At 40.5% G+C, this 65,153-nt stretch overlaps 1 long non-coding RNA gene across 1 annotated transcript; it reads left to right on the top strand.

Moving 5' to 3' along the window:
* Positions 1–14,020: 14,020 nt before the first annotated feature.
* LOC150037233 (uncharacterized) lies at positions 14,021–35,039 on the top strand. The gene is made up of 2 exons (XR_016528446.1): positions 14,021–30,576; positions 34,655–35,039. It is a non-coding gene; the product is annotated as an uncharacterized LOC150037233 (long non-coding RNA).
* The last annotated feature ends 30,114 nt before the right edge of the window (positions 35,040–65,153 follow it).

The raw sequence follows: 65,153 nt of genomic DNA, 5'->3' as shown, positions 1-65,153 counted from the left end.
TCGTTCTTCACCCTTGGGTCCATTTTTGCGCATTTCCGTGCCGGGGGGTTCGGGAACCAGAAACGGCCTCCCGGCGCAGCCCGCGGGACCCCGGAGGCCGTTTCGGGCACCAAACGAGCTCCGTTCCCAAAACCGTCTGGCACACGGCTTTTTTTCATTGTCCTTAACCCCTGGGTCCGTTTTTGTGCATTTCCGTGTCGGAAGGTTCGGGAGCAAAAATTGGGCCCCGTGGCCCCGGGGGCCGTTTCGGGCGCCAAATGAGCTCCGTTCCCAAAACCGTCTGGCACACGACTTTTTTTCATCATTCTTAACCCCTGGGTCCGTTTTCGCGCTTTTTCGTGACGGAAGGTTCGCGCACAAAAATTGTGCCCCGTGGCCCTGCCCCCCGAAACCCCAGCAGTGCCATGTGTCACAATCGCTCTTTCGGAAGCTTCTCTTAGTGATTGTGCGGCACTTGTTCACGCTCACGAACAAGTCAACCAACTCGAATACGGACTGCCGATGGCACACCGAGTGCCTCTCGCAACCTCCACCCCCGTTTTAGGGAAAACGGTTTTAGAAAACGGGTTTAGAGAAAAGGTTTTCGTAAGAAGATTTGTGAGTGTGAATAAAGAAAGAAAGATTGTAGTAGACTAGAAAGCAATAAGCAACAACAACGGCTTTATAGAGTACTACTCCGGGTATGAGGAAGTGATGGTTAGTCTTATCCCCATATAGTGCATTCTGAACAAAAAGCCAACTGGCGCCCTTGCATATGCAAAAGGGCGAGTGGTCACTTACAATGAAAATGTAAAGAAAGCAAGCTAACTAAGCTAATACAATACAAGATATGAAAGTATACTAGAAGGGGGTCGGATCGGGCATGCGGCCATGGGCAACAGGCCCTGGACAAGCATGACCGTGACACCATGCGACACCCCAGCCATGCCATGCGACACCCCAGCCAAGCCATGCGACACCCAAGCATGGCACTGCGACACCCCTGCGGGGCCCCGAGGGCCGTGTGGGGCACCAAACGAGCTTCGATCGCAAAACCGTCTGGCGCACGCCTTTTTTCTATGGTTCTAAACCCCTGGGTCCGTTTTTGCGCATTTCCGTGCCAGGAGGTTCGGGAGCAAAAAGTGGGCCCCACGGCCCCAGAGGCCGTTTGGGGCACCAAACGAGCTCCGTTCGCAAAACCGTCTGGCACACGACTTTTTTCCATCGTTCTTCACCCCTGGGTCTGTTTTCGCGCATTTCCGTGCCGGGGGGTTCGGAAACCAGTAACGGCCTCCTGACGCAGCCCGCGGGATCCCGGGGGCCGTTTCGGACACCAAACGAGCTCTGTTCCCAAAACCGTCTGGCACACAGCTTTTTTTCATTGTCCTTAACCCCTGGGTCCGTTTTTGCGCATTTCCGTGCCGGAAGGTTCGGGAGCAAAAATTGGGGCTTGTGGCACGGGGGGCCGTTTCGGGCGCCAATCGAGCTTCGTTCCCAAAACCGTCTGGCACATGGCTTTGTTTCATCATTCTTAACCCCTGGGTCCGTTTTCGCGCTTTTCGTGACGGAAGGTTCGCGCACAAAAATTGGGCCCCGTGGCCCTGCCCCGCGACACCCCAGCAGTGCCATGCGACACCCTAGCCATGCCATCCGACACCCTAGCATGGCACTGCGACACTCCCATTGGGCCTCCAGGCCGTTTGAGGTCTCAGGGGCCATTTGGGGTACCAAAGGAGCTCCGTTCCCAAAACTATTTGAACGGGACACCATGAAACTTGGAAAGACCATAACTTTGAGAACAGTTGTCCGAATTGGATGATCTTTTTTTTTTTATTTCATGTAACTTTTCGAGATCTACACCCTGGCAAGTTGCCGAAGGTAGCTTGTCCAATCCTTCGACCTAAAAAATGACTGTTTTGGTCCTCAAATCAGATTACATAATGTTTTTCTTCAACGTTACATCTTTTTAATGTCTACAAGTAGCGCCTTTAAGTTTAATTATGGTCCTCATTTTCGTATTTCCTTTCATTTATATGGATGAACAATGCAAATTCATACAAAATTTGAGTGGTCTAGATGGGCTTGCCCCTCACAAGATTAGACGACCTACAGTTGCTCCCTCGTTTCACGGGCGAGGACACCCTGGAATGGAAACGAAAACGAAACTGGAGAGTTGTGAGAGAGAGTTTTTTTAATATTCTTGACGTAATGAATTTACTATTTGATGCTAAATTAAATTCAAATAAATTTTCTAATGGCTTTTGGCTACTTATAATTATTGTTCATTATTGGCAATAATAGTGATGAATAAAATATGAGACATTTAAAAATCAAAACTAAAATATATTGTTTTCCTTAGAAATGGTCTTTCTTTAATAACTCGAGGAAAATAAAATTTCTTTCTTTAAACGAGTGTTGTGGGATACTAATATCTTTCCCATTCACAAAAGAACCCTTTATCTTTTCTTTGTAGACTAATTTAACATATTTTGGGTTCCCACTGACACCCTCTAAATAAGGATGGGAAACAACTCTATTTTTCTCCTCTCGAGAACAACAGCGCCGACCATTCACGTCAAGAGATCAACCTTCAAATCGCAACACTAAACACCCTGAACTTCAACAACCCTCTGAGTTCCTCGTCAAATCTGAAGTTAGATGATGGAAATTATGTCTTGTGGAAATCCACAATTCTCGCACTCTTACGAGGACAATGATTAGATGGTTTCGTTCTTGGATCGAAATCCAAACCAGAAGAACGCATTCCGCTGGAAACAGATCCCACTATGATGATTTCGAACCCGACATTCGAAAACTGGATGGTCAAAAACCAATCCCTGCTCCACTGGCTACTTAGTTCCATGCAGCCAATAGTTGCAAGTTCCTCTCTACAACTTACCTCGGCCTCAGATGTTTGGAAAGGCATAGAAGAATATTTTGGGACTGTAAATACATGCCAGACCAATCAACTCCGCTACACACTGCAACACACAAAGAAGGGCGCAAAGGAAATGTTTGAATTCTTGGCTTAAATGAAATAGAGTACAACCAAAATGAATATTGCACATGAAAGTGTGTCAAATCTAGCATCATTTGAAAGTCGACTCGAGAACCTTAACATAATTCCCAAGCCCGTTGAAATTTCCAACCCAGGTGCAAATCTAGCATTAAACAAATCTCAAGGAAATAATTCCGAAAGAGGCAGAAATCCAATTAACAGTGATTTTGGGTACAATCAAAATCGTGGAGGAGACTATATGAACAATCACAATTGTGGAAGACGAGGAGGAAGAGAAAGAAACACTAGAAGATCCTACAATGCTAATAACAAGTCCACATGCCAAGTTTGCAGAACATATGGGTACCCTACAGTTTATTGCCATCATCGTTACAACAAAGAATATATGGGATCATCCAATCACCAAAATAATGGAGTTAATAGCAAGATGAATGCCTTCACAGCAACTCCTGAAGTTGTGACCAACCTAATGTGGTATGCTGATTCTGGAGCGACAAATCATAGCACCCTGAAGCCTGCAAATCTAAATCAAATAACTGAGTATCATAGTAATGAATCTCTTGGTGGAGGTAATGGTAATTTGCCGAAATTGAGCATATTGGTAATTCTTCTTTCATCCCAAAAACAACACCTACAAAAACTTTGCACTTGCAAAATATTCTCTATCTTCCAAATTTAACTCAAAATTTACTTAGCATCTCAAAATTGACTAAAGATAACAATGAACTTGTTGAGTTTCACTTTGATGTGAAGGATAAAGCAACCAAGATGGTGGGAAGGGAGAGTTGAAGATGGTCTCTACCATATGAAGCTGCCTCATGGGAATCACTCCTCAACCCACCATTCTTTCAGAGTCAAAAGGACTTCAACCGTGTGTTTTTTTTCCTCTAAGTCAAGTGTTATGTACCCAAAAGTATTTCTCTCTGAGTCTAAAGGTCCCTTTGATTTTGACTTAAGAAAAACTGTTTTTAAAAAAACTCATTTTTATTAAACACTTTTGATAAAGATTGATTAAAATACACTTGAAAAACTATTTTTGGTGGTTACCAAATTTATTTCAAATTGACTTCTTTTTTTAAATTAAACACTTGAAAATGTATTCCAAACACACCCTAAGTCTGTTTCAGAAATGTGGCATAGGCGTATGGGACATCCCTCATTCCAAGTCCTTCGTCAAGTCTTAAATTATCGTAATTTTAATTTAAAATAAATGAAAAATCCTTCTTCTGCAATTCTTGTCAACTTAAAAAATATCACGTGCTTTCTTTCATACTATCAACTTACCATGGTTCCAAACCGCTTGATTTAATTCACACTGACTTATCGGGTCCTGCACCACATCCAACCAATGAAGGATATCAATTCTACATCTCATTTCTCGATGATTACACTTGATTTACTCACTTATAACCTCTCCAAACAAAAGGCGAGGCCCTTAAGTGTTTTCTTGAATATAAACAATTAGTTGAGGATCGATTTAGCTCTAACATTAAAACTATTCGGGCAGATTGGGGAGGGGAGTTTCGATCTTTTGTTTAGAAGGGATTGAATCTCGATGCGGAAGTATTTTACCGTTTTTTCTCTTTGAATTGGGATGAGAAAAAATATACATAATTGAAAATAGGAACTCAACATGCCTACCTTTTTGGGGACTTGTCTGATTTGAGAGCTAGGAACTCAGTTATACAAGATTGAATTCACTCCTTCTCTGAATCAGAGGTAAGTAGATAGATTGCTCCCTTAAGGGCTATTTCCGGGGCTTGAACATAGTGGCCACAACTTCTCTTTGGAAGAGAGGACTCAGTCATAGTAGAACTATTACTTATGTTCATTAGAGGGATCAGTGGTACTTAAGGAGTTAGATGTAACGTTTGGGCATCGACCTATACGATAGGCTTTATCTTCTCCCAGTTGCTCAATTGTTTACACAATTTTTCTTCTTCGGTCTCATCCTCTAAACAAGTCGACACAGAGCCCACACTCTGGATTCTCACACCAAGAATACCGAGGTAATCTTTTTGGTGGTGTCATACTCAACTCGATACAGTCAAGGTTCTATGGAGGCCGTTAGTGGTGTTCGTGATCTTGGAGATCTTTGTTGTGATCGTGTTGCGTAGTGGTCGTAGTGTACGGGCATTCATGTGTTGCCATGTTGCTGTGATTGAGCGTTCGTGATCAAGGGTCTTGAAGATGAGTCTTCAAAGATTTGTGAATTCTTCCCTTGATCTTTAGAGAAGCATGCTGTAATTTCTATTTTGTGCATAACTGTATTGTTTCCGTTTGTGATTGTAATTGTGTATGTTCATATATGATTGAAATTTGGAATGATCCTTCCTCTACTCATGGAAAAAATGCTCGTATTCGATTTCCTTCAATTGGTATCAGAGCCAAGTTCATATATGATCGTGTAGGTAGTAACTATGCGATGAGGCATGCTAACTACACGATCGTTTAGCTCTGGGAGCGTTGGTAAACGATAGAGCAAATCGTTTGTTCTTTCGTGTAGAAAATCACGGGATGTTTGGTCCACGATCAGTGGAAATGCGTTGCTTCGCCCAGACAGTTCAAGACCCGGTTCGCTTGTTTGAACTGGAGATTCCTTGTTTTGTAATAGTTAGCTTTAGTTTTGAGAATTTGAGGCAATTTTATCTAGTTCATCAACATTTGTTTATTATACATGTGATATATGGTGTTTATATGGCAAAGTGTTTGACATATAGTTTTAAACCCACCTTAGGTTGTGCAATTTTTCATGCATCATGTATTATAAGAGTTATAATCTTGCATGAAAAAATTACATGAAAGCATGTGCATGGATCATGAAATATAAGAGTTATATTTTGCATGCAGTGAGCATATTCATGCATCATCCTTTTATTGTAAGCATTATAGTATAAGGGGTGTATGAAAGCATGTTTTTCTTGGTTCGTTGCTTGTTTGTATAAGAGTTACATAAAAGGTAGCAATGAATGAACAATGCATTGAGCATGACACTTAGGATGTTTATAATTGTTATGAATGCCTTTCATGTGTCTACTTTGCATTGTGGTTTTGGTTGTTTCCGTTTATAAGTGTTATAAAGGAAATTAGAACTAAAATTAATAAGAATGAGTTGCATGAGGACTGAGGGTGAACTCATGGTTTTTAAAAGGGTTTTAAAATTGGATTGAGATAGACCTAATTTCAATGGTTCTAATAAGATTAGTAACCTAGGTTAATCTTTTAAAATCGGTTTAGGATTAAATTGATTGACATAGAAGATTAAATTTGTTTTAAATCTATCTATAAAGGACCTTTTGTCTAAGGCGGGTTCTATCTAAGCTGGGGGTTCTTAAGCTGATGGAAACGAAACACCCCTATCTGGGAACCTACCTGAAAAGGTGAATTAGATAGATTTTCTACAAGCATGCGACAATTGGACAAAGACTCCATTAAAGAGTTTAATGGATGATGATCAAAAGTTGTTTAACTATTCAAGGTAAACGTTACTCTTGGGAAAACCTAAAAAGTCACTTAGTTAAAATCTTTAGCGCCAAGTAAACTAAACTCTAGGTTATAAAATTCTCAGTGGGAGGAAGAGATGTATCTGATGTGTCAATGATTCCACTCACGTTTCTCCCTTTATGTTCACACTGTCAGATTCATGCTTGGCCTCATGGTGCCCTGGGAGCATCCACCTTCAGATGGTGTTTGTATGAGTTAATATCAAGGTGGATGGAGAGAGTGTTTATAGCAAGTGGGTGAAGGGTGTGTGTCAACACATCCTTATGAGCGTCCCCCTTTGGATGGGTTTTGTGCAGTTTCTCAAGATCAAGGTGAACTCCAAAAATGGATAGGGTCGCTTTAGGTTTTTCCCCAGTCAGATTTTTTCCCTTCAGATTGGCTACTTGGGGCGGATCTCTAGGGCCTAGAATGGTGGGTCACACTTACGGGAGATTGTTAAGTAAGTTAGTGATCTCTTGAACAAATCAATGATGGCTAGTCGTTATAAGAACAAGATTTGTTCTGTTATTAATGACTGGTTGAGAACTTCTCAATTTAGAGGAGGGATAATTGACCTCCCTTCGGCGGCTTCTGTCCTAAACTTTTGAAGCGTCATTGCGAAACTAGATGTCACACGGGGTTCATATTAGTTTTGCTAAAACCTTATTGGATGTTGTTTGTTTTTTCAAGGGGTATTTGCTTAAAACCTAACGTAGGCCAATGCATTTTTCTTTTCAGCAATTCGTTAGTATTTCCATTTAGTGTCTTTAATATGACCTGTTTACGTACAGTGGAAATAATTGTGTAAAACGTATTTCGTGGTAAACAACCTCGAATTTGTCATGGTTGAGGAATGTTCTCAAGTCTCGAACCTTGATGCACCGCGAAGTGTCCACAATGCATATAATGTGTGGATGAAGGCAAATTCATTGGCCCGACTTCACATATTGGCTAGCATACCTGATGTTTTGGCCAAAAGGGTTGAGAACATGGTCATTGCATGAGAGATCATAAACTCATTGCAAGATTTGTTTGAATGTCAGTTCTTACATTTCGAGCACAAAGGGGAAAAAACCCAGTAGTGTCAATTGTTCTAATATAGATCCCACTACTCTCTAAGAGATGAGGACAGACAGTAAATCTAATTTATTGGTCTTGGAGACATGTTTGGTAGAGAATGACGATTCTTCTTGGATCCTTGATTTAGGTGCTACCAACCATGTCAGTTCCTCTTACCAAGGATTTAATTCCTGGCAAACGTTGCCACAGGGAGAGATGACTCTCAGAGTCGATACTGGTGAGGTTGTTTCAGCTGTTGCTATAGGCAGGCTAAAGATATTTGTTGACACGAAACATTGTCTGTTACTGAATAATGTTTTTGTAGTTCCTCAGTTTCTTATCTCATGGAACAAGGGTATACCATCTCATTTTCTGAGAATAAAGTGTTTATTTTCAAGATTGGAATGGAGATTGGTTTTGGTTGAATGGAAAGTAACTTATATGTACTAAGGTTGTTAGTCATAAAAGCCTTGTTTAATACTGAAATGTTCAGTATGGTAACAACAGCTAAAAGACCAAAGGTTTCTCTTAAGAAAAACGCTCATCTTTGGCATCTAAGGTTAGGTCACATCAACCTCAATAGAATTGAGCAGTTAGTGAAAAGTGGACTTCTAATGAACTGTTTTCCAACTTGTTTAAAAGACTGTTCTTAACCAATCTCTCAATCTTGTTGAGATTTATGTGACCCAGTCTCAAGTGCCAAAGATAGGCATTTAGAGAAATCTTGTTTTTCTTATGAGTCCCAACATTTTTAAACATCTCTATGTTCAAAACAGCTTTGACTTCAGTTTGTTTTAATATGTATAAGTTATTTTCTAATTTTGGTGAGCAAATCTGTTTATTTTCCATATTGATGAACACTTCACCATTTTCGAAATAAAACTTTTTAATTTTGTTCTAGCAAATAGGAGACAGATATTAGATTCTTTTTCATAGAAGGAATATAATATACATTTTTCAAATAAATATACTTATCTCCTACAAATAACTTCATATCTCCAACTACTTTGGCCGAAACAATCTCCCAGGTCCCTACCTTAAAGATTGTTTCACCTTCTGTCAACTGTCTCCAGAAACTTGTTTCCTATGAGATAGTACATACATGATTAGCAGCACCTGAATCAATTATCCAGATTTTATCGTTTTCCACTAAACATGCTTCGATAACGAGTAAATCATATTTATCTCGTTGTTCGAATTCAACATTCTCATCTACACAATTCATAATTTCAGATGAGTTGGGAGATAGAGGACAATCCTTTATTAAAACTCTTTTGGTATAATCAACCGCTAGTAATTCATTTGTTGATTTGATTTTACTATTATGTACATCGAAAGCGAGTATTCTAGAATTCGACATGCTAATAAAATTCAAACAAATTCTAATTAGCAAATTGTAACTAAATCCAAAATCAAACTTTAGCAAAAGTAATAATGTACCCATAACCATCACTTATTTACAATGATATTTTAGTGAGTCAGAATATGTGCTACCAAGGGGCAGTCATATACTCCTTCCCTAAAACAAACAATTATGACCAAACACTATCCCTGGAATAACTCTTATTCCTAGTCGTTTAGTTATCATTTTTGGTCAAGATCTTTACTAACAACTTAGTAATTCTTGTAAATGTGACCCGCCATTTTCAGATCCTATAGGACGGTATGAATTTGCCTCCAAAATAGAAGACAACATCCATAACAGAACTATAAGACCCTATTCATTTTGCTGAAGCCTGTGTTGTTCCGAATCCTATGTTACAACCCTCTGAGGGGATAGCCATCGCTAAATGACTAGCAAAGGGCCGTGTAAAGCAAACCAGCAGGCACAACATAGGAATCTCACGGTTCAGACTAATTGAAGAGACCGTAGGATATATTGACACATATCCTTGACCCACTTACTATGAACTACTTCCTCCGTTTACCTTGATATTGACTCATACAAAACATTTTCTGAAAGGAAGTCACTTCCAAGGTGACACGAAGCGTCATATGAATCTCACGGTGTAAACTATGTGAAGACGTGGCAATTGAAATCTATATATCGTATAATAGACTTATATTTGAACAAATTCCTCTTATTCACCAATATCTAGATTTAAGCTAAAAAAATACTTTCCAAATGCAGGTCACTTCCAGGGTGACACGAAGTACCGCTTAAATCTAGATTGTGAACTCTTAGAGACGTGAGAGTTAAAAATAAGGTATTGTATATGTTATTAATCTCCCACTGAAGTTTTCTAATAACTCTATCATATCGAAGCTAATAAACTGCCATTGAATTGTTTTATTTTGGGTAGATTTATATTTAGGTTCTTTTCGGCTAATAAAACAACCCTAAGTCTATGTGGATTATCCAAGTATAACTCTTAATTGGATTTTAACCTATGATGTCTAGGTGATAAACCATTTTATTACCTCACGTCACTCACGTATGCTCATAAAACCGGTTACCAACACTCAATTATTTGGCCATAATCCCCAGGTAGGAGGTGTTCCGTAAACCGTCAACTTAAATATCCCCAACCTTAGACAGGATTATTTACTAGTTGAGATTGTAACCTAGGTTTTATAAGTTTTAACAATTAAAATACGTGGTCAACCTACGTGAGCATGCAACTGTTCTTTATGGATTTTAAATGTCTAACCCAATTTTATAACAACTTATAAAACTTTAGACATGCTATTCATCCATAACATACTTGAGGCATTCAAATTTAATATAACATTTATATTAAATACAAGAAACCCTAACATGCATACTATATATTATAAGAATTATAACATACTTTCAATGCATGTAACACGCTTCCTATGGTGGGATTTTAAATCTATATGACATACTATATGCACATACAAGATTTATTTAATTATAACATACATCAAATACATAAATAATTAAACATAGACTGATATGGTTTTAGTTTTGGCAAAAAAACAAGCAAACAAAACCTAATTATTTCAAAAACAACTTCTGAACTGCTCGAACCGCTCCAAACGAACTCAAGTAGCTTGAACCGAACCCGAACCGTCTGAACTAGACCAGCCGAGAACCATTCGAAGCTGAATCGGACCAGACCACAAGAGAATCGATCAAACCAGCAACCCTTGCACATGTTCAACATCTCGCTAAGTCTCATCGTTTAGCAATGACGACCATTGTCTAGCATTTTTCCTGATCTTTAGTAAATGCTTGATCGTTTAGCGCGTGCAAAAAAGGCAAACGATCATTTAATGCCATCACATAGCATTCAACGCATCGCCCAGCTGCCGCACGAAGTTATGCAATCGCGTAGTACTATCGCATAGCGACTCGTCACATTGCCTAGCTCCCACATAGAGGTAAACGATCGCGTAATGCTATCGCATAGCAACTCGATGCATTGTTTAACTCCCGATCAAAGATAAACAATCGAAATAAGCAATCACTCAAGGCTATCGTATAGCTCTTCATCACTATCGCTTAGTTCTATTGCATAGAACCAAACAATCGCTTAACCACATCATCTAGCACTGCATGTCATTGTTTTAGTATCCATCGTAGCTAAACGATCACTTAGCTCCATCGTATAGAACATCATTGCGTCGTTCAACATCGTAGGTAAGCAATTTGTTTAGTTCCATCCCGTAGAAACTTCAACGCATCGCTTAGCACTATGTCTACACGATCGCTTAGCTTCGCATCTAAACGATCGCTCAGCGCTATCGCATCGCACTTCATCGCATCGCTTAGTGCCCATCGTTGCTAAACGATCGCATAGTAGCATCGTATAGTAAATTCAACGTATCGTTTAGTTCCCACGCCAAACTTAAATGATCGCTTAATGCTATTGTATAGCAAATTGAACGCATCGTTTAACTCCAGTAGGTACACAATCGTCTAGCATTCAACTTCACAACGACCAGCGCCAATTGCTATATGATCGTCTAGCTTTTCTTCACATCGTGTAGCATCTGGAGCTAGACGATCGTTTAGCAACTGGAACCTTAGCGACGATAAGAATAGATTCTGATTTTCTGGAATACAACTCAACCCCTTCGCTTGTTTCTTCGATTTACAGCTTAATTTTAACTCTAATGACTCCAAATAAATTACAGGCTCTTGGGAACACATTAAAGCTCAGCAAGCAAGAGCCAATTACAAATTTAAATGAGAAATTAAAGAGAATTAAATAGCCAAAACTCAGAAAACCATATCAGTGCACCAGTTTCATATTTCTCATACAAAACACCCTCAAACAAAAATTAAACCGAATTGAATGCTTATTTGATGCTTTGATACCAATTGTAGGATTGTATCAACAGCAGGGAAAGTACAAGGATCATCTACGCACTCAAATTCACTAATTTTGGCATAATATAAAGCATGTTTCTATAGAAAAAATGGGTTTCAAGACATACCTCTTGTAGAACTTCTTCAAAGCTCATTCTCTAGCTGCAATCTTCTCCATATCTTGTTGTAGACCACCTCAGGATCTTCCCAACTATTCTCTTGGTGCTTAGATTGAGTTAGGGGACTCAAAACAAGCTTGAATCAAGGGATGGAGGAGAAAAGCTCTTGAAAAGTTCAAGGAGTATAAGGCAGAAGTTGAAAACTTGTTAGGAAAGAAGATAAAAACACTATGATCCGATCATGGTGGAGAGTATATAGAACTCCAATTCCAGAACTATATGATAGAACATGGGATTGCGTCCCAACACTCGGCCCCGAGTACACCTTAGCAGAATTGTGTATCAGAAAGGAGAAACAGAACCTTGTTGGACATAGTTCGATCTATGATGAGTTATGCTCATCTTCCAGACTCATTTTAGGGTTTTGTAGTGGAGACTGCATGCTACATCCTTAACAACGTCCCATCGAAAATTGTTTCTGAAACACCTTTTGAGTTGTGGAGAGGCCATAAAGGTAGTTTACACTACTTTAGGATTTGAGGATGTCCGACACATGTGCTTAGGACTAACCCAAAGAAGTTTAAACTGTAGGATAATATCAACAGCAGCGGAAGCACAAGGATCATCTAAGCACTCAAATTCACTAATTTTGGCATAATATAAAGCATGCTTCTGCTGAAAAAATGGGTTTCAAAACATACCTCTTGTAGAACTTCTTCAAAGCTCCTTCTCCAGCTGCAATCTTCTTCATATCTTGTTGTAAAGCACCTCAAGATCTTCCCCACTATTCTCTTGGTGCTCTAGATTGAGTTGTGGGACTCAAAACAAGCTTGAATCAAGGGATGAAGGAGAAAAACTCACTGCAGCAACCTTGTTGAAGAACCATTCTTCAAACCAGTTTTTCTCTCAAAAACTCTATGGATTGCATGCTCGATTTTCACTCCAATCTCTTCATTAAATCTAAAAAATAAAATTTGATTTTATAAAATTTATTTTGATTTTAAAAAATGAAAATTTTAATTAATTTCATAAATTAATAAAACTTAATTAATTTAATATCAAATATTAAATTAATTTTAACACATATCCATCTTTATATATTTAAATATTCTCCTATTCCATTTAATTCTAAAATCAAACATAATTATACCTCATATAATTGATAGAACACGAGACATACGCAACAGAATAAGGAACTAATTACACTCTATATGCTTCTAATGAAAAGGAACATAGCATGCAACACTAAATTAATTAATTAGTATTTTTTTTGGAAAAATTGTCTTTGAAGCTTCCGAAACGCTTTAATCTCCACTCGAACACGAACTGGACAACCATTAGAGCTGACCTACTATCCTCTGAACTCAGAACCAGATTGTGGGACCCGATGGATGAAGAAATCGAGAGAGAGAGAGATGAAAAACAAAAGAAATGGATTTTTCTTTTTGATTTTGGGTTTTTTTTTTTTTTTTTTAGCCAATTTTGAAAATAAATTTGGAAAAATTACAAAATTTTTTCATCTAATTTGAAAGCCCAAATTTATAGAAAAAAGTCATGCAACAATTGCATGAAACAAATTTATAAAAACGCAACACCTCAAAATCCACTATCTAAGTGGGCTTGATGTTTCCACTATAAGTCAACATCTAGCCCACTATCTTTTTAGTGGAATTATCCAACAAAAGTTTGGATTTTCCCACTAACTTTAGTCAAAGGGCAAAATAGTCATTTTGTCAAAGTCAAACTTTGACCGAAAAGTCAATATTTTGATATTTTATGATTTTTTTCTGTGTTGGTCAAAGTTTGACTTTTCAACGTCAAAAGTCAACTCTTTGACTTTTTACATCTTTGACCATTTCCATTATTTTCGAGCTTCCGAATATGAATGTATTCATATTCTTGATATTTAAATCACATTTAATCATTAAAGCTGTATCTCTAAACTGAAAACCGACTATTATATCACATATACTTGTCGATTTCTCTCTCTTCACCTAATTCGAACAATTCAAATCATTCTATCATATTGTTCTAAGTTTATTCCATATGAGCTAGTAGGGGAACCTAATGGACCTATAGATCACGGGCTCCAATGATCCGAGATTAACTAGCTAAAACTCTTTTAGATGGAGCTAATCAACATTCGTTAACTAACGGGTCAATCCACTATAGTCTCGTAGTTGCACTCCCCTCACTATAGATATATTTGTGTCCATTTGATATAACCATGATTAGTAAGCTAATCCTTCACAAGTTGTTCGTAATCTTGGCTGGGTCATAAAAACCGTTTTACTCCTAAGACTACATCTTGTTCCTTAAGTTCCATCGATCCTCTAATAAACAATTGGTTTAAGGTCCAACCTATAAACCGAACCCTTCTCGAGCCAAGGAGAGGGTGGGGCTCCTTGTTCAAGACTTGGATTGAGTACTAAAGGAAATAACCTATCTACTATCCCTATAACGGTAGGAGTGAATTCCGTATTGCACTCTATGTTCCCAACTATCCACCTGATCTTACCCCTGAAATGGGAGGCTTATTGGGTCAGCGATAATGAGCTGCCCTCACCTATGCAGATCTAAGGATAATTCCGAGTGAACAGGAGTTCATAGTTAGCTCAGGACTAAGATTAAGTTACCTAGGTCATCAATTAATGAAATAGTCAGTTTTATACATAAAACGGCGTTTAGAAAATAAAAAGTGACTATTTCGTGGTTCCGTCTTATGTAAACTCTTTACATAGGATGACCCAACTTTCATCTCTCCACATGAACGGTTTAAGCTCACATCGTTTGTACTAACTACAAAATGAGCCGCATCCATAGTGTCCCCAGAATAAGGCGCCCAACCTCATTCATATACTATAGACCATTTTGGCTATATATTTGACTTGATCCACATTTATGTCACTACATAAAGTTCAAACTACACTAAATAGCCTCAGGACCTTAGTTTATTGGATTCAAGATTACAATTTCAATAACAATTTTATTGAAAAAAAAAAACAGAATATGTTTTTCAATTTACAAACTATGAGTTTTAGGACATAAAATCCAACAATAATTACTAATTCCTTTAATTCTAATTTGAACGTTTCAAATTAACTTATCACACTATTCTAGAGCTAGTCCATTATGAGCTAGTAGGGGGACCCCGCGGACCTACAGATCATGGGCTCCAACGATCCGAGACTAATTGGCTAAACTCATTAGAGCAAATTAATCCCCATTCGCTAACTAATGGGTCATTCCACTAAAGCCCATAGTTGCACTCCTCTCACTGTAGATATATTATGTCCACATGATTTAACCAGCAAGTCGACCCTTCACAGGTTATTCGTAATAACGGTTGGGTCAAATATCTGTTTTACCCCCGAGATTACGTCTTATTCTTCAAGTCACTACTGATCCTCTGATGAACAACTTGTTTGTGATCCAATCAACAAACCAAACTCTCTCAGCCCAGTGAGAGGGTGGGGCCCCTTGTTCAAGACCTGGATTTAGTACTTGAGAGAACAACCTTTCTCCTATCCCTAAATCGGGTAGGGTGAACTCCGTCTTGCACCCTATGTCCCTAGCTATCTATTCAGTCTTACCCCTGAAATGGGAGTCTTATTGATTCGGCGTTTTTTTAACCAACCCTCAACTATGCAAATCTAAGGGCAATCCCGAATAAACAAGAGTTCATAGTTAGCTCAGGATTAAGATCGAGTTACTTAGGTCATCTAGGTGAAATAGTCAGTCTTAAACAGTAAATATCGTTATAAATTAAGAGTGACTTATTTCTTGGTCCTAATCTTATGTAAACTCATTGCATAGGACGCCCCCACTCCTCATGTCATAACATGTACAAATTAGGATCACATTGTATTTAGCACTTTACAACTCTTTGTAACAACTACAGAGTAGGCCGCATCCAATGGTGTTACCAGAATAAGGTACCCAACCTCATTCATGTACCATAAACCATTTTGACTATTTACTCGGACCCAATCCACTCTTATGTCTCCACATAAAGTTCAAGTACTCATACAATAGTCATGGGTCTTAGTTTATTGGATTTAGACTTTCATACAATTTATGAGATCAATAACAAGTATATTGATAATAGAAAATGTTTATCATTTTATAAACTGCGAGTTTTTAGGACATAAAACCCAACGTGAACCACATTCGAGAGTTTGCCTTTGTGAAACCCGAATTTCCATTTTCCTACTTAAGCAGGTGATTAAGGGATTAACTAGGAGAAAGTTAAATCCTATGTTGAAGGAAAAGAAAATTTTTAAGTGTTGAATAGATTTTCCTTGAGTAGCTTTGAGTTAAGCTTAAATTCCTGAAAATTGACCAAGTGTTGGACTAGGCATTGCTATGTGAGTAGTTTTGAGTTAAGCTTAAATCCCTGAAAATTGACTAAGTGTTGGACTAGGCATTGCTATGCATTGGCCATAAGATCTTGGAAAGAGTACTTGGGCAAAGGGAAAATTTGGAAATTTGGGTAAGTATAGAATGTTGTGTGGGATGCGTTGGAAGGAGGGAAAATTTGGAAATTTGGCTAAGTATAGAAAGTTGTGTTGATGCATTGGAAGGGATCAATGCGTTAGAAGAGGTTGTGTTGATGCGTTGTAAGGGACCAATGCGTTGGAAGAAGTTGTGTTGATGCGTTGGAAGGGACCAATGCATTGGAAGAAGTTGTGTTGATGCATTGGAAGGGTTGTTGGTGATGGCATGCGGCTGAAGGAAGGAAAATGGAAGTGATGCATTGAACATCTAAGAGTTTGTGGACGCATATGAAGGATGAACTCATGGAGGATGTCATCCAGACATGTGGCTTGTTAGGAAGAATTCTTAAGCCTTAAGTAAAAGAGGTGGCAACATAAGAAGACATACAAAGTTAAGGGCCATGCGTTGGTGAAAGGAGAAGAAGACACATTGGGTTGTGCTGATGCAAAGATTGCATTGATGGTGTAAGGAAGAGACACTTGGTCATGCGGCCAAGTAGGAGGTGTCAGCCATGGAACAATCTTGGACGCCTATAAATAGGACCAAAGACTTCATTCTTCAGATCAAAACTCAAAATACATTTAAGAAGAGTGGGAAAGTTGAGGAAACCTTGCGTTAGAGCAAAATCCATGCGTTGGACATAGAAGTTCAAAGAGGACGCATTGGACAGTGAAGTCTGGAAAGTAGTATCAAATTCAAACGAGAAGTTCTCCCAAAATACTTGTGCGTTTGATGTCATTCTAAAGCCATCTGAAAGCTAAAAGAGTCTAGTTTTCATGGTGGGGCTCCTGGAGAAGAAGCTCCAAGGAATCGGGCTGGAGAATGAGGAAAAGACAGAAGGGTTGAGCTGTTGGGTAAGCTGGGCCAGTCTTAATGTTTTGATGATTCCGGACAAACCACAAGGAGTTATGAGCTAAGATTTTATGGTAAGCTTTCTGAGACATTTTAAAACATGTTTGTAGAAGGAAGTATCTTAACATAAGGTCTTTAACTATGAGTAATCTAAGCTGATATTTGAATCTGGAATTTGGGATTCAAAAGGGAAACCAAGGAAACCTAAGGAACTTCGGAAAGGAAAGTTCCTAACCAACCAAGTTAGTGGTTATTGTGTGTTGTATTGTTGATATGAATTCTATATATAGGTAAATATATATAGGGGATAATGTTAAATTGGCTTGATCAGGGATATGTGTTTATCTGATTACTATGCTTGTTAAGATATTGCTTGTATGTTTGTGTTGGAAACTGGAATTGTACCCAGGATATATAGTTAGCATGCTTGGAAAGGTACTTGGCGGGAAAATATAGTCGGCTTCGGTTGGCGGGAAATTATAGTCGGTGACGACCGGTGGGAAATATAGTCAAGTTACCTAAGCATAGCTAGCAGGAAAATAGTCGATGTGCACATTGGCGGGATAATAGGGTATAGGGAAAGTTTCCACAAGAATTGTTGTTTTCTTAGTATATGTGTGAAAGTACTGGGGATTTTTATATTATGTGATAACCAGCGGTCGAGCTAGGGATTGTCCAGTGGTTGGGCTGGAAAATCATAATGAACTTGTGGTAATGTTCTTGTTGACTATGCATTGCTTTCCCAAAAATATATTTCTGTTGACAAAGTTATTTGTTTATCTAAAGGCGCCACTCACTGGACTTTATAGCTCATGTTTTCCATGTTTTATGTTTTACCCCCCTCCCCAGGCAGCGGAAAGTGAGGAGTTCCAGGGTGCTGCTAAGGTCAAAGTTTGTCACACGCCACAATTACCCTTCTAGAGGGTTTTACAATTGTTGTTGTAAACTTTTTTGTTAAGTCTTTGAGTTGTATAAACGTTACATTGTTGTAATATAAGATGAGCCTACTTAATCAGTTGGTTGTTGAATTTCTTCATTGGTATCAAAGTTATTTCCATAAGAGTTATTAGGCAGTAAGTGTCAACCAAAGGGTTGATAACTGCTGTCAATCACGCCCTTTCTCAGCACGGAGGGTGGTCTAGGGCGGGGTGTGACAGCCTCTTTGTAGGCTACCTCAAGGAAACGAGAGGTGGATACTTCTATGATCCAAGTGAGAACAAAGTGTTTGTTTCTGCAAATGCTATCTTCTTGGAAGAAGACCACATGAGGGATCATAACCACGAAGTAAGCTCAGTTTACGTGATATTTCTGGTGAGACTGAGACAGCTGAGGATTCAACAAAATCTGTTGAACATGCCAACAGATCAACAAAAGTTGTTGAAGTCAGTACATCTAGTCAACCAGCTCAAGATTTGAGACTACCTTGACGTAGTAGGAGGGTTATGAACCCACCGGATCACTACATGGGTTTGATTGAAGCCCAAAACGTCATTTCTAATGATGGGGTCGAGGATCTGTTGTCTTTTAAGAAAGCAATGGAGGATGCTAACAAGAATGAATGGATTAAAGCCATGAACCAGGAAATGGACTTTATGTACTTCAATAACATCTGGCAGCTTGTGGATCTGCCTGATGGGGTGAGACCTATTGGGTGCAAGTGAATTTATAAGCACAAGAGAGATGTAGATGGAAAGGTGCAAACCTTTAAGGCTCGACTCGTGGCAAAGGGTTATACCAGGTCGAGGGAGTTGACTACAAGGAAACCTCCTCACATGTTGTCATGTTCAAGTCTATTAGGATACTTCTATCCATAGCCACATTTTATGATTACGAGATATGGAAAATAGACGTCAAGACTGCCTTTCTTAATGGTAATCTTGAGGAAACCATCTATATGACTCAACCATAGAGGTTCATAGTTCCAGATCAAGAGAAAAAAGTTTGTTAAGTTTAATAGGTCCATTTTTGGGCTGAAACAAACATCAGATCATGGAACATTAGATTTGACACTGCAGTCAAATCATTTGGTTTTGATCAGAACGTTGATGAACCTTGTGTTTACAAGAAAATCATCAACAACTCAGTAGCTTTCCTGGTACTGTATATGGATGATATCCTACTCATTGGGAATGATGTAGGGTATCTGACTAACATTAAGAAATGGCTAGCTGCCCAGTTCCAAATGAAAGATTTGGGTGTGGCACAAGATGTTCTAGGGATAAAGATCATTTGGGATCGTAAGAACAAGAGGTTAGCCTTGTCTCAGGCATCGTACATCGATTAAATGTGTATTAGGTACAGGATGCAGGATTCCAAGAGGGGTTTGTTACCCTTCAGGCATGAAATCGTTTTTTCTAAGGATCAATGTCCTAAGACACCTCAAGAGGTTGAGGAGATGAGATGGATTCCCTATGCCTCAGCTGTAGGAAGCTTAATGTATGTGATGTTGTGTACCAGACCCGACATTTGCTATGCAGTAGGGAATGTCAGTCGCTATTAGTCCAATCCAAGATTTGATCACTAGACGGCTATCAAGACGATCCTCAAGTATCTTTGAGAACGAGGGACTACATGCTCGTGTATGGAGATAAGGATCTGATTCTTATAGGATACATAAACTCTAACTTTCAGACTGATAGAGATTCTCATAAATTGACATCGAGGTCAGTGTTCACTCTGAATGGAGGGGTTGTAGTGTGACAAAGCATCAAACAAGGATGTATCGTGGACTCCATTATGGAAGTTGAATATGTAGCTACTTGTGAAGCAACTAAAAAGGATGTTTGGCTGACAAAATTCCTTTCAAATTTGGAAGTTGTTTCAAATATGAATTTGAAAATCACTCTCTATTGTGATAACAGCAGGGTTGTGGCAAATTCGAAAGAGCCTTGGAGTTATCGTCGGGGCACACATATAGAGTGGAAATACCACTTGATCAGGGAGATTATGCATCATAGTGATGTGATAGTCATGAAGATTGCATCGGAGCACAACGCTATTGATCCCTTTACGAAGGCTCTCACAACTAAAATGTTCGAGGGTCACCTGGAGAGTCTGGGACTGCGAGACATGCGGAATCTTATCTAGGGAAAGTGGGAGATGATACTGGGGTATGCCCTAGTTTATTGTATATTGTACATGTATTTTATATTGTATTGTACATTAATCTCCCAAGGCATTAGGAAAAGTGGGAGATTGTTGGGATTGGTGTCCTAATTCTCTCGGAGTCTCATTGTTTGTAACTATACACATTGTTTATGAATAAAATAAGCGTTATTTCATTTTAACATTTACTCATATCCAATAAAAAAAGCTCCATGGTTATTGTATGTAAACTTAAGCATGTATATGAGAAATACAAGTGGATCATGCCTTAAGTGCTAACCTAAATAGGTCTGTAGTATAAGGATTAAGGTAGGATACCTAATCCTGGTGACACTATGGATACGACCCACTTTTTAGGGGTTTGTAAGTGTTGTAACCTACTACAAATGGTAGATCCTGACCATTCATGTGGAGAGATGCTAGCGGGGGTGTCTTATACAAAGAATTTGTATAAGACCGAACCACGAGATGACTAGACTCTGTATATAATGTCGTTGATACTAGAGACTTACATCTCACCTAAACGAGCATAGGTGACATGACCTCAATCCTGAGTGTTTTGGGAACTCATGCCTTTGAGGGCGGTCCTTTGATTACTATGGGTGAGAGTGGCTAGATTGCCAACTCAACATGCCTACCTTTTTGGGGACTTGTTTGATTTGGGAGCTGGGAACTCAGTTACACAAGATTGAATTCATTCTTTCCCCGAAGCAGAGGGAAGTAAATAGATTGCTCCCTTAAAGGATGATTCCGGGGCTTGAACATAGTGGCCACAACTTCTCTTTGGAAGAGAGGACTCAGTCATAGTAGGACTATGACTTATGTTCATTAGAGGGATTAGTGGTATTTAAGGAGTTAGATGTGACTACATGGGCACGACGGTTATAGGCCAAGCTGTACTTACAAGCGATCGGTGAAGGGTTGTGCACTATTGATTGGTTAAGATGGACAAATAATATATTTGTAGTAAAGAGAGTTCAGTTGTCGGTCTTTAGTGGAGTGTCTGTCAGTTAATGGATGGTGGATCCCGTGACTAAAGAGTTTAGTCAGTTATTCACGTACCATTGGAGCTTCGAGCTATAGGTCCATAAGGTTCCCTTGGTAGCTCAATGGATTCAAGTTGAGAATAAGTTCTTGGTGTTGATTTGAAATGTTCAAGTTGACAAGAGATAATACGACTATATATGATATGATCGGTGTGTGTATGAGATACATCTAGTGGAGGATTAATGTAAATGAGATCTACATTAAGGAACATGGAATAGAAAAAGAGCTATGGTTTATACGTTTTATGAGATGAAATATTTAAACTATAGGTTATAAATATAGTATGGTAAGTTAGTTATCATTTATATTTATAATGATATTAATTATTGGATAACTATCTCTTTTTCTCTAATAACCAACTGAATGGGAGGTTATTGGTGGTTACATGGTAGCTGTAAGATAAAAAGAAAAATGTTTTCCTAAATTTAGTACGAATGTTAATTTGAGATTTCCAATCTCGGAACGTTCTCACGAAAAAGGTTGTCAAGTGAATCAGATTTACTAAACGACAGCTTGGAGAGACTAGACGATCATGAAGAGTTTCTATACGATAGACTCTCAGCTGGCTGATGAGCTAAACGATTGCATAGCTTTTGCTGGACGATCGCATAGCTTTTGATAAACGATTGGGCATCGACCTATACAATAGGCTTTATCTTCTCCCACTTGCTCAATCGTTTACACGATTGTTCTTCTCCGGTCTCATCCTTTAACCAAGTCCACACAGAGCCCACACTCTGGATTTTCACACCGAGAATACCGAAGTAACCTTTTTGGTGGTGTCATACTTAACTCGACACAGTCAAGGTTCTGTGGAGGCCGTTTGTGGTGTTCGTGGTGTTCGTAATCTTGGATATCTTTGTTGTGATCGTGCTGTGTAGCGGCCGTAGTGTACGAGCGTTCGCATGTTGTCGTGTTGCTGTGATCGAGTGTTCGTGATCAAGGGTCTTGAAGATGAGTCTTCAAATGTTTGTGAATTCTTCCCATGATCTTTAGAGAAGTATGCTGTAATTTCTGTTTTGCGCATAACCGTATGGTTTCCTTTTGTGACTGTAATTATGTATGTTCATATATGATTGAAATTTGGAATGATCCTTCCGCTGCTCATGTAAATCCTCGTATCTGATTTCCTTCATATTTTCATGGGTTCGAGTGGCCAGATCGCCGACTCAAAACTACCACTTTGGGGATTCGTCTGATTTGGGAGCTAGGAACTTAGCTACGCAAGATGGAATTCACTCCTTCTCTGAAGCAGGGTAAGTAGATAGATTTCTCCCTTAAGGGTTGATTCCAGGGCTTGAACGATGTGGCACCACACACCTTATCATGGCCCGAGAGGTGTCCACACATAGTAGAACTATGTTATATTGTTCATTAAATGGTAAATTGGCTCAGTTGTACTTACGAGCATCTTTGAAGGGTTATCGTACTGTTGATTGGTTATATTCGATGGACACAGAAATATATATGTGGTGAGAAGAATGCATCTGTCAATCTTTAGTCGAATGCCTGACAGTTAACGGATGGTGGATCTCGTGGCTATAGAGTTTAGTCAGATATTCACGTACCATTGGAGCTTCAAGCCATAGATTCATAAGGTCCCCTTGGTAGCTCAACGGATTCAAGTTGAGAATCAGTTTTATGGTTAGTTGCAGTGTTCAAATTGGCAAGAGGGAGTTCGATTATATATGATATGATTGAACTGTTCAATTATATATGATATAGTTGACATGATGTATGAGATACATTAATTGGAGAAAAAGGATATAGATATGATTTATATCAAGGAGAGGAGAAACATTAATTGGAGAAAAAGGATATAGATATGATTTATATCAAGGAGAGGAGAAAACACTATAGTAGATATGTGATATCAAACTATCTAAATATCGTCTAGCTTTTTCTAAGTGATCGCGCCCCCGAGCCTTTTACTAAAAGATCGTCTATACGATCAAGCCCCTTTTACTACATGATCATGCACCTTTTAGTAAACGATCAAGCATCCGTCTATGCAATAGACTTCCGATATCTCCCACTTACTTGGTCAAGGTAAACGATTATTCCTTCCTCCTTCCCTCTACCAAATCCAACAGAGCCCATACCTCCTGGATTCTCCCTCCGAGAATACCGAGCTTTTCGAGTGGTTTTGTCATCCATTGTTGCCTTGTTCATGAGGAGTCTGTTCATGGGTAGACGACAACGAGATTTGGTGGACGATTGGTTTGGCTTGCACAGCGACAACGAGAGGTGCAATCCTTTGACGAGAGTGAGATTTAAAGCGAAGAAGAGTTCTTCAACTGGTATATATCTCGTTCCTTTGTTGTGTAAAGTTCAAAGCATGCTGTAATTTGTTGTTAAATGCATAACTAGTTTGTTTGATTATGAATGCGGTATTTCTATCACAATGAGTTTGGAACGATCTTGCTTCCGCTCAGAGGTACTCTTATATAAGAGTTCCTTCAATTAGTATCAGAGGCAGGTTCTAATATTCCAAATTCATTGATGCAAAGACTAGCATATACTTTCTCAGTGGATAAAGCATGTCTACACTCTGTTTAATTGATAAATAGTTTGGTGGATGTGGATTTATGGAGTTTTTTGGGATAAAGCCTCTAATTATTTGAATTGTTTTACATTCAAAGATAATTGTAAGGGCCCTTACATTTTTTGGCGTATTAACTTGCTATTGAATCTGTAAATTCAAAGTGTTTGAGTCTCTGTGAGTCGTTTGTGATGTCATGGTAAGGAGTTTCTATTCTTCAAAGATGAAGACGACCAAGCGTTGGTCGGGTCGTGTAAATGATGGGGTAAGCAAACGTTGAGTATCGGATACTTAGGAGCAAGTTGACGCGCGCACACTAGACGTTCTTGTAGCTCAACAAGCTTCATCGCTTAGCACCTGACTACATGATCGCGGAGTAAATTTGTTACTTATCGTTTGTTATGTGATCGTCTAGACGATCGTACTTCATAGCAATGTCATCGTCTAAACGATCGTTTAGACTTGTGGGTTTAATGTCTTGTGCGCTAAATGACCAAGTGCCTCATGCTTCATCATATTGTAAATGGTACTCGATCGTTGCTAAAAGATCGTGGATACTCGGCCAAGTTTACTAAACGATTAAGGGAGCTTCGCCCAGACGGTTCAAGATTTGGTTCGCCTGTGAACCAGTTTGCTCAATGGAAAATGTAATAGATCTTTTTTACTTCCAGTTTTGAGGTGGTTCATCTTTGTCCATTAATCTTTTGTGAATGTACATTGGATGTATGTTTATTTAATGTCATATGGTATGCCATATAGTAGAAATCCCACTTTAGGTTATGCATTGGTCATGCATCATCTCTTTATTATAAGTGTTATAATTTAGAGAAGCATGATTTAAATTACATAAGAGCATGCTCATGCATCATATAATATAAGAGTTATATTTATGCATGCATAAAGCATAGACATGCATCATCTTTATATTATAAGTGTTATAGTATAAGGGTGTATGGAAGCAAGTTTGCTTAGGTTCATTACATGTATATAAAAATTTATATATAGTAATGAATGGACATTGCATGAAGCATGACACATAGGTTAAATTTATAAGTATAATTACCTAGTTGTATGGCAATGTGTATAGTTTTAGTTGTTTCTTTTATAAGAGTTATAAGGAAATTAGAACTAAAATCTATAAGAAATACATGCATGCGAACTTAGGCTTGAATCATGGTTTTAAAAGTGTTTTAAAACTTGGTGGAGATAGACCTAAGTTCAGGTTCTAATAAGATTAGCAACCTAGGCTTTAATCTTTTAATCAGTTTAATAGGATTAAATTGACTAATAAAAGATTAAAAGTGTAAAAAATCTATCTATAAGATACCTTTTGTCTAAGGCGGGTTCTATCTAGGTGATAACTGGCAGAAATGCAAGTTATTGTAGCCTTTTATTTAGAATTATGAATGCTAACAAGTACAATATGCGGTGATTATACTAATGATGCTTGTTATTATATGAAGTGGAATTATGGATGGTATGCATTGATGGAATTGCGTTGTTCACTCAAGTTTCCCCAGGGGAATCCAAGTGTAAATTCCTTATGAGTTTCCTGGTAAGTCCAGGGTCGAACACAATGACTTGTAAAAACAGTTTGTGTTGGTAATTTTTTTATGAAAACTTTGCGGTAACTAAGTAAATAAATAAAGTGTTGGGTTTGTTGTTGCGTTGATGAAAAAGAAATCAATAAAGGCGGCGGATTTGAGAAAGATAGTTGCGTTGATAGATGCAATGAGTATGTGATGAACAGGTTGAGAGGGTAAGTAGTGGAACTCACTATGCAAAGTAAGCAGTGTTCCTAGAGATAGGAATAATCTTATGTTCAATCATGCTTTATGTGATCATCTTGTCTTATGAGTGCATCATTCATCATTTGGAGATACTTGAGAGAGTAGTCTAAAAACTAAATCTAGGCTTGAGAGAATCAGATTGGATCACATGAGCAAGAGTAGAGGCTTAGGAATAAGTTCTATTTGCTATTTACACTGTGCATGCGCCCTAAAAATAGGATATGGTGGTATGCGGTCACCTTGTCTTATGTGTGTTAGATCGCATAAGCAAGAATAGAGACTTAGACATAAGTCCTATTGACATTATTGCATATGCATCGCATGCATCCTTGAAATAGGAATCATATATTTGTGTATAGCATGATCGCATAACTTGTGCTGGCTGGGGTTACCCTTGCGATCAAGCTTATTGATGTGGTGACGTCATCCCCTCCACCATTTTATCTATTTTTCCATGCATCTTATTACTCGTTAAAAGTTTTCGTGTCTCTACCAACTCTCATAGTCATACTTCCATTGCTTAATCTGTTTAGTTAGGAGTAGGAGTAGTGCATAGTCTTTAAACTTCATTATTCTTTTATTCTTCGCTGCAAACACATCACTTCGCAAAATTTAGCTACAAGTCCCTGAGTTCGACCTCGGATCACCCCGAGAAACTTGCAATCTCGTTATACTTGGCGAGAGAGCAAGAAAACTTGTGGCAGGAACGTATGGTCATCGCATAGATTCTTAAACGCATATTGCATATCCCTTAGTTCAACCCATGACCATTGACGCATGGAGATCAACGCATATCATAAGATGCATGCATATTTATTTACTCCATTTTCCACCCATCACTAGGCTGGGGTATTTAAGCTGACGGAAATGGAACACTCCTACCTAGGAATCTACCTGGAAAGGTGAATTAGATAGATTTGATGCATGCATGCAAATTTGATGACAGTCCATTAAAGAGTTTAATGTGACTATTTGAACTTGTTTAATTTCAAAGACGAGTTGTTTTTGAGCAAATTAAACTAAATTAGATAAAATTAATAGTCAGATGGTCTAAGTTAATGAACCCCTAGGTAGAACATTTAGTGGGAGGTACTTGGGGTATCTGATGCTTCATTTAAACCTCTTCGTATTTCTCCTATTTTGTCCACACCGTGAGATCTATCCTCGGCCTCATGGCCCCCTAGGAGTGTCCTCCTAAAGGATGGTGTTTGGGTAGGTCAATAGCAAGGTGGACGAAGAGAATGTTCATAGTAAGTGGGAGCGGGACGTGCGACAGCATATCCCACGGTCTCTCTCGTTAGGTTGGATAAGGTTTTCATGCATCGCCTCAAGGCACCCTGGGAGTGTCCCCCTATAGGATGGCAGTTTTGCACGTTTCTTTATCTGATCTCCAATATAGGATAAGGTCGCTTTAGTCTCTTGTCCTAATCTTCTTTTTCCTACGGTGGGCACATTAAGGCGATACTCTAGGGCCGAAAATGAGGGGTTACACTTACACAAAATTGTTAAGGGTTAATAGTTTTAGACCGAATGAATGGTGATTGTTAGGTGCAGTAACAAGAGTTGTGTCTGCCTAATGGTTGAGAGTGTCTCATCCTAGTGAAGGGGCATCTGATCACCCCACTGGTGACGTTTGTCCTATCTCGATGGTGCATTATTGCGAAATAGAAATCTTTTCACTTAGGGTACTTGCAAACTATTTTGCTAAAACTAAAATTGGTGTTAAAAATGTGGTTTTGCATAGACTTATTAAGTTTGTTCTATTTTCAACAGTGTAATTATGGCTACAGTCACTTTAGCTCTACTTAGCGCTGATAAACTAACTGGTGAGAATTACGCAAGTTGGAAACACACGATCATAACAATACTGGTCATCAATGATCTCATGTTCGTCCTTTCGAAGGAGTGTCCTCCTATTCCACCTCCTAACGCCGCTCAGATCGTTCGGGAGGCTTATGAGCGTTGGACACGGGCGAATGAGAAGGCCCGAGCCTATATCTTGGCTAGTCTTAATGACATTTTTGCCAAAAAGCATGAGCCTATGGTCTCAATGCGTGAGATCATGGAGTCCCTTCAGGGAATGTTCGGAAAACCGTTTGAACAACTCAAGCACGAGGCTCTTAAATGCATCTTCAACTCCAAAATGGAGGAAGGCATCTCTGTTCGTAAACATGTGCTTAACATGATAGTCCACTTCAATGTAGTGGAGATGAATAAGTCTAGGATTGATGAGGGTAGCCAGGTCAGCATTATCATGCATTCGTTTCCGGATAGCTTCCTGCACTTTGTCAATAATGCGATTCTGAACAAAGTGGACTATACCCTTACAAATCTCCTCAATGAGTTGCAAACTTTATAATCCTTGCTGAAAAGTAAGGAGAAGAATGGAGGTGAGGAAAATGTTGCTTCATCTTCAAAGATGTTCCCTAGAGTTTCGACCTCAGGGACTAAGTCTGCACCTTCTGCTTCTAACAATACCAAATGGAAGAAAAAGAAGGGTGGTAAGGGGAAGAGGAAGGCACCTGCTAACACAGCCTGTTGCCTAGTGGGGTAGGAGTCCAACATCGGTTGACAAGGGAAAGTATTTCCACTACAACCAGAATGGGCACTTGAAGAGGAATTGTCCTCGTTGGCTAAAGGAGAAGAAGGAGGCCAAGGCTAAGGCAAAAAAAGTCAGATATGATTTACTAGTTTTGGAAATATGTTTAGTGGAGAATGATGATTCTGCCTGGATTACTGACTCTGGGGCCACTAATCATGTTTGTTCTTCTTTTCAGGGGATTAGATCCTAGCGGTAGCTAGAGGCTGGTGAGATGATGATGCGAGTAGGCACCGAGCACGTCGTTTCAACTATGGCAGTGGGAGGAGTTCAGTTGACTTTACTGAAGAAATTTCTAATTTTAGATAATGTTTATGTAGTTTCTAAGATGAAAAGGAACTTAATTTCTGTAAAGTGCTTGATATGATGTAAATATACTCTACATTTTCAATTGAATAAATTGTTTATTCATAAAAATGGAGTTGAGATCTGTTCAGCGTATCTGGAAAATAACTTGTATGTGCTAAGGCCGTTAACAACGAGTTCCCTCCATAACATAGAGATGTTTAAAGCTGTCGTAACTCAAAATAAACAACAAAAGGTTTCTCCAAAAGAAAATGCGCAATTTTGGCACCTTTGATTAGGGCACATCAAACTCAATAGGATTGAGAGGTTAATGAAGAATGGACTTCTAAGCGAGTTACGGGAAATTCTTTACTGGTGTGTGAATCTTGCCTTCAGGGTAAGATGACTAAAAGACATTTTCCTGGAAAAGGTTATCGAGCCAAAGAGCCTCTAGAGTTAGTGCATTCTGACCTCTGTGGTTTGATGAATGTGCGAGCCAAGAGAGGCTATGGGTATTTCATCACCTTTACTGATGATTACTCTAGGTATGGGTATGTTTATTTGATACAACGAAAGTCTGAATCCTTTGAAAAGTTCAAAGAGTTCAAGTTTGAAGTTGAAAATGCATTGGATAGACAGATTAAGACACTTTGATCGGATCGAGGTGGAGAGTTTTTGGATTCGGGGTTCTAGGACTATTTGATAGAACATGGAATCGTTTCCTAACTCTCATTGTCGGATACACCTCAGTAGAATGGTTGGACATGGTTCAATATATGATGAGTTATGCTTCCTTACCGAACTCCTTTTGAGGTTTTGTAGTGGAGATTGCAGTGTATATACTCAACTGTGTTCCTTCTAAGAGTGTAGTGAGAACACCTTTGGAGTTGTAGAATGAGCGTAAAGCTAGTTTGCGTCACTTCTGCATATGGGGTGGCCCAACACATGTGTTTGAGGCTAATCCAAAGAAATTGGAACCACGGTCGAAGTTGTGCCTCTCTATAGGCTACCCCAAAGGTACACGAGGGGGTTACTTTTATGATCAACTGGAAAACAAAGTGTTTGTGTCTACGAATGCTACCTTCCTGAAGGAGAATCATATTAGGGAGCACAGTTCACACAGTAAGATCGTGTTACGTAAGCTTTCCAACAAAACTACTGAAACTTCAACAAGAGTTTTTGAAGGGCCTGCTTCATCAGCAAGAGTTGTTGATGATAGTTCATCTGGTAGGTCGGTTCCACCTTAAGAGTTGAGGGTGTTGGGGATGATGCCCTAAAGTTCTGTGTACTGCTTCATTGGCCACCGTTTTCTCCAAAACCATGCGTTAGTGGAAAGTTCCATTCAGTCTTCGTAACTGAAGAATAAAATAAAAATTATTTTCATTTTGAAAAAAAATAATCGAAAGAACACGATTAATTTCTCACGATGTGTCTGCTTTCTATCGCTTAGTAAATCAGAGACTATATGATAGCTCGAGTTTACTACACGATCGTTTACCCGCACGCGCCATCTTCTAAATGATCACCTACTTTTTCTAAACAACCGCTTAGTGCTGTGCATTGACTAAACAATCGTTAGATGATCGCTGGCCTTTTCCTACATGATCGTGTACATCATCTAAACGATAAAGCACTTTGTCTATACGATAGACTTAGATTTCTCCCACTTGCTTGATTATTGTATACGATCTCATTTCCTGCTTCCCTCTACCAAATCCGAATAGAGCCCACTCTTTGGATTCTCACACCAAGAATACTAAGGGTTCCAAGTGGTGGTGTCATCCCCATCTTTTCCTGTTCGTGTGGAGTCCGTTCGTGGTAGACGACCAGAGTTTTGGTGAACGATAGCTCGATGTTCTAGTGAGAGCGAGAGCATCCGTTCGTGGAGAGAGTGAGATTTGCTACTGAAGAGAGTCTTTAACTGGTAAGTTTCCTTGTTCTCTTGGTTGATTAATGTTTAAGCATGCCGGTAATTTATAGTATTATGCATATATGTTTGTTTGAATGTAAATGTTGTAATTCTGTCACAATGTCTTTGGAAAGATCCTTTTGCTCATAGGTACTCTTGTATAAGAGTTCCTTTAATTGGTATCAGAGCCAGGTTATGCATTGGTCAAGCATCATCTCTTTATTATAAGTGTTATGATTTAGAGAAGCATGATTTAAATTATGTAAGAGCATGCTCATACATCATATAATATAAGAGTTATATTTATGCATGCATAAAGCATGGACATGCATCATCTTTATATTATAACTGTTATAGTACAAGGGTGTATGGAAAACATGTGTGCTTGGTTGTTACTCGTATATAAAATTTATGGATAGTAATGACCAGACATTGCATGAAGCATGACACATAGGTTAAATTTACAAATGTTATAAATACCTCATTGTGTGGCAATATAGTTTTTACTTGTTTCTTTTATAATGGTTATAAAAAGAAATTAGAACTAAAATCAATAAGAAAGACATGCATGCAACTTAAGTTTAATTCATGGTTTTAAAATGTTTAAAACATGGATGAGATGGACCTAAGATCACGATTATAATATGATTAGCAACCTTGTGCTTTAATCATTTAATAAGTTTAATAGGATTAAATTGACTAATATAAGGTTAAAGTATAGCAAATCTATCTATAAGGGACCTTTTGTATAAGGCGGGTTCTGTCTAGGCTGGGGTTTTTAAGGTGATAGAAATGGAACACCCCTACCTGGGAACCTACCTGGAAAGGTGAATTAGATAGATTTGACGCATGCATGCAAGGTTAAGGACAGTCCATTAAAGACTTTAATGTGACTACTTGACCTTGTTTTATTTCAAAGACAAAAGTTGTTTTTGAGCGGTTTAAAAGATGAGTTAGTAAAATTAGTAGCCGGATTGTCTAGGTTAATGAACCCCTAGGTAGAACATTCAGTGGGAGGTACTTGGGGCATTTGATGCTTAATTTAAACCTCTCGCATTTCTCCCTTTATTGTACACACCGTGAGATCTACCCTCGGCCTCGTGGCACCCTGAGAGTGTCCCCCTAAAGGATGGTGTTTGGGTAGGTCAATATTAAGGTGGATAGAGAGAATGTTCATAGTAAGTGGGAGCGAGAAGTGCGACAACATATCTCATGGCCTCTCTCGTTAGGTTGAATAAAGTTTCTATTCATCGCCTCAAGGCACCCTGGGAGTATCCCCCTATAGGATGGCAGTTTTGCCCGTTTCTTTATTTGATCTACTGTAAGAGAATAAGGTTACTTAGTCCCTTGTCCTAATCTGCTTTTTTCCTATGGTGGGCGCATTAACTCGCGGAATTATTAAGGGTTAACAGTTCTGGACCAAAAAAATGGTGGCTGTTAGGTTCAATTCCAAGAGTAGGTTTTGTCTAATGGTTGAGAATGCCTCATCCCAGTGAAGGGGCATTTGATCACCCAACCGGTGATGTTTGCCTTGCCTCGTTGGTGTTGGGGTTAATTGTGAAACCCGAATTTCCATTTTTCCTACTTAAGCAGGTGGTTAAGGAAATTAACTAAGTGAAAGTTAAAATCTATATTGAAGTGAAGGAAATTTCTAGGTGTTGAATAGATTTTCCTTGAGTAGTTGAGTTAAGCTTAAATTGATGAAGAATTGACTAATTGTTGGACTAGGCAGTGCTATGCATTGGCCATAAGATCTTGGAAAGATTACTTGGGCAAAGGGAGAATTTAAAGTGGGAGTGACGAATGCCTTGGAGGTTAGACCAACGCATTAGACTCAATGGATGCGTTGGAAGAAAGTTGAAGGGATGCGTTGGTGGTGGTATGCGTTGGTGAAGGAAGATGGTTGTGTGGGATGCATTGGAAGGGACCAATGCATTGGAAGAGTTATATTGATGAAAGGTTGTTGTTGGATGGCATGCGACTGAAGGAAGAAAAATGGAAGGATGGATTGAAGGGTGGCAGGCGATTGAGGGATGGCAGCCGAGGATGAGGCATTGGGATGGCACAAGGCTGGAGCCACATGCATCGAGCAACCTCGGCCAAATGCCCAACCATGCATCGAGCAGCCTCGGCCAAACTATCCAGGCATGCATCGATGTACCCAGCCCATGCATCGAGCACTGTCGAGCCTGCCGAGCACCCATGCGTGTGCCAAGCGCCATACGTCGAATGCTGCCGAGCCTACCGAGCGGCCATGCCCATGCGTCGATGCCTATGCAACAAGCGCCTTATCAAACGACCATGCCTATGCGTCGAAGAATCAATGCGGCCGAGCACGCCCATGCGGTCGAACAAGCTTGCGAGCGATGGCCAGCGCCTATGCAGTATGCCCATACGTCGAGCGATAGCTAGCGCCTATGCAGCACACTCATGCGTCGAGCGGCTAGTGCCTATGCTTACCGAGCATGCCTTACGGTGAAACCTAGTGAGCCATGCGTCCAGGATGAGTGGCCATCCTATGCGTTGGTGATGGCTAAGTTGGATTGCAATGGTAATGAATCGGCTTGCTATGCATCAGGATATGCATTGAGTAGGGACTATGCGTTGATGGCTTAATATGCGTTGAACATCCAAGGGTTTGTGGACACATAAAAAGGATGAACTCATGGAGGATGTCATCCGGACATGTGGCTTGTTAGGAGGAATTCTTAAACCTTAAGCAAATTAGGTGGAGGCATAAGAAGACATGTAAAGGATGGGGGCTATGCATTGGTGAAAGGAGAAAAAGACACTTTGTCTTATGCTAATGCAAGATTGTATTGATGGTGTAAGGAAGAGACACTTGGTCATGCAGACAAGTAGGAGGTGTTGGCCGTGGAGCAATCTTGGACGCCTATAAATAGGGCCAAGGACTTCAGATGAGAACTCAAATTCTCTTCAAAGGAAATAAAGAATAGTGTGTGAGGACTAAGTGGGAGAAGACCATGCGTTGGTAGCAAGACCATGCGTTGGTAAAGAAGTTCCAAGAGGGGAGATGCTGTCGGGCAGAAAAGACAGGAAGTAGCATCAACTTAGAACGAGGAGTTCTCCCAGAATACTCGTGTGTTTAATGTGATACCAAAGCCATCTGAAATCTAAAAGAGTCTAGATTTCATGGTGGGGCTGACGAAGAAGAAGCTCCAAGGAATCAGGCTGGAAGTTGAGAAAAAGGAAGAAGGGTCAGGCTGTTGGATAAACTGGGCCAGTATTGATGTTTTGAAGATTCCGGCTAAACCACGACGAGTTCTAAGCTAAGATTTTATGGTAAGCTTCCTGAGACATTTTAAAACATGTTTTCAGAAAGAAGTATCTTAAAATAAGGTCTGGAACTATGAGTAATCTAAGCTGATATTTGTATCTGGAATTTAGGGTTCAAAAAGGGAAACCAAGGAAACCTAAGGAACTTTGGAAAGGAAATTTCCTAACCAACCAAGGTGAGTGGTTATTGTTTGTTGTATTTTTTATATACTTTCTATATATAGGTAAATATATAATGGGGATAATGTTAAATAGGCATGATCAGGGATATATGTTTATCTGATTACTATGCTTGTTGAGATATTGCTTGTATGTTTGTTTTGGAAACTGAAATTGTACCCGGGATACATAGTTAGCATGCTTGAAAAGGGTACTTGGAAGGAAAATATAGTCGGGTTCAGTCGGTGACGACCGGCGGGAAATATAGTCAAGTTACCTAAGCATAGCTAACGGGAAAATAGTCGATGTGCACATTGGCAGGATAATAGGGTATAGGGAAAGTTTCCACAGGAATTATTGTTGTCTTAGTATACGTGTGAAAGTACTGGGGATGTTTTTATTATGTGATAACCAGCGGTCAAGCTGGGGTTGATTGTTTTAACCAGCGGTCGAGCTGGGGATTGCCCAACAGTTTGGCTGGAAAATAATAATGAACTTGTGGTAATGTTCTTGTTGACTATGTATTTCATTCCCAAAAGTATATTTTTGTTGGCAAAGTTATTTGTTTATCTAAAGGCACCACTCACTGGGCTTTATAACTAATGTTTTCCATGTTTTATGTTTTAACCCCCCCCAGGTAGCGAAAGGTGAGGAGTTCCAGGATGTTGCTAAGGTTAATGTCTGCCACAAGCCACATTTGCCCTTCCGGAGGGTTTTACAATTGATGTTGTAAACTTGTATTTAAGTCTTGGAGTTGTATAAATGTTACATTGTTGTTATAAAATGGGCCTACTTAATCAGTTGTTAAATTTGTTCATTGGTATCAGAGTTATAGCCTTAAGAATTATTAGGCAGTAAATGTCATTTAAAGGGTTGATAACTACTGCAGTCACGCCCTTTCCTAGGCTAAGAGGGTGGTCTAGGGCGGGGTTTGACATTGATGCCCTAAAGTCTCGTGTCCTGTAGTTTGTAAACAGTTTGTACGAATGCTTGTGATGTATAATATATGATATTTTACTTCACTTCTTGTTTTTGCTCGGTTGAATGTTTTATTTTCTTTACCACAAACCAATAAACCTAAAATCCCTGGTTATCTTTATTTAACTTAAGCATGTATATGGTGAGATACAAGTGGATCATGTCTTAAGGGATAACAAAAATGGTCTGTAGTATATGGATATAGGAGGGAAACCTTATCCTGGTAACGCCACGAATGCGGCTCGCTTTGTGGAATGGTCACAAGTGTTGTGACTTGTCACAGATGGTCTAATCCTGATCATTCGTGTAGGGCACATGCGAGCGGGGGTGTCCAATACAAAGAGTTTGTATAAGACCTGACCACGAAGTGTTAACGTCTAATTATATAACACCGTTCATGATAGAGACTTCACTTCACTAGGATGACCATAGGTAACATGATCTCAATCCTGAGTGAATTAGGAACTCCTTCCATTTAGGTTGGTCCTTTGATTTGCATGGTGCAAATGACTCGATCGCCGACTCAAATCTACCACTTTGGGGATTCGTCTGATTTGGGAGCTGGGAACTTAGCTACACAAGTTGGAACTCACTCCTTCCCCGAAGTAGGGAAAGTAGATAGATAGCTCCCTTAAGGGCTAATTCTAGGGCTTGAATGATGTGGCGCCACATACCTTCTCTTGGCCCGAGAGGTGTTCACACATAGTTGGACTTTGTTGTATTGTTCATTAGAGAGATCAGTGGTACTTAAGAAGTGAGATGTAACTACAGGGGCAAAATGGTAATCCAACTGTACTTACGAGCATCTGTGAAGGGTTATCATACTCATGATTGGTTATATCCGATGGATATAGAAATATATCTGTTGTAAGAAGAGTGCAACTGTTGGTTTTTAGTGGAATGTCTGTCAGCTAACGGATGATGGATCTCGTGGCTAAAGAGTTTAGTCAGCAATTCACGTACCATTGGAGCTTCGAGCCATATGTCCATAAGGTTCCCTTAGTAGCTTGGATAAAGTTGAAAATCAATTTTTGGGTCAGCTTGAAATGTTCAAATTGACACAAGGGAGTTCGATTATATACGATATAATTGAACTAGTTAATTATATATGATATGATTGACTAAATGTATGAGATACATTATTTTGGAGGAAATTAGATATAAATATGATTTATATCAAGTAGAGGAGAAAACATATAGTAGATATGTGATATCAAACTATAGGTTAAGAATATAATATGATTAGATTCATTAATTAATTAGTTGGGCGGTTATGTGATAATTGGCCGAGTTTTTCTTCGGATTTGTGCGAAAATGGGAAGTTCAAATTTAGTCCTTGTAACTGAAGAATAAAATAAAAATTGTTTTCATTTTTGCAAAGGTTACAAAACAAGATGTAGAAAAATCGCTCACAGTGTGAAAGTATACGATCGCATAGCATTGAGAGCCTATACGATAGTACCTGTCTTCCTAAACGATCACACACCCGTGCACTAAACGATCGCCCGCGATATCTAAACAATCGCTTACATTTTTACTACACGATAGCTTAGCACGCCAAGTGAAACTAAACGATTGCTTACCATTTGATAGACGACTGCTTAGCTAAACCTACACGATCACATACCTTTTTCTAAACGACAAGCACCTAACTATACGATAGTCTTCTCCTATCACCCACTTGTTTGTTCATACTACATGATCGTCTTTTCCTCCTTCCCTCTACCAATTCCATCAAAGTCCACCCTTTGGATTCTGACTCCGAGAATACCGAGGGCTTCGAGGGGTGGTGTCGTCCTCGGTTGCTGCTGGTTCGTGCGCTGCTGATCATGTAGATGATCGTGGTACTCGTAGGTGACTGTTTGCTGGACGATAAGAAATGTGAGGAGTTCACTTCCGCTGGACTGAGTTTGATTGAAGATTTTCTTCAACTGGTAAGATTCTTGGTCTTTTGTATTTATTTGTTAAAGCATGCCGATAATTAGTGTGTACAATGCATATCTATTTGTTCGAATGTATGTGTGGTAATTATGTCACAATGAAATTGGAAAGATCCACTTCCGCTCATGGGTGCTCTTGTTTAAGAGTTCCTCTATTTGGTATCAGAGCCAGGTTGTTGATACCCCAATTTCATTGATGTAAAGAATTGCGTATACATTCTCGTTGGGTGCAGCATATCTGTCTTCATTTTAATTGTTAAATCATTTATGGATGTGCAGATTAATGGAGTTTTATGGGATGAAACCTTGGTTTCATTAATTCTTTTACATTTTCGATTAATTGTAAAGGCCCTTGCATTTTTGGGCATAATTAATTGTTGTCGAGTCTGTAGTTCAAAGTTAGTTTGAGTCTTGAGTCGTTCGTGAAGAAGTTTAGAGCAAGGGTTGTCGTTCTTCGAGGAGGAAGATGGTCAAGAGTTGATTAGGTCATGTAAACGATGGGGTTGGCGATTGCTGAGTATCAGATGCTTGGGTGTCGTTTAACGCACACACACTAGACGATTGTTTAGCTCAGCAAGCTTCATCACTTAGTACCTGAATAAATGATCGCGAAGTAAAGGCGGGTAAATTGTTTACCTTTTTACGTGTTAAGCGATCGTCTAGACGATCAGGCTTCACAGCTTAGTTGTCGTCTAAGCGATTGTTTAGCTTTTTACGCTATTGTCTAGAGTGCACTAAGCGACCATTTACCTACGGTGTTTACCAAACAATGGAGATTCACCCGGTGGTTCAAGACCCGGTTTGCCTGTGAACCGGTTTGCTTGATGAAAAATGTAATAGATAGATTTATTTCATTTCGGTTTTGTAAAGCTTCATCCCGGTCCATTAATCTTTGGTTTATTACATGAGATGTATGTTTATTATATGTCATATGTGATGGAACACGAGACATATGCAGCGGAATTAGGATCTAATTACACTCTAATTACTTTTAATTTAAAGGAAAAAATGCATGCAATTGAAGGAAAAAAAACAGTAATTAACTTACCTTTGAAGCTCCCGAAAATCTCTATCCGAACTCTTTCAGACCACCACTAGAGTTGACCTACTATCCTCTGGACGCAGAATCGGGTTGTGGGACCCAGTGGATGAAGAAAACCGAGAGAGAGAAAAGAGATGGAAAATAAGAAAAGGACTTTAGGTAGGTTTTTGGGTTTTCCTTTTTTTAGCCCAATTTCAGAAATTTTTTTTGCAAAATTGGCAAAACTCTATAATCCAAAACAGAAAACCCAATTTATAGAAAAAAGTCATGCAACAATTGCATGAATCAAATCCATAAAAACCCAACACCTATAATCCACAATCTTAGTGGGCTTAATGTCTCCACTATAAGCCAACACCTAGCCGACTATTTTGTTAGTGAAATTATCCAACAAAAGTTTGAATTTTCCCATTAACTATAGTCAAAGGGCAAAATAGTCATTTGGTCCAAGTCAAACTTTGACCATAAAGTCAACATTTTGACTTTTTATGATTTTTTTTGTGTTGACTAATTTTGACCTCCCGAGCATGAATCTGCATTCATTTTCTCGAAATTCAAATCACATTTGAATATAAGGTCAGTCAAAGTTTGACTTTTCAAAGTCAAAAGTCAACTCTTTGACTTTTTACATCTTTGACCATTTCCATTATTTTCGAGCTTCCGAATATGAGCGTATTCATATTCTTGATATTTAAATCACATTTAAATAGTAAAGCTGTATCTCTAAACTGAAAAACTCAATCACTATATCACATATACTTGTCAGTTTCTCTCTCTTCACCTAATTCGTTCGAATTATTCTATCATACTGTTCTAAGTTTATTCCATATGAGCTAGTAGGGGAACCTAATGGACCTATAGATCATGGGCTCCAACGATCCAAGATTAGCTAGCTAAACTCTTTAGACGGAGCTAATCAACATTCGTTAACTAACGAGTCATTCCACTATAGTCCAGTAGTTGCACTCCCCTCACTATAGATATATTTGTGTCCATTTGATATAACCATGATTAAAAAGCTAATCCTTCACAGGTTGTTCGAAATCTTGGCTGGGTCATAAAAACCGTTTTACCCCTAAGACTACATCTTGTTCCTTAGGTTCCACTGATCCTCTAATGAACAATTGGTTTAAGGTCCAACCTATAAACCGAACCCCTCTCGGGCCAAGGAGAGGGTGGGGCTCCTTGTTCAAGACTTGGATTCAGTACTAGAGGGAACAACCTATCTACTATCCCTATAACGGGTAGGAGGAAATTCCGTCTTGCACCTTATGTTCCCAGCTATCCACCCGATCTTACCCCTGAAATGGGAGACTTATTGGGCAAGCGATGATGAGCTGCCCTCACCTATACAGATCTAAGGATAATTCCGAGTGAACAGGAGTTCATAGTTAGCTCAGGATTAAGATTAAGTTACCTAGGTCATCAATTAACGAAATAGTCAGTTTTATGCATAAAACGGCATTTAGAACGTAAAAAGTGACTATTTCATGGTTCAGTCTTATGCAAACTCATTGCATAGGATGCCCCCACTCACATATCTCTATATGAATGATTCAGGATCACATCGTTTGTTCTAACTACAAAGTGGGCCGCATCTTTAGTGTCCCCATAACCAGGTGCCCAACCTTATTCATATACTATAGACCATTTTGGCTATATATTTGAACTTGATCCACATTATGTCACTACATAAAGTTCAAACTACATTAAATAGACTCAGGACCTTAGTTTATTGGATTCAAGATTACAATTTCAATAACAATTTTATCGAAAAACAAAACATAATATGTTTATTTATTTACAAACTACAAGTTTTAGGACATAAAATCCAACAATATGGTATGTACATATAGTAAATCCCACCTTAGGTTATGCATTGGTCATGCATGGTCTCTTCAATTATAACTGTTATAATTTCGAGAAGAATGATTTAATTACGTACGAGCATGCTCATGCATCATATAATATAAGAGTTATATTCATGCATGCATCAAAAGCATTGACATGCATCATCTTTATATTATAATTATTATACTATAAGGGCGTATGGTAAGAATGTTTGCTTGGTTATTACATGTATATAAAAGTTAATGGACCGTTTTTGCACTTTTTCGTTCCGGAAGGTTTGCGCACAAAAAAGGGCCCCTAGGGCATCCCGCGGGGCCCTGAGGGTCGTTTGCGGCACCAAACGAGCTCTGTTCCAAAAACAGCCTGGCACACGGCTTTTTTTCATAGTTCTTAACCCCTGGGTCCATTTTTGCTCATTTTCGCGCTGGAAGGTTCGGGCACAAAAAGTGGGCCCTAGGGCCCCAAGGGCCTTTTGGGGCACCAAACGAGCTTCGTTCCCAAAATCGTCCGGCACACGACTTTTTTTTATAGTTCTTAACCCCTGGGGCTGTTTTCATGTATTTTCGTGCCGGAAGGTTCGTTCACAGAAATTGAGCCCCATAGAAGGCCCGTGACACCCCAGCGAGGCCCCACAACACCCCCGCGGGGCCCCAGGGTCTATTTGGGGCAACAAACGAGCTTCGTTCGCAAAACCGTCTCGCACACGACTTTTTACATAGTTCTTAACCCCTGGGTTCTTTTTCGTGCATTTTCATGCTGGAAGGTTCAGGCACAACAAGTGGGCCCCGCGGCCACAGGAGCCGTTTTGGGCACTAAACAAGCTCAGGTCGCAAAATCGTCTGGCATATGAGTTTTTTTCATCATTCTTAACCCCTGGGTAAGTTTTCGCGCTTGTTCGTTCTGAAAGATTCGCGCACAAAAAACGCCCCCCTCCCCCCCCGGGGCAACCTGCAGGGCTTCGACGGCTGTTTGGGGCACCAAACGAGCTCCGTTCCAAAAACCATCCGGCACACGACTTTTTTTCATAGTTTTTAAGCCGTAGGTCCCTTTTTGTGCATTTTCGTAGTGGAAGCTTCAGGCACAAAAAAGTGGGCCCCGCGGCCCAAGTGGCCGTTTGGGGCACTAAACGAGGTCTAGTTCCATAACCGTCTGGCACACGACTTTTTTTCCTAGTCCTTAACCCCCCTGATTCCGATTTCGCGCTTTTTCGTGCTGGAAAGTTTGTGCACAAAAATTGGGCCCCATGGCAGCCCCGCAACACCCAAGCGGGGCTTGGCGACACCCTAGCGGTGCCTCGCAACACCCCAGCATGGCCCCATGACACCCTAGCGAGGCCCCGCGACACTTCCACGGGGCCCCGGGGGATGTTTTGGGAACAAAACGAGCTCTGTTCGTAAAACTGTTTGGCACACGACTTTTTTTCATAATTCTTAACCCCTCGGCCCGTTTTTGTGCATTTTCTCGTAGGAAGGTTCAGGCACAAAAAGTGGGCCCCGCGGCACCGATGGTCGTTTTGGCACCAAACGAGCTCCATTCAAAACCGTCTAGCACACTGCTTTTTTTTCATTATTCTTATCCCCTCGGTCCATTTTTCGCTTTTTCGTTTCGTAAGGTTCACGCACAAAAAAGGGCCCCTCGAGGGCCGTTTGGGCCATTAAATGAGATTCGTTCCAAAAACCATCTGGCATACGGATTTTTTCCATAGTTCTTAACCCCTGGGTCCATTTTCGCGCATTTTTGCACCGGAAGGTTCAGGCACAAAGAATGGGCCTCGCGGTCCCGGGGGCCGTTTGGGGCACCAAACGAGCTCCATTCCCAAAATCGTCTGGCACACGCCTTTTTTTCATTATTCTTAACCCCTGGATCCATTTTCGCTCTTTCTCGTGTGGGAAGGTTCGCATACAAAAATTAGGCCTTGTGGCAGCCCTACAACACCCCAGCGGGACTTGACGACACCCTAGCGTGGCCTCGCGACACCCCCCTGGGCCCTAGGGGCCGTTTGGGGCACCAAATGAGCTCCGTTCTCAAAACTGTCTAGCACACGACATTTTTTCTGGTTCTTAACCAATTGGTCCATTTTCGCGTATTTTTGTGTCAGAAGCTCCGGGCACAAAAAGGAGGCCCCGCGGCCCAGGGGCCGTTCGGGGCATCAAACGTGCTCCAAAACCATCTGACACACCACTATTTTTCATCATTCTTAACCCCTGGGTCCGTTTACGTGCTTTTTCATTCTGAAAGGTTTGCGCAGAACAAACGGCCCCCCGAGGAAGCCCGCGGTGCCCAGGGGGCCGTTTGGGGCACCAAACGAGCTTCGTTCCAAAAACCGTCTAACACACGACTTTTTTTCAAGTTCTTAACCCCTAGGTCCATTTTTGCAAATTTTCGCGCTGGAAGGTTCGGGCACAAAAAGTGGACTCGCGGCCACGATGGTCGTTTGGGCACCAAACGAGCTCCATTCCAAAACCGTCTTGTACATGACTTTTTTTCATTATTCTTAACTCTTCGGTCCATTTTCGTGCTTTTTCGTTCTGGAAGGTTCGCACACAAAAAAGGGCCCCCAAGGGCTGTTTGGGGTACCAAACGAGCTATGTTACAAAAACCGTCTGGCACACGGCTTTTTTTCATAGTTCCTAAGCCCTGGGTCCATTTTCGCGCATTTTCGTGCCGGAAGGTTCCGGCACAAAAACTAGACCCCGCGGCCCCGGGGGCCGTTTGGAGCACCGAACGAGCTTCGTTCCCAAAACCGTCTAGCAAACGCCTTTTTTACATAGTTCTTAACCCCTGGGTCCGTTTTCATGCTTTTTCGTGCCGAACGGATCGCACAAAAAGATTTGGCCCCGTGGCAGCCCCGCAACACCCTAGCAGGGCTTGATGACACCCCAACGAGGCCTCACGACACCCCCGCAGGGCCCCGGGGGACGTTTGGGACACCGAACGAGCTCCATTCGCAAAATCGTCTGGCACACGACTATATTTTCATAGTTCTTAATCCCTTGGTCCGTTTTCGTGCATTTTCGCGCTGGAAGGTTCGAGCACAAAAAGTGGGCCCCTCGGCCTCCGGAGCCATTTGGGGCACCAAATGAGCTCAGGTCATAAAACCCTTTGGAACACGACTTTGTGTCAACATTCTTAATCCCTGGGTACATTTTCGCGCTTTTTCGTTCCGGAAGATTCGTGCACAAAAAACGGCCCCTTGAGGGCCGTTTAGGGCACCAAACGAGCTCCGTTTCAAAAACCATCTTTCACATAACTTTTTTTCATAGTTCTTAACCCTGGGTCCATTTTTGCGCATTTACGCGCCGAAAGGTTTGGACACAAAAAGTGGGCCCCATAACCTTGGGGGCCGTTTGGGTCACAAACGAGCTTTGTTCCCAAAACTGTTTGGCATATGGCTTCTTTTCATGGTTCTTAACCCCTGGGTCTATTTTTGCACTTTTTCGTGCCCGAAGGTTTATGCATAAAAATTGGGCCCTGTGGAAGCCCCGCGACACCCCTGCAGAGCCTCGGTGGCCATATGGGGCACCAAATGACGATCCTGCGACACACTAGCGGGACTTGGTGACAACCCAACGGTGCCTTGCGAGATCCCGCAACACCCAAGCTAGGCCTCGCGTTACCCCCACGGGGCCGCGAGGGCCGTTTGGGGCACCAAACGAGCTCCGTTCCTAAAAACGTCTGGCACGCAGCTTTTTATCATAGTTCTTAACCCCTAGGTTTGTTTTCACTTTTTTTCGTGCTGGAAGGTTCGTGCACAAAAATTGGGCCTCGTGGCAGCCCCGCGACACCCCATCGTGGCCCACGGGCACGTGCGACACACCCGCATGGTCCCGAGGGCCATTTGGGGCAACAAACGAGCTCCGTTCAAAAAACTGTCTGGCACACATTTTATAGTTCTTATCCCCTGGGTCCGTTTTCATGCATTTTCGTGCCAGAAGGTCTGTGCACAAAAAGAAACAAGGTTGCGTTGGTGAGGCACTTAGTCAGCCGGATGCACAGTCAGCCCACACCCTATGTGGACGCAGCACTGCATCCGTCCGTCCGCACGCGCATCGCTCGACGCATCCCGTGTGCCAGCCCAACACAACAGCCTCCCCCGTGCAATGCATCACGCCTAGTGTAACGCGCGTCCAGCGCATACCCAAATGCTCCAACCCCCTGTGCGGCGCAACACGCCCACTCTGCCTACTGTCCAACGCCCAGCTACCTATCTCGAACCAAATAACCTCTTAAGAGGCTAATTTTGGTATTTTGGCTCATTATGAGTAGGGTAAGCTAGTATTTTCAATATATAATGGTGTTTTGGCTAGTTTGACGTTATTTATTGATATAACAAATATTAATTGAGGAATTTCCATTGATATGGAGGAATTCACAGGAGGGTAGTCTGAAGCTAATTTTAGTGGAAAAAAACTTGCTGACGGTGAGTGTTTACTTAGTTTTATGCTTTGATATGTGAATAAATGCATATCTAAGTGCAAAATACATGCTTATGTTGTTATGTTGATTGCCACGATATTGTTTGTGATGTTGCTATGGAAACTGAGATTATACCCAGATTACATAAGTTAGCATGCTTAACAAAATGTGCTTGGCGGGAAAATATAGTCGGGCTCGATCGGCAGGAAATAATAGTCGATGACGACCGGCGGGAAATATAGTCAAGTACCTAAGCATGACTAGCAGTATAAAGAATTGTAGGTGTGCACATTGGCATGAAAATTGGGTTATAGGAAAGTTTCCATAAAAAGTTGTGATGATTGATAATGTGTCCATGATATGAGCATGCCACATATAGCATGGAACTGGAGGATGTTGATTGAATGAATATATACATGATCATGCATAAATTATACTGGAATTATGATTATGTGATTGATTTCCCAAAAATATGATTTGCAAAGTGATAATTATTCTAAAAGAACCACTCACTAGGCTTTGTAGCTCACACTCTTCCAAATGTTTTCTTATATCCCCCTCCCCTCCCCAACCCCCCAGGTAGCAAAGAGAAGCATTCAAGAAAGGAGTCTACTAACCACCATCCATCTGGGGTTCTACATCTACCCTTGGTGTACTCGACTTGTTTGCAGAAGTTGCTTCCTGCTTTACTGAGTCTCTAACTCTTTTCCCCTTTGGATCTAGGTCCCGTCTAACTTCAGGACCTCTGCTGGTAGGGTCAATATTCCTCTCCTCAGTCTGCTTTCTCCGCTTGCCACTTCTCCTTAGCATCTTTGCCTAATTATTAGATACACATGTTGGGGACTTATCTATGGGACTTAATCTAATGCATGAACTCTCTCTTTCACCCAAAACCTTATGCTTTAGGACTAAGCTAGCTCAAACCTTTCCCAAGTTTACGTATACCTTTGCTCTGATTCCAAGCTGGTATCTGCTAACTCTTTAACTTTCCCATAAACTTATGCTCTGATACCAAGCTGTCCCACCCCACCCCAGACCACCCTCTTAGACTAGGAAAAGGCGTGACTGCAGCAGTTATCAACCCTGTGGCTGACACTTACTGCCTACTAACTATTTCAGAATAACTCTGATACCAATATAAAACTCTTATACAGCGGAATATCGTTAGGCCAAAATTTATTAATTCAGAAACATAACATATAACAAAACTAGATTCATAAGTCCCAAAACCCACAAACCCTAGTCCCTATATGAACAACAGAAACATGTATACAATATTAACAGTAACTACCTAAACAGATGGGTTACAAATCTCTTTGTCCTTTAGTGGCAGAGCAGATAAAGAGCTATCTTTAGAGGATTACTCCGCTACCTGTAGGGGCGAGGGGGGGAGGGGCGGAGAAAACATTTGAAAACGGGGTGAGCTTGTGCCCAGTTAGTGACTTAAGAAAGATAATTGATTCTCATGCAAAATCTCAATAAAGAGTTTAACTGAAATATAAGCTTCTACAAAACTTGTGCTGCAGTATAAACATTTTCCAAGCATAAAACATATAAAGTTGTTTTAATCATAAAACAGTAAATCTGTTTCTCAGTTGAGGATAACCCTACTGTGGGTAAAAGCAATCCCAACACCAACTGCTAGTCAAGAGAGAACCCTTTTGCTCAATCTCTGACTCTAACTACCTACGTGCACGTGGCCATACTAACTACCGTCATACCTTAGGTACTTCTGTTCAGATACCTTCTCAAACGTCCTTCAGTATCTAGTTGGTTTGGTACCTTCTCAAATGTCCTTTAGTACCAATAGATACCTTCTATAATGTCCTTCAGTATCTAGTTGGGCTGATATCTTCTCAAATGTCCTTCGGTATCACATTTTAAGTAAAACTAGTCATAAATGACTTTCTCTTTAAAGCATGTAAAATATAACACACATAAAAACATGGCTTTAAAGATACTAATGCATACTGAGTATATTTAACACATATAAATCGCTTTTCAACAATTTCACACACATGCATACGTTTAAAACATAATTCATAGTTTTCTTGGAAATCACTTTGTAAAACTAGCTGGCATGAGAATAATCTTCTTTAAAACATGCTTTCTATAACACGTTGTAATAAAAAAATTTAAGCAAATGTTTTAGTCAAAACGTTTTAGCCACTCACCTTCATTGCTTAGGAGCTTTTCACTCTAGTAGCTCCCTTTTCTGCCTCGGGTTCCTTTTCACCCCTAGAATCCAGATTCAACTTACAACATAGATTACTCATAGTTCTACACCTTATTTTGAGATACTTCCTTCTAAAATAATGTTCTAAAATGTCTCAGAAAGCTTACCCTAAAATGTGAGATCAGAAATGCTCGTGTTTTGGCCGGAATCATAAAATCTTCAAGACTGGCCAAAGCTTATTCGACAGCCTGACCCTTCCGTATTCTTCTCAGTTTCCAGATCGATCCCTTCAAGATTTTCTTCCGGCAGCCCTATCCTGTAAATTAGACTTTCATAGATTTCAGGTGGTTTTAGAATCACTTCAAACGCACGAGTAAATTGGGAGAACATCTCGTCCCAAGTTGATGCGTCCTCTTCAGATCTCACTGTCCAATTCGTCCCCTGTGACTAACGCATGGATTTTGCTCCAACGTAAGGTTTGCTCGATTCTCCCACTCTTTTTACGGTATTTCTGAATTGTGATCTAAAAATGAAGTTTTTTGGCCTTATTTATAGGCATCCAAACCTTCTCTAGAGTTGCACCACTTACTTGGTTGCACGGCCAAGTGTCTCCTTTTCACCCCATCAACGCAATGTTGTGATCATCGCAAGCTAAGTGTCTTCCTCCCATGTTGCCAATGCATGAGCCTCTAATCTGATGCCACCACCTCAAATCCTTAAGGCTTAAGGCTTTCCTCCCAAGAAGACACATGGTTTTTATGATGTTCTCCTGCTGATCTCATCCTTTGTAAGCGTCCAACTCTTGGATGTTCAACATATAATCCATATTCAATGTATAGCCTATCATCAACGCATAGCAAGCCAAATCACTACCATCACAATTCAACTTAGCGATCGAAAGAGCTAACCATCACAACTGCATAGGGTGACCATCCATCCTCGACGCATGGCTCACTAGGTAGCATTGCACGGCTTGCTTGGCATGGGCGCATGATGCTGGCCACCAACGCATAGGCGCGCAGCATAGGCTAGTCACTCGACGCATGGGCACGCTGGCCGCTCGACGCATTGGGCTTGCTTGACCGCATGGGTTGCGTGCAGCGCCTTGATGCTTGGCTGGGTTGTTCAGCACATAGGCATGTTGCTTCGACGCATGAGCGTGCGGCGTATGCTAGCCATCGCTTGCTCGCTCGATCGCATGGGCGTGCTTAGCCGCATGGGTTGCGCGCTTGGCTAAATGGCAGGGCACCTCGACGCATGGCATGGCTGCTCGATAGGGCTCTCAATGCATGGTCGTGCCCGCTCGATGCATTGGCAGGGCGTCTGGCCGAGGCTGCTCGACGCATGGCATGGGTGTTGGTCGAGGTTGCTCGACGCATAGGCTGTCTTCCAATGCATCACCTCCATCTTTCTTCCTTCAGCCGCATGCCATCCCCAACCACTCTTCTAATGCATCAACACCACCCTTCTAACGCATCAACATACAAAATTTATACTTAGCCAAATTTCCAAATTTTCCCAGAGAGTTAAACTTCCAAATTTCCTCTTTTCTTCAAATATCCACTTTTTTCTCTACCATTCCACACTAGTTTCCACATCAACCTACTCATCACACTAGTCATAGTAGGGAACATACTCAAGTAGAGAAATTAGGATTCGGGGATCACATGAACGCATGAGTGAAAGCTATGATGTGTTGGTAAGCAGCCGAAGGCATGCAATGCAAGGGCATGCGGTGAGGTGAGGACATGCGTCAACGCGGTACGAGGCATGCGTCGATGGATGGCATACGTAGATGGATGGCATGCGTCGATGGAAGCATGCGACGTTGGGCGCGATGGACATGATGGACATTGGATGCATTAGATGCGATGGACGCGATGAATGCAACCTATGCGTTGGTGCTATGTAGCCTATGCGTTGGTGCTATGTAGCGTATGCGTTGGTGCTATGCAACCTTTGCATTGGCATTATGCAACGTAGTGAGAAAGGCTTAACACATGGTTGATATGATGAGAGCCATGCATGGGCTAGAACATTAGAACATGTTTTGGCTTAGAAGTATGCGACCAAGGAGGGACAAAAGCCTTTAGGTGAGCTATGCATTAGCTAGTTTGGTCAATGCGTTAAGAATGAGGTATGCGGCCATGTGGTCATAAGCGTTGGCCTGGGAACTGACCCTTGCGTCGATAGCCAAAAAGGAAAGATTATTTTGAAGATTGGTCAGCTAAGCCAACTGCCATACTCAGGTTTGACATTATCCTCTAAGCGTGAGGTGGCAGCCTGATGTTAAAAGGAAAGCAGGCAGTTGTTAGTTTAAAAGAAGAAGCCCAACTTCAAGCAGAAGGTTAGAGAAATTCACTCGAACAAATGAAGTAATTTCAAAGCTATTCAAACCCTAAGTATGTCTAGTTGTTAAGGTTGATATGCCGGAGGGATATTTTACCAGAATCGAGCTGGAGAATGAAGAATTCGGCTGGAGGTCGAATTCTCGTGTAAGTTGGGCCAGTCTTGATAATTTAAGGATTCCGGCACACCACGAGGAATTCTGAGCTGAAATTTTAAATTAAGCTTGCTAATACAATTTAGAGAATGTTTGTAGAAGGAAATTTTTTGAGAAAAGGCCTAGAAAATGAGTTATTAAAATTGTAAGTTAAATCCAGAATCTTGAGCAAGCAAGCAGCTGCTTGGGTTGAGCAAGCATGTAGCTTTAAGGGCTTGACCAGCAGGATGAGCGCATGCGTTGGAGATTGAATGGGTGGAAGGATGCACTGACAAGCATCAGACCATGCAATGCAAATTGAAGCCATAAGCACAAGGTTGATGGATGCATGGGGCATGTGTCGATGTGCCACCAGATTAGCGCATAAGCCGAGTGGTGGGTGCAAGGGGATAGACGCATGAGGCATGCGTCAATTTGCCACCAGATGAGCGCATAATTCGAGTGGTGGGCGCAATCGGATGGACGCAAAGGGCATGTGTCGATGTGCCACCAGATGGGCGCATAAGCCGAGCGATGGGCGCAAAGAGTGCTACGCGTTGAACCATGCGATAGGCAGTATGTGTGGGCTGAAGGCTTGGATGCATGGGAGGCTTGAATGTGTCACACTCCGCCCCAAACCACCTTCGTAGTCTAGGAAAGGGCGTGACTGATAGAAGTTATCAACCCTTTTGTTGACACTTACTGCCTACTAACTGTTGCGAAATAACTCTGATACCAATATATAACTCATACACAGCGGAATGTCTTTAGGCCAAAAATTTATTAATTCAGAAACATAACATTACAACATTAGATTCATCAGTCCCAAACCCAATAACTCTAGTCCCTATATGAACAACAGTATCATGTGTACAATATTTACAGTAACCACCTAAAACCGACGAGTTACGATATCTTTATCCTTTAGTGGCAGAGCAGATGCAGAGCGATCTTCGTAGGATTTGACAGCTACCTGGGGGAAAGGAAAAAATTTTAAAACGGAGTGAACTTGCTAGCCCAGTGAGTGACTTAAGAAAGATAACTGATTTTCATGCAAAAATCTCAATAAAGAGTTCAAACTGAAATATAAGCTTCTACAGTACTTGTACTGCAGTATAAACATTTTCCGAGCATAAAGCATATAAAGCTGTTTTATTTATAAAATAGTAAAACTGTTTCTCAGTTGAGAATAACCCCACTGTGGGTAAAAACAATCCCAACACCAACTGCTAGTCAAGAGAGAACCCTTTGCTCAATCTCTGACTCTATGTACCTACGTGCACGTGGCCATACTAAGTACCGTCATACCTTAGGTACTTCTGCTCAGATACCTTCTCAAATGTCCTTCAGTATTTAGTTGGGCGGATACCTTCTCAAACGTCCTTCCGTATCGCGTTTTAAGTAAAACTAGCCATAAATGACTTTCTATTTAAAGCATGTAAAGTATAACACATATAAAAACATGGCTTTAAAGATACAAATGCATGCTGGGTATATTTAACACATATAAATAGCTTTTCAACAAATTTCCCACACATGCATGCGTTTAAAACATAACTCATTGTTTGCGTGGAAAAACTAGCTGGGATGAGAATAATCTTCTTTAAAACATGCTTTCTGTAAAACAGTGTAAATTAAACATTTTAGTCAAAATTTTTTAGTCACTCACCTCGATTGCTTAGGAACTTTTCACTCTAGTAGTTCCTTTTCTACCTCGGGCTCCCTTTTTCACCCCTAGAATCCAAATTCAAATTACAACTCATATTACTCATAGTTAAAAATCTTATTTTAAGATACTTACTTCTACAAACATATTCTAAAATATCTCAGAAAGCCTACCCTAAAATTTGAGCTAAAAGCTCCCTGTGGTTTGGCTGGAATCACAAAATCTCCAAGACTAGCCCAAGCTTATTCGACAGCCTGACCCTTCTGTATTCTTTCCAGTTTCCAGCCCGATCCCTTTGACTTTTTCCTCCAGCAGCCCTACCCTGAAATCTAGACTTTCAGAGCTTTCAGGTGGCTTTAGAATCACTCCAAACGCACTAATAAATAGGGAGAACTCCTCGTCCCAAGTTGATGCTGTTTTCTAGACTTCACTGTCCAATGCGTCCTCTTTGAAACTCTATGATCAACGCATGGATTTTGCTCTCAACGCAAGGTTTACTCAACTTTCTCACTCTTTTTATATGATTTTGAGTTGTGATCTGAAAAATGAAGTCTTTGGTCCTATTTATAGGCGGCCAAACCTTCTCCAAATTCGACACCTTCTACTTGGCTGCATGTCCAAGTGTTTCTCCCTCATACTACTAGCACATCTTTTTTATCAACGCAATCTAAGTGTCTCTCTCCTATGTAGCCAATGCATGAGCTTCAAATTGCATGTTCTCTGATGCAACCACCTCAAATGCTTAAGGCTTAAGGATTCCTCTCAAGAAGACATATGGTTTGATGATGTTTTCTAGGTGATCTCATCCTTTATATGCGTCCAACTCTTGGATGTTCAACGCATAGTCCACTACTCAACGCCTACCAACCCAACTTAGCCATCGCAAGAGCCAGCCATCACCAACGCATAGGATGGTCGCTCATCCTCGACGCATGGCTCACCAGGTATCACCGCAAGGCTCATTGGCATGGGCGCATGGTGCTTGGCATAGGCACTGGCCACCAACGCATGGGCTTGCTCAGCCGCATGGGTGCTTGGCAGGTCACTCGACACGTTGATGCTCGGCAGGGCACTCGACACATGGATGGGTGCTTGATGCATGGCTGCTTGGCAGGGCGTTCGACGCATAGGCATGGCCGCACTGTCACACCCCGCCCCAGACCACCCTCTTAGCCTAGAGAAGGGCGTGACTGCAGCAGTTATCAACCCTTTCGCTGAAACTTATTGCTTATTAACTCTTTGCGAACTAACTTTAATACCAAAATATAACTCATTTATAGTGGAATGTCTTTAGGCCAAAAATTTATTAATTTAAAAACATAACATATTTAGAATTATTACAACACTAGATTTACAAGTCCCAAAACCCACAAACCCTAGTCCCTATATGAAAAACAGTAACATGTGTACAATATTAAAAGTAACCACCTAAACAGACGGGTTACTAATATTTTGATCCTTTAGTGGCAGAGAAGATGCAGAGCTATCTTCAGAGGATTTGACCGCTACGGGGGGAAGGGAGGGGGGGGAAGAAAGCATTTGAAAACAGGGTGACCTTGCGCCCAGTGAGTGACTTAAAAAAGATAATTGATTCTCATGCAAAATCTCAATAAAGAGTTTAACTAAAATATAAGCTTCTATAGTACTTGTATTGCAGTATAAACATTTTTCAAGCATAAAACATATAAAGTTGTTTTAATCATAAAATAGTAAAACTATTTCTCAGTGGAGAATAACCCTTACTGTGGATAAAACAATCCCAACACCAACTGCTAGTCAAGAGAGAACCCTTTTGCTCAATCTCTAACTCTAACTACCTACGTGCATGTGGCGATACTAAGTACCATCATATCTTAGGTACTTCTGTTCAGATACCTTCTCAAACGTCCTTCAATATCTGGTTGGTTTTGTACCTTCTCAAACATCCTTCAATACCAACAGATACCTTCTCAAATGTCCTTCGGTATCGCATTTTAAGTGACACTAGTCATAAATGACTTTCTCTTTAAAGCACGTAAAGTATAACACATATAAAAACATGGCTTTAAAGGTACGAATTCATGCTGAGTATATTTAACACATATAAATCGCTTTTCAACAATTACTCACACATGCATGCGTTTAACACATAATTCATAGCTTGCTTGGAAAGGACTTTGTAAAACTAGTAGGCATGAGAAGATTCTTCTTTAAAACATGCTTTCTATAACACGTTGTAATCAAACATTTTAAGAAAATGTTTAAGTCAAAACGTTTTAGCCACTCACCTTGATTGCTTAGGAGCTTTTCATTCTAGTAGCTCCCTTTTCACCCCTAGAATCCAGATTCAAATTACAGCTTAGATTACTCATAGTTCTAAACCTTATTTTAAGATAGTCTCAGGAAGCTTACCTTAAACTTTGAGCTCAAAAGTCCTCGTGATTTGGCCGGAATCATAAAATCTTCAAGATTAGCTCAAACTGATCCGACAGCCTGACCCTTCTGGCTTCTTTTCAGTTTTTAGTCCGATCCCTTCGAGCTTTTCCTTCGGAAGCTCTATCCTGAAAACTAGACTTTCAAAGCTTTCAGGTGGCTTTGAAATCACTCTAAATGCATGATTAAATTGGGAGAACTCCTCGTCCCAAGTTGATGCGTCCTCTTCAGACTTCACTGTCCAATGCATCCTCTATGTCTAATGCATGGATTTGGCTCCAACGCAAGGTTTGCTCCACTCTCCCACTCTTTTACGGTATGTCTGAGTTGTGATCTAAAAAATCAAGTCTCTTGGCTCTATTTATAGGCGTCCACACCTTCTCCCGATTTAACCCCACCTACTTGGTTGCATGGCCAAGTGTCTCATTCTCATCCCATCAACGCAATGTTATGGTCATCGCAAGCTAAGTGTCTTTTTCCCACATTGCCAATGCATGGGCCTCCAATCTGATGCCACCACCTAAAATTCTTAAGGCTTAAGGCATTCCTCCCAAGAAGACACATGGTTTTGATGATGTTATCCTGATGATTTCATCCTTGTAGGCGTCCAACTCTTGGTTGCTCAACGCCTAGTCCATAAGCAACGCATAGCCTCTACTCAATGCATAGAAAGCCAACTCACTATCATGAAAATTCAACTTAGCCATCGCAAGGAGCTAACCATCACCAACACATAGGGTGAAAGTCCATTCTTGATGCATGGCTCACTCTCACGGCTTGCTTGGCATGGGCGCATGCTGCTGGCCACCAACGCATAGGCGCACTGCATAGGCTGGCCGCTCGATGCATGGACGCACTGGCCGCTCGACACATGGGTGTGCTTGGCCGCGTGGGCTGCACACGGCGCCTTGACGCTTGATTGGGTGCTTAGGTGCATGGGCTGCCTTTCCATGCATGCCACGCCTACTCATGTGCCTTCCAATGGATCATCTCCATTTTTCTTCCTTCAGCCGCATGCCCTCACCAACAACCCTTCCAACGCATCAACACCACCCACACAAAATTCTATACTTAGCCAAATTTTTCAAATTTTCCCAAAAGTCAAATTTCCAAATTTCCACTTTTCTTCTAATTTTCCACTCTTTTCTCAACCATTCACAATAGTTTCCACATCAACCTACTCATCACACTGATCTCAATAAGGAATATACTCAAGTAGAGAAATTAGGATTCGAGGTTCACATTTACCTCCCCCTTATGAAAATTTCGTCCTCAAATTTCGCTATAAGTCCGTCAATTAAACAACTGCGGATCTTTGTTTCTGATTTGCTCTTCGGCTTCCCACGTTGCTTCTTCCATGCTATGGTTTTGCCATAGTACCTTTACCAACGGGATTGTCTTGTTCCTTAAAACCCGTTCCTTTATGTCAAGAATCTTCACTGGTTTCTCTTCATAAGACAAATTTTCTTTCAACTGTATCGGTTGCTCAGGCAATACATGGGTAGGATCGGGCATATACTTTCTAAGCATTGCCACATGAAACACATCATGGATACGAGATAATTCTGGAGGTAATTCCAATCTATATGCCATTGGGTCGACTCTTACTATTATCTCATAGGGTCCAATATATCTCGGGCTTAATTTCCCTTTCCTACCGAATCTGAGTATTCCTTTCCACGGAGATAACTTCAGAAATACTTTATGACCAACTTCAAACTCTAATTCTCTTCTCCGCTTATCGGCGTAACTTTTTTGCCTATCTCGTGTCATCTTAAGATTATCTTTTATAATCTTAACGTTATCCGATGTTTGTTGTACAAGTTCTGGACCTAGTAATTTCTTTTCACCATCTTCATTCCAACATATCGGAGTCCTACATGGCCTTCCGTATAGTGCCTTATACGGTCGCATCCCGATACTTGAATGGTAACTGTTGTTATACGCAAATTCGATTAATGACAGATGCGTATCCCAACTGCCTTTGAATTGCAATATACATGCTCTCAGCATGTCCTTTAATGTCTAAATTGTCCGCTCCGACTGACCATCCGTTTGTGGATGAAAAGCGGTACTAAAATATAACTTGGTTCCCATAGATTTCTGCAAACTAGGCCAAAACTTTGATGTAAATCTGGAGTCTCGATCTGATACAATTGAAATTGGAGCTCCAAACTGACTCATAACTCGATCAACATACAACTTGGCTAATTGGTCTAGGCTACAAGTAACTTTAACAGGTAAAAACTTAGCTATCTTTGTCAATCTATCCACAATTACCCATATACCATCATAGCTTGCTAGTGTCTTAGGTAATCCAAATAAAAAATCCATCGTAATATGCTCCCATTTCCACTTTGGTACGGGGAGTGGATTAAGTAATCCTACTAGCCTCTGTCTTTCTGGTTTAACTTGTTGACATATTAGGCACCTGTTAACATACTCTACTATCTTTGTTTTCATCCTAGGCCACCAGTACGATCTCTTTAATGTTATGTACATCTTCGTACTGCCCGGATGCATAGCATAGGGCGAACTATGTGCTTCTTCTAGAATAGCTTGTTTAAGTGCTAAGTCCTTAGGTACGCATATCCTACCTTCTTTCAATAGCACTCTGTCAGCTCTTAATTGGTAGCCCGTCCTCAATCCTTTATTTACTTCCTCAGCTAACTTCTGAAGATCGAAATCCTTTAACTGCTCACGTAGAATATCTTCTACAAGCATACGACGTACTTGAAATGAAGCTAGTAACCCTCATTTTTGACCGATTGATAATGCTGCCCCAGCATTATACAACTCATGAATCAGTGTACCCTTCACTGAATTGATACTAGCTCTAGCTAATCAGGTTTTTCGACTTAAAGCATCAGCTACTACATTTGCTTTACTTGGGTGATTGTCAATGGTGGTGATTGTCAATGGTACAGTCATACTCTTTAATCAACTCAAGCCATCTTCTCTGTCTCAAGTTTAATTCCTTCTGATCAAAGATATGCTTTAGACTTTTATGATCTGTGAATATATGAAACCGCTTAGCAAACAGGTAATGTCTCCACAACTTTAGAGCTCACAACTTCCACTAACACAAATCATGTGTAGGGTAGTTACATTCATGCTTCTTTAACTGTCAAGAAGCATAAGCTACTACCTTTCCCTCCTGCATCAGCACACATCCTAACCCTTGTCGGGATGCATCACAATAAACCTCAAACTCTTTACCTGGTATAAATAGAGTTAATACTTGTGCTGACACTAACCTCTGTTTCAGTACTTGAAAACTATGCTCGCATTTTGGCGACCACTCAAACTTCACATCTTTTCTGGTTAGGTTTGTCAATGAAAGAGCTATCTTAGAAAATCCCTCCACGAATCTTTTATAATAACCTACTAAACCCAGAAAACTGCGTACTTCGGTTACATTCAGGGGTCGTTCCCAGTCAACTATTGCTTCTATCTTTTGAGAATCAATGCTAACTCCATCAACTGAAATTATATGCCCAAGAAATACAACTTGATTTAACCAAAAATCACACATACTAAATTTGGCATATAACTTCTTTTCTCTTAGAATCTGTAACACCATCCTCAGACGTTCTTTGTGCTTCTCTACACTACTAGAATACACTAGTATATCGTCTATGAACACTATCACAAACTGATCCTGATAAGAATGAAATATCCTATTCATCAAGTTCATAAATACTGCAGGAGCATTTGTCAATCCAAACGGCATTACTAGGAACTCAAAATGTCCATATCTAGTTCAGAATGCAGTCTTTGGAACATCTATGTCTTTCACCTTCAATTGGTGATAGCCTGATCTCAAATCTATCTTAGAGAATACCGTGGCTCCCTTTAACTGATTAAAGAGATCATCCATACTAGGCAATGGGTACTTATTCTTAATGGTCACCTTATTCAACTGTCTATAGTCTATACATAATCTAAGAGTATCGTCTTTCATCTTAACAAATAAGACTAGCGCTCCCCAAGGTGACACACTGGGTCAAATGTACCCCTTATCCACAAGTTCCTGTAACTGAACTTTTAGTTCCTTCAGTTTCGTTGGTGCCATCCTATATGGTGCCCGGGATATACGTGCTATACTCGGAACTAACTCAATAGTGAATTCTATTTCCCTGTAAGGTGGTAAGCCTGGTAACTCTTCAAGGAACACATCTAAGAATTCTTGTACCACAGGTACATCCTGAGTTTTAGTTTCTTATCCTATAAAACTGTTACATAGGCTAAATAGGCTTGACATTCTTTACTTAATAGCTTCCTAGCCTTTACTGTTGATATTAAGCTTCCTGGAAGTATTCTTTTATTTCCTACCAGGGTTATCTATTTTTCTCCTGGTTTCCTAAACACTATTTCTCTTCTAAAGAAATCCATAGTGGCATAGTGTTTACTTAGGAAATCCATACCTAAGATAACATCAAACTCTAGTAATTCTAATGGAATCAAGTAAACCCAAAAACTCTGATTTCCAAGAATTACTTCACAATTCCTATAATACTCATGTACAACTAGAGTATGTACTACAGGTGTAAAGATAAACAAATCTTCATTCATATGCTCAGGCACTCTATCTATATGTAATGCACACATGCTAGATATGAATGAGTGCGTAGCACCAAGATCAAATAATGCATAAGCGGATTGATTACATAAAGTTATTGTACCAGTTACGACATCTGGAGCCTCTTCTATTTCCTGGTGTGTCATAGCGTATACTCTACCCTGCTACTGTTGTTGTTGCTGTTGGAGTCGTCCAGCTACCCATTTCTGCTTAGCGACACCGAATCCCTCACCCCGAGTTCTGGTTGCTCTAGGTTGGTTTACAGTCTGTGTAACTCCTCTTTGCTCATTCTATGCTCCATGACCTAGCTGAGGACAATCTCTCTTGAAATGCCCTGCTTGTCCGCACTGGAAGCACACATTCCTGTTTCCATAACATACTCATGTATAAGGGTTTACCACAGTTTACACAAAGTGGTTTCCTTCCTGTACTTGCTACTGACTCGCTAGCACGACCTGATACTGATCAACCACTCGGTCCAGCTGCAGGTCTTGACCTTTTTCGACCTGAGCTTTGTTGGCTCGTGCCTCTAAAACTCCTTATACCTGACTGTCCCAAGAATGGGGGTCTAAATCTCTTACTTCTCGTTTCTCCAGGCATTCTAAACTATCCTTCACCTAGCTGGACTATATCTTACCTCACTACACTCTGCTCTACTCGGATAGCGATCTCAACTAACTGAGTGAAATTCACCCAATTGGATGTAGAGGTAACAGGTGTACATATTTTTCTTCTTAGACCATTTTCAAATCTTCTACACCTCTCCTTCTCTTCTGCGATGATCGGAAGGGCATACTAAGATAACTTAGTAAATCTTTGTTCATACTTAGCCACCGTCATACTCCCTTAGTTAGCCTAAGGAATTCCTCCCTTTTCGCTTCTTTAAAAGAACTAAGGTAGTATTTATCCTTGAATACTTGTCTGAACTCAAACCAAGTCATAGTTTCCAAACTACTCCTTCTAGCCTCTATCACTTTCCACCATTTCTCAGCCTCTTTCTGCAGCAAGAATGCTGCTAACATAACCTCACGGTCCTCAGGGTACCTCATAACCTTAAAATATTCTCCATCAAATCTAGCTAGATCTCAGCATCTACTGGATCCGTGGCTCCACCGAACGTCGTGGCTTCTAAAGCTTTCAGCCTCTCGACGCCGAATTTCTTTTCTGGATCGTTCTGAATCGATCCTACACTCATCGCCAATCTTTGAGTGATTCTATCCAATACTTGATCCTCCATCTGAGGTTCTACACCTACCCTTGCTGTACTCAACTCGTCTACAGAAGTTGCTTCCTACTCTACTGAGTCTCTAACTCTTTTTCCCTTCGGATCTGGGTCCCGTCTAACTTCAAGACCTCCACTGGTAAGGTCAACATTCCTTTTCTCAGTCTGCTTGCTCCGCTTGCCACTTCTCCTCAGAATCTTACCCTAAACTTTGAGCTCAAAACTTCTTTTGGTTAGGCCAGAATCACAGAATCTTCAAGACTGGCCAAACTGATCTCACGGCCTGACCCTTCTGTCTTCTTTTCAGTTTCCAACCTAATCCCTTCGAGCTTTTCCTCCAGTAGCCCTACCCTAAAAACTAGACTTTCAGAGCTTTTAGGTGGCTTTAGAATCACTCCAAACGCACGAGTAAACTGGGATGCGTCCTCTTCAGACCTCACTATCCAATGCGCCCTCTATGTCTAATGCATGAATTTGGCTCCAACGCAAGGTTTGCTCCACTCTCCCACTCTTTTAAGGTATGTCTGAGTTGTGATCTAAAAAATCAAGTCTCTTGGCTCTATTTATAGGCGTTGACACCTTCTCATGATTTAACACCAACTACTTGGCTGCATGGCCAAGTGTCTTCTTTTCATCCCATCAACACAATGTTGTGGTCATCGCAAGTTTTGTCTTTTTCCCACATTGCCAATGCATGGGCCTCCAATCTGATGCCACCACTTCAAATTCTTAAGGCTTATGGCTTTCCTACCAAGAAGGCACATGGTTTTGATGATGTTATCCTGATGATTTCATCCTTGTAGGCATCCAACTCTTGGTTGCTCAACGCCTAGTCCATAAGCAACGCATAGCCTCTACTTCATGCATAGCAAGCCAACTCACTATCTTGAAAATTCAACTTAGCCATCGCAAGGAGCTAACCATCACCAATGCATAGGGTGACAGTCCATTCTTAACGCATGGCTCACTTGCTCGGCTTTCTTGACATGGGCGCATGCTTCTGGCCACCAACGCATAGATGCGCTGCACAAGCTGGCCGCTCGACGTATAGGCGTGCTTGGCCGCATGGGCTGCGCATGACACCTTGACACTTGGCCAGGTGCTTAAGCGCATGGACGTACTGCTTCGACGCATGGCATGGGCACTGGCTGAGGCTGATCGACGCATGGCTTGGGCACTAGTCGAGGCTGCTCGACGCATGGGCTGCCTTTCCATGCATGCCTCGCCAACTCGTGTGCCTTCCAACGTATCATCTCTATTTTTCTTCCTTCAGCCACATGCCCTCACCAACAATCCTTCCAACGCATCAACACCACCCACACAAAATTCTTTACTTAGCCAAATTTTCCAAATTTTCCCAAAAGTCAAATTTCCAAATTTCCTCTTTTCTTCTAATTTTTCTCTCTTTTCTCTACCATTCACACTAGTTTCCACATCAACCTACTCATCACACTGATCTCAATAGGGAATATACTCAAGTAGAGAAATTAGGATTCAGGGTTCACATGCTCGACGCATGGCGCTCGACACATAGGCTGGGCACTTGGCGTATGGCTGCTCGATGCAAGGGCAGGGGCGCTCGGCATGGGCTGGGCGCTTGACAAATGCCACCCTTCCAACGCATGTCTTGCCCGCGTCCTTTCCTACCCTTGTGCCATCCAACCTTCCAACGCATCACTTCAACTTTCTTTTCTTCAGTCGCATGGACGCATACCATCCTTCCAACGCATCCATCGCATCCAAGGCATCCATCATCCAACGCATCCAACATAAAACTCTATACTTAGCCAAAATTTTCAAATTTTTCCCCAAAAGTCAAACTTCCAAATTCCTCTTTTCTTCTAATTTTTCACCCTTTTATCTACCATTCCACACTAGTTTCTACATTAACCTACTCACCTCACTGGTCTTAGTAGGAAACAAACTCAAGTAGAGAAATTAGGATTCGGGGTTCACAGAATGCCTAACGCAATGTATGGATGCAAGTCTTGGACGCATGGTGATGAAATTGCTGCCTAGTCAATTTAAGGCCTAAGAATTTGGCTAAGTGTTCAACACACAGTAAGCATATTCATGAAGGAGATTGCCAAAGACTGTGAGTGACTCTAAATGCTTTAAATGTTTTAAGTAAATTACTTAAGCTTATGAATGTTTAGCAATGCATGTTTACTAAAAGCTACTTATGATAATCAATCCCAAATAGCTATGTAGCAACGCATCTCATATTAATATTATATTTATGCTATGTTTTACAATGATCATGAAGATGCGTTAGTAAGGAATGTGGTTGGGCAACTAAGTTATTAAGAGATAAGATTATGCAAGCAAGTAAGTATAAATAACTCAGTACTGAAGTACATGGAGAAGGTACTGAGGCTTTGCCCTAGAATCTAAATAGCTTGATACTGAAGGACATGGAGAAGGTATCCGAGCAGCTCGATACTGAAGGACACGGAGAAGGTATCTGAGTAATAGTACCTAAGGTATGACGATACTTGAACCAGAATTGTACAATTAAGGGAAAAGTTGTGAATGATAGTGTCGAGAACACTCCATTTTAGCCATGACTTGATGTTGAAGGATTGAATAAAGATTCTCTCTCAACTAAGAATGCAAGTTATGATTGTAGGAAGAGAACAAAAAGGGTTCCTTCTGAGTTAAGTAGTAATACAGTAAAGAATAATAAAGAGTGAGCAAAAGGGCCACTCTAGGCAAATAGACTAAGGTATAGTCTATCAAAGTAAGCAAATGTTATGTGATGTTAATGATGACATGAATAATAGTTGCCAAGTTTATAGTTCAGTAAAAGCTTTCAGTTTAAATATGAAATTTATGTATGAACGTTATGTTTAAATGTTAGTCACTCACTGGGCTTCTAGCTCATGTTTCCAAATGTTTTCCTTTCAGGTAGCAGTCAGTTCCCAAAAGAGTTCGCTTCTGCTGCTCGGCCACTTAAAGAGTCAGGTTGATGGAAGCTTAATTGAAGACCTGCATTTAGTCAGTACATATGTGTCGGTCTAATGACTAGTATTCCAATTGGGGCTCACTAAATTGTAAGATTCATGTACGAACAATGTTGCAAAACCCTGTAATATAAATGTGTTAAGTTCTAAATTAATTGTTCAGTGTAATCATGATATGTTCATTTTAAGGGTTTGAGAATGTTCAACAGGTTAGATAGGCAGTAAGTGCCAGCAAAAGGGTTGGTAATTATTGCAGACACCATTCCATTCTGATTAAGAGGGTAATCTGGAGGGGGATGTGACAAGTTGGTATGAGAGCAAAAGATTTTGGGAAGAAAAGGGAAAAGTTTATATATGTAAGTTTGAGTCCTAAGTTCTTAGCATGTGTACTACCTAAGTAAAAGTAAGATGTCAAGTAAAAGTGGTAAGCAGAGCAGACAGACAGACAATGGGAACTCTGATCCTACCTTTGGAAGCTCTGATATGTGAAAGAATGGAGGTTCCAGTAAGTGAAAGATAAATTTTCAGTGACTCGGGAAGGAAGACTTCGAAAAGGGAAGTCGGGAGTCAAGCATGTAAACATGAACATCTCACTAGAAATAGAATGTTTAACAAATTTGCTCAGAGGTTAGTGGTAAATGTGAAATCTATTCTAGTGAATTCAGAGAAAAGACGAGTAAGAGTGAGCTCAAAATGTACCATCGATATGTTGAGTATAAAATAAGGAACAATATGGCCAGCAGGAGGTAAAAAAAAAGAAAAGGGAAAAGGTTCAGATCTGCTGATTTTCCGGGTAATAGCTTGAAGTTTGAATTGAGACTAAGCAAAAGACTGTTATAGTTAACAAAACCTTATGTATCTGGTATACTAAGCCATAGACGGGAAATGTTATAGTAGAATGAATGTCTTATCCTAAGTATGGATAGACAGGACATGTTAAGAAGAGTGCCCGTAGTTAGGTCGGGAAGTCTAGCGGACACGAATAATGATTTCACAGTTAGAAGTAATTCAGAGGTATGACAACTGGAAAGAATGTTCCAATGGTATTGCTAAGAAAGGGGAAAGACTACCCTAGTTAAAAATAGATGCTATGACGCAGTAAAGAATGGAAGAGTCATCAAATGATGCAACAAGAACAATGCATCATTGAAGCGGTATCATGCGTCGCAAACGATGCGACGATAGTCTCCAGATTCTTGCGAAGAAACATCTTCACTCATTTTGGCACCCCACATGCCATAATAAGTGATGAAGGCTCCCACTTTATCAATGGCATCATCAACAAACTGCTACTCAAGTACAATGTCCATCATAAGGTCGCCACCGCATATCATCCCTAGACAAATGGCCAAGCCGAGGTGTCTAATAGGGAAATCAAGGTGATTATAGAAAAGGTGGGGAATCCCGCATGCAAGGATTGGGCCATGAAGCTTGACGATGCCTTGTGGGCATATAGAACTGCCTATAAAACACCTATAGGCATGTCCCCGTATGCACTGGTGTTTGGGAAGGCATGTCATTTACAACTGGAATTAGTGCACAAGGCACTATGGGCAGTGAAGAAGCTCAATTTAGATTTAAAGGCTACAGGGGAGGAGAGAAAACTTCAATTTCTCGAGCTAGACGAATGAAGAATTCAAGCATATGAAATGCCAAAATCTACAAGGAACATGCAAAGCGTTGGCATGACAAACGACTGTGCGAGAAAAATCACCAGGTTGATCAGAAGGTCTTGCTATTAACCTCTAGACTACGACTGTTTTCGGGAAAATCAAAATCACACTGGTCTGGACCATTTATAATTAAAGAAGTATTCCTGCACGGCGCAGTCGAATTAACTAATGAAGAAGGGACCAGCGCATTCAAGGTAAACGGGCAAAGAGTCAAGATGTATAATAGAGGCAACTTTTATCGCGACAAAATTTTCGTGGACCTGAGAAATCCAGACTAAAAAAGAAATGAGTGGTCCCTCCATTGATATGCAACACAAACTCATCAGGGACACATTTTTTTAGTATCTTTTGGATATCTTTCTTTCATGAACTTACTTTACCTTTTTGTCACCCACTACTCTTTAAAATTACCAACTCCTTCTTTCATAATTTTTACCCTCTTAATATTTAGCAATGATCGTACTGAACAACTGCGGTGGAGCTACGTGATAACCTAAAAACACGCGACCAGTTCGACCAGCAAATCGCAATCGAGGAATCGGCCCCCACAAGTAAGGATGCGAACACAAATTATGCGGGCAACAAAGCAAATTTGGGGGTTGTATCTTTCTTTGACTCTTTTTTCCAAATTTTGCACTTCTCGCATCTCATTTTAATAATGCTAAATTTTATCATCGCATCTTCTTTAGTTTGACGCAATCATTGAATTTTGATTACTTTATTTAGTCACTGCATTCTTCCCCGTACCAATAATGATTTATATGATGAAATTCATGACTTTATTTCTTACCACATGTACTAGAGTCAACTTAATCTCAGGACAATTAATTCATGAAACATTTCTAATAGTTAGCGGTCCACCAGCTTTCTTTCAAAACGACTTTTACGAAATTTCCTAACAGCATCGCATGAGTTATTTCGTCTATCAGCAATGAGGAGATTGTTGTGTATAAATTTGGGGGTTCTAGTATATATTTTCAACCTTGCTACTTTTAGAGATTCAATCTAAAAAAAAATTCATAACGTTGAAATCGAATCCTACTCATAGTTGGATGTCCGCATGACACCCATGGGGGCAAACCAAAATGAAGGTGGGAATCGTGATCAACACATAAACCAAGTGATCGCAACTCCACTGCCAAATAAAATAGGCATGAGTTTAAACTGAGAAAGAGCGCCTTGCTCATATTTAGATGCTCGCATGACACCTGTGGGGGCAAGCAAAAATGAAGGGTAGGCACTTGGATCAGCGCAAGATCACAAAAAGAATATCTAAACCTTGTAAAGATAAAAATCATTTGGAAACACACCGATTGGAGAAAGTTTTGAAATAAATCATGCAATGTCCAGGAAACGAGTAAAGTTTTTTTAAGGTTAAACTTGTGGTCCCTAAGTATTAAAAATATTCTAGGAAAAGATCAGGATAGAAATTAAAAAGGCATTGGTTCTTGAAATTTGAATAAGGCACCTTGAGAAATCTAGGTAGGGTAAAAGCGGTTGACTTTTTAAAGAAAATCTTTAGTTTATGCTTGAGGACAAGCATTGTTTTAAATTTGGGGGTGTGATAACGGGTAGAAATACACGTTATTGTAGCTCAAATAAGTAAAATAATGATAGAATGTGACGGTAAAAATAAGCAATATCATGTCCAAAAGCGCTAAACTGAGGAAATTGCGATCGCATGCGCCCATCGCATAAAAGCAGTTAATTCACTTATTTTGTGCAGGAAAAAT

This window comes from Benincasa hispida, chromosome 3 (genome assembly GCF_027475165.1).
Source record: "Benincasa hispida cultivar pf3 chromosome 3, pf3_genome.v1.1, whole genome shotgun sequence".
Taxonomy (NCBI): Eukaryota; Viridiplantae; Streptophyta; class Magnoliopsida; order Cucurbitales; family Cucurbitaceae; genus Benincasa; species Benincasa hispida.
The sequence above is the reverse complement of the archived record's forward strand: the minus strand, read 5'-3'. Positions and strand labels throughout refer to the sequence as shown.